Consider the following 72,089-nt stretch of genomic DNA (forward strand, 5'->3'; position numbering starts at 1 on the left):
ATTTTGTGGTATATTGAAAGGAATATTCCGTAAATTGCTCAACATACCCATTGTGCCGGACTTTGCCGACCGTTGTAGCAGACAATTACCTATGAGCAAACTACGCTATAAAATCGACCATAATAAGAGTGTTTTTCGTTTTTAAATAATCACTTTGTTGTGTATTGTCTTAAATGCATCGATTACCTAACGTCGTGTGAACGTCTGTTCAACGTTAAGACGACCTTGAAATAATTTGAAATTGTTAGTAGGGTAGCTTGCCATAAACATGACATAAACCATAATTTTCTAGCATAATATCAATGACGCAGCCTCATTACATTTTATGGAAAACTAACCTAGTTGTGCTATTCAGCACTATTGGCGCTGGCGATTATGTACAGTCTGCTCTCGAGATACGCGTTTTATGCTTTCCCGAAACATCCACGTATCTGGAGTATCCTCGTACGTCGAATGTCACGTTTTCAGCTATAATACATTTGATTTCTTAGTATCTTCATGACATAATTTTAAACACTTTTTCATTTAAAGAATACGTCTCGTGTAGAAAGTTCTGATATTTCTGAATTTTTATTTTTGTAATTACATGACATTAATATAATTCTTCATTCGTATACAAAATCTATGCCTTTCATTTATTTTATCAGTCCTTCTCGTTCCATGCTGAAGCATATTTTCCGAGCAGCCTGTCGAGCTGCACTCGTCGCCGATGCGGGCTGTAGAAGCTTTCGATGTGTTGGTGTGCGCGCCTACCATCCGCTGTACACCCAACCCACGTGATACTTGTTCTAAATTTTGATCTGTGATCTTCTAGTTTGTTGTTCGAAACACCACAAATTGTCGATCTTCACTTTACATTCATTTCATGCAGATATTTGACAAAGAAAGATGCATTTTATACCACGTTATACATTCATATATTGATGATTTTCTGCATACTAAGAACACAATCACACAGTCACAATCTACGCAGTCGATTGAAAGGATCCACAACATTATTTCCTGGCGGATCACGAAGAATGCAATAAAATAGCCTATCATAGTCGATTTTATCGCGTTTGTTCTGACACGATAAAACAGATGGTAAAACAGATAATGAGGAGATCTGTGGTGTATTATAGTGTTGTACAAGGAAAGACCAACATAGCTCAAAACAAGATGCACCATTCAAATCTCTTATACTCTTGAGCACCATTTTCGAAAATAAAGCTACTAACTAATTCCATAGTCAATTATTATACATTATATAACTACTAATTAATTCACTTAGCTATATTACAGGGATACGCATATGAACTTCAAAGATCTTCTTCACTGTAAAGATTACGCCGAAAACAATGGTCTCGAAACCTAATTAAAATGAGTTTTTATAATCACCTCTTAAAAGAACAAAAAACGAAAACCAAACCCATACTGGTCCTGACTCCAATACATCACGATTTCTGGTTCGAGAACTGCACATGACCTAATGTCTTCAGGACCGGCGGTGACCCTATGGTAGGCCAGGAACCGATACTGATCCCAACCCGATCCAGGAAGTAATACTAATTATATCAGTCCTAGAACTGATCATGTGCCCATACCTCCCCTGGAACCTATCATAAACCCGTAACGGTGCTGGAACTGTTAATAAACACACTCCTGGAACCGATCATGAACCCATACCAGCATTGGAACCAATCATAGACACATAATGGTCCTGGAACATATCATGAACCCATTACGGTACTGGAACTTATACTGAACCCATACCGGTCCTGGAACCTATCATACAGGTGTATTCTATTCTTATAGTCGAGTCATCCGATATGAAACTACGAGCGAGAGGTGGAACGCTCTAAAAACAAAAATAATAAACTGTGCAAAAAATATAATCCCAACACGGCATAGAACGCAGGCATGCGCAGATGAATACATACGGCTCAGACGCGACAAGAAACGAGTTCACCGCTCCAAGAAGCATGCTTTGGAAGAGCAAAACATGCGGGAACTCGAGCAAACCAGAGAGGCGTACAGACCGACACCAAAGTTTTACCAAACGATAACAGGTCACCGAAACAACGTTGTACCTAAGGTAACCTGCTGTCGCAACAAGGATGGAGATCTGGTTAGTAACCAGCCAGAGGTCCTCTGTGCGGTGGGCTCAGTACTTTGATGAATTACTCAACGACCAGTTTAACGAACAGCTAGAAGCGACACTAGCAGATAGTGTCATGCTACTGCCACATAGCATAGAAGAAACACGAAAGGCTATCCGACGGCTGAAAAATAACAAGGCATCCGGAACCGACGGAATTGCAGCTGAACTGGTCCAGAATGGAGGTATACGACTAGAAAACGAGATTCATCAAACTGTTGCTGAGGTGTGGGATAGCGAATCGATGCCTTGTGATTGGAATCTCGGCATCATCTACCCCATATACGAGAAGGGAGATAGGTTGGACTACAACAACTACAGGTTTATTACGGTGTTGAATACCGCTCATAAAATATTCTCCCTGATCCTTCAGGATCGCCTTGTCCCGCACGTCGAAGAGATAGTCGGAAACTATCAAAGAGGATTCCGAAACGGAAAATCAACCACTGATCAGATCTTCACCATGCGGCAGATCTTGGAGAAGATGGCTGAATACAGAAACGACACATACCATCTCTTCATTGACTTCAAAGCCGCATATGATAGCATAGCCAGTGTAAAACTGTACGATGCTATGAGCTCATTTGGAATCCCGGCCAAACTGATAAGGCTTTTCAGAATGACTATGACCAACGTCACATGCCAGGTGAAGGTAGATGAAAAACTCTCAGGACCCTTTGCTACCACCAAAGGTCTGCGTCATGGGGGCGGGCTTGCCTGTCTCCTATTTAACCTGGCACTAGAGAGGGCCATCCGTGACTTCAAGATTGAGACTACGGGAACCATCTTCTATAAGTCATCCCAGATACTGGCATACCATGATGATATATACATCATTGGTCTGCGGCTCTCCTATGTAGCAGAAACCTATCAAAAGATCGAGCAGGTGGCAGAGAACCTCGGATTGCAGATAAACGAGGCACAGACCAAACTGTTGGTGGCAACATCAGCGGGCCTACCAATAAATAATCAGAATCTACGTAGGTGTTACGTGCAGATAGATCAACGCCCTTTTGAGTCGTCCCACAATTCACCTATCACTGGTCAAGCAACGACAATAGCATGGTAGCTGAGTTACTGGTTGCCAACCGGTCATTATACAGGCTGAGGAATCAGTTCACCTCAAAGCACCTGCCACGACGAACGAAGCTGACACTATTTAGTACCTATATAGTACCAGTACTCACATACGCCTCTGAGACACGGACACTGTCCAAATCTGACGTAACCATCTTTAATCATAAGCCGCGTTCGAGAGCAAGATGCTCAGAAGGATGACGCTATAATGACGCTATAAGCCGCTGTACGGCGACCTCACTGTCGTGCAGCGTATCCGGTGGGCTTGCCATGTTATACGCATGAAAACGGACGATCTCGCCCATAAAGTCTTTTTAGACCGTCCACAAGAACAGAGGAGGCGTGGTAGGCCCAAATTGAGGTGGCAAGATAGCGTGGAGGCGTCCCCCAATAAGGCCGGGATAACGGATTGCCAGACGAAGGCGCGAGACCGTGAGCGGTTTAGGACACTCCTGAGACAGGCCAAGACCGCAAAGGGTTGTAGCGCCAGATAAGTAAGTAAGTAAGTCGAGTCATCTCGACGTCGAGTTGATGAATTTTGTGTGTTCATTTGTAAGGAAAAGTTCACTTCGTAGTTCATTTTCTCGACTCGAGTAAAATCGAGTTCAGAATAGAAAAAACCTGATCTCATACCAATCATGGTACCAATCATGAACCCATACCGACCCTGGAGCATATCTTATCTTAATGGTCCTGGAACCTATCATGAACTCATACCAGTTCATACCATTCATCATGAACTCTTACCGGTCCTAGAATCTATCATGAACCCGTACTGGTCCTGGAACCTATCATGAACCAATACCGGCCCTGGAAACAATCATTAACCTATATTGACCCTGGAACTTATACTGAACCCATACCGGTCCACGAACCTATCATGAACTTATGCCGGTTTAGAAACTGATACTAAATCCATACCGGATTTGGAACTGACACTGAACCCATACCGGTCCTGGAACTACTCATGAATCCATATCAGTCCTGGAACTAAAAGTAATCCCATAAATGTCCTGGAATTGATGCTGCACTCATACCGGTCCTGGAACCGATCATGAGCTCATACTGATCCAGAAATAGCTAGCGATTTCAATTACTTTCAACAACTGTACCTTGAACTGTTCTGGATTCGGATTCGGAACGAGACTTAAACGTGGTTCGGGTATGTATCCGATACTATTCCAGTCCCGTTCGACAAATTATACCCGGTAGTAAATGTGCAGCGTATGAATAAGCATAAGAAAATAGCCTAGGAAATAGCGTAGGTAGCGTAGCGGTAATTTATTATTATTTATTAGTTAATCTTCAACGGGCCAAAAGGCCTAAGATAGGTTACAAACAAAAATTACATAGCAAAATCAAGATTATTATCTCAGTTCACTGTTGCCACGGCAGTGTAGCCGGAGACGTTCTGGGTATTCTTTGAAATTGAGTAGTATATGTATGGTGATAATAATGATAATAATCTTTTTGATTCGTGCTCTAAGCTTCACAAACTATGGATATGCTGTGAAACGCGAAAAATCTTTGTGAATAATATCCACCAAATAAATGTGACTATGGCTGACAAAATCCTATCTCTACCCCCTCGTGGTGTCAGCCGGAATGTGCAGTATCAGTACTGCATATACCAACAGAGAGGGTCAGTGACGTTAGTGGTTACCTAACGTCACTGAGGGTGTTTGAATGTTCACCAGACTGTATTCGTGCCCGTTGACCGTATCAATCCATCGACAGGTTGAGTGTAAGTTTCTGGCCCAGTGCCCTACGGAAATACGGCAATACATCACTTTGAGATCATTCACAAAAACAACATACTGCTTTCTTTTCAGCATGCATCTTGTCGACACAAATTGCATGAATCAAATGGCGTCTATGACATTCATCAACCAAATCAAGGTAGGTTATTTGCACAATCCTCCCTCAACCATAAATCCCATTCAACCATAATTCCATTCATAATTACCGCAGTATCCCAAGCTAACCAATTGGAATCTAATCTTAACCTTCAGCAAAAGTTCGAGCAGGCTGAACTGTGAACTGGAGCTCGAGGCACACCTATCAGGCTTAAAGGTAAATTTGTTTTCTGCACTTCAAAGTCATAGCATACTAAACGATGTTTATGTTTGCTTCCCGCTCTCGCTCTTTTTTTTTTTTTTCTTTATCACTGTACCTCTCTCACTCACTGTTTACCGCTCTTCCTCTTTCTCGATCTCTATCGATCGCTTTCTTACTTTTTATCTTACATTCCCGTCATTGACATGACCCGCTCAACAATAATTCTCCAGACTCGCCCTTGATGCACGGTGACCCCCATACTACGCAGGACTGACTATCCTGCTATGGGTTATATAAAATTAATTATGTTTGGGGAGAATCATCAAAATTAACTATTTTAGAAGCTAATAAGAAGTCATTATAAAAACGATAAAAAAATGGAAAAACGCATAAAATTCATTGAAAAAAAAAAACAACTCAACTTAGTATAACACCAATGGATCGGAAGGATGTACACCGCAGCAGTTTGCTCGAAATTGTAAAATAACAGGTATGGCAGCAACTAACATTACATTAGAAGCTTCGTTGAAAGTGTGAAGTAACGGTGTAACTTAGCGAGATTTTATGTTATTACTTCACTACAGTGCTTACAAATTCGAGGCCGCTGGTGGAAAACCTCATCAGCTAACATCGATCGATCGTAAGTACATTCCACTAGCAAAGTGCACTGTGTGGTGCCTTATCACTAATGGACATGTATTGTATGTATGCTTCTTTTCAGCAATATTTCGTTCTGCGCACAAAATGGCTACACAGTTTTCTGCCCCTCTTGAGTATGTGTCTCAAGCCCTGGTTTGAAAGCTGGCAACTGCCAAGAACGTATATTTACATTTTAGTTTGTAGTATTTGCGCATATTGATTAGCACGCAAGCAGTTTTACATATTATAGAGTGTTTTAACATTTTATCGTTTTATTTCTTTACTTCATTATCTGAATTAGCGGTCTTAGTTAAGAACAAGAAAATTACTAATTAGATTTCTATATTAGTGTCATAAGGCGTACAATTGCTGATTCTTCATGTTATTCTCATTTTGTTGCATTATTTTCTTATCAAGTGTGTTTCTAGTTTTAAAAAGCTGTTATATGTAAGGCTTCAAAGTATGTTTGTAGTTAACTTTAAAGTATGTAAAGTATGGATGTAGTTTTTAAAAGCTGTCAATGTGCAACTGCATGTTATCGACAATAACACCAGTCCTTCATGCACATGGCAATACCACCCAGCCATTAGTTGCATCAAAACAATAAACTCTCGAAGCGCCTACCTGGTTACCTGCATACAAAGGGGCATTTTCCTTTCAATCACAAACAACGATGTTTGCACATCAATGGTAGTGCCGATGTGTTCCAGCACCTGCTGCGTGTATTACCGGGTACCTCTGCTGTCTGAGCACCGGCCGGTGGCACACTAGCAGCTTGCCAGTCTTCCCCTACTTCTCTCTAGGTTTCTCCAGTAAATATTCGAATGTACTACTACGATAATTGAAATGGCTACAAGCAGGCGTGCCAAGTGGGAAGAACCATCGTTTGAGCCAAGATGAATCGTGTGAGTTTCTTTCCGCAGTGCCATCCTGAGCTATAAGTAAACATTTGACGTCTAGCTGAAATAGTCATTCCTTTCTGAACATTGTTCAATCATAACTACATATTTGCTTTCCCAAAATTAACGTACATTTATATTACCCGGGTTCGTCTCCTCGATGAACATTTTGTTGAAATTCAATTGTTTGGAATCTAATTTAAATTGATGTTGTAGTAAATGTAGTAAATAATTTAATAGTAAATTATTTATGTAAAGCATTGAAAGTATTGGGATGAATTATTAGAAAATTCATTCAAATTATTTTTGTAAAAGAAGGCACAAACAAAATTCTAAACTCCATAAACAAAACGGATAAAGTTAAGGGTATCATTTGGTTTCAATTAAACGAAGTTCAAAAAGATATCAATATTTCAGTTAGACGTCAATTGTTTACTTATAGTTGAACAATGTTCAAAAGCAGCTTAAGATTATTTTATTTGAACTCGAAAACAGTACATCACTGGCAGCGTGTTCTGTCGAATATTTCGCTAGTCAATTGTTTCGTTTCGCTGTCGATCTTGCCTGCATGCGCTGTTGATCAAACTGGTTTGATGATCCATTTGTCCTAGGTTAGTCCAAAATGGTACGTTCTTTTTCACTTCTCATTTGCAAACAGATTAAAGATCACTGCTATCTTAACATTATATGAAGCATAACTGCAAACATTATCAAAGGTGTTGAAAATACTTTTTCTCATTTACTCTCATTTTTTAACGTTTCTTGAATGAATGTAGTACTGCAGAACGAATTCTGGAACGACAGTTAAGGTACAACATTACCCGGCGCTCTAGCAGCAATCGAACACGGCATCGAACATGAAAAATATATGGGATTTGACATGTTCGATTTGTTGGTTATCAAATCGAACATGTCAAATCCCATATATTTTTCATGTTCGATGTCGTGTTCGATTGCTGCTAGAACGCTGCCTTAAGGTGTGGACAACAGAAAAACAGCATAACATATGTCTTGGTTAAACGAATAAAGGTATGTAAAGTCATGTAATGATTTTCATTACATGCCCCGTAGTCTTCAAGAGCCCCAAAAAATGGAACCCCCGCTCGCAAGTAAAATTACTTGTCAATCCTTCTCTGAATGAGAACATTTCCCTGCTAGACCAAGCCTACATTTGTGTGATCGCTTAGAGCCTCCACTCATCTTAATCCGTCACTGTGTGTGATAGAAAATGTCGATAAAAGTGCATGAATACATAATTTCCAGTAAAATAGCTACAGAGTTTGGGTATTTTATGTATGACACATCTTTCAAAGGTAAATGTGTACAAGCATACACACTCAGATTTTGAACTATGCACGTTACGAGCGATTACACTAAGATTTGTATTTCTAATCAGTCGCAAACAAAGGCGGGTTCTCTGATAATTGAACAGATCAGTAGCCGGAAGTATTGGTCTATAAGAAGTTTGACCTGAATCACTTTTAATGCAATAAGCAAAAATTTTTCTTGCATCTATCAACCTTAATCTTATTATTTATTTACGAAATTTTTACTTTCGTTATTGCATCTATCAACCTTAATCTTATAATTTATCAGAGCTTAAACATATATGTGTTATCTGTATGATATGGATATCAATGATAAAATCAACAATTGATATACACTTGCAAAAAAGTCGTTGAAAACAGCGACTAAATCGGCAGCTTTTCAAAACCCTTTGACTAACAACTTAACCTTACATGACGAAAATCTCGGGACTTTTCTTGGTGAAGACGTTTATTTAAAATTTATATAAAGTGTTTCAATCCCTCCAAGAATAAATAAAACCAATAATTGTTGATGATCTCGACACCACCGTCAACGAAGCAAAAAATTAAAGAGAGGAACATTGAGCTGTTTTGAATCTTTAACTTCATTTTTTACGATGTGAACAGTGATGTACACAATCATCAGTAATTAAAATATGGGAGCTGTCCCGTAAAGCAATCGTCAACTCGTACGACTTGCAGGGTTTCGAATCATATAAGGGAATAGTTAAATCAGTTAGGAGAATGTTGCAAATCGGTAGGAGAATGTTGCAAGCACACTGTGTAAATTTTCAATCATATAGGGGAGTGTTGCAACTGACTAAGGGAATTTTGCAAGCATACTGTGGTGCTGTCATTAGGCTGTAGGTGGCGCTTTGGACACCCCAAAACATTTTCGTTAATTTTACTTATTTATCATGCTTAATTATAACTCCGCGGTAGGATTTATTTAGTTTATCATGTTTGTTGGTCTTTTCAGAATAATACGCCCTATCTGTTACAAAACATTAAGATTGAAAGCCAATTATTCAAGGCTATCATATATGATAGCCGTGACACTCAAAGTGTTAAAGAGCTATATGCATTTATCATTATGAGTCAAGGGTATTTTGTGCCACGTTCCGTTGTCCGGAATTCAGTGCTAAATAGAGCTCGTGGCCTTAAACTACTATAGCACAATATAAGGATTTTAAGGTATATGGATCACTAAAGCCTTTTCCAACACGTAAGACAAATCCTAACAAAAGAAAAACTTTTGAAACACATAAGTCACAGTGATCTTGAAGTGTCAATCTACTATCTAGCTGTACACCTAAATCACAAACTACATATGTGCGCGGACTTATGTCACATTCAACATTAAATTCTTATATCCAAACTTAAAATTAAAATTATTCTTAGTTTGCCAGGTTATTTTAGATTACATGATTGCAAATTTCCACAGTGTGCTTGCAACATTCCCCTTACGTTGTGCAAAAATTTCCCTACTGATTGAACTATTCCCTTGTGTGATTCGAAACGCTGTAATAATATGTCCGTCATGGGATAAAGCCTTATATCCCCTCTCCACTGGCCCGAGCATATAATTGACTGCGTTCGAGCATATAATTGACTTTTCCGGCGAGATATTGAATAATTTCGGGAGCAGGTATATCATAGACAATTATGTATGAAACTACCCAAGAAAACAGACCATACCTAGAGTATTTTTGGTTTTCTTTTAATCGCTTTGATTTATATTGTCTTAAATGCGTCGATTACCTGACGTCATTTGAACGTACGTACGACGTTAACACGATCTTGAAATAATTTGAAATTGTTAGTAGGGTAGCTTGCCATAAACATGACATACACCATAATTTTCTAGCATAATATCAATGACGCAGCCTCATTACATTTTATGGAAAACTAACCTAGTTGTGCTATTCAGCACTATTGGCGCTGGCGATTATGTGCAGTCTGCTCTCGAGATACGCGTTTTATGCTTTCCCGAAACATCCACGTATCTGGAGTATCCTCGTACGTCGAATGTCACGTTTTCAACTATAATACATTTGATTTCTTAGTATCTTCATGACATTCAGTAATTTTATACACTTTATCATTTAAAGAATACGTCTCGTGTAGAAAATTCTGATATTTCAGAATTTTTATTGTTGTAATTACATGACATTAATATAATTTTTCATTCGTATAAAAAATCTATGCCTTTCATTTATTTTATCAGTCCTTCTCGTTCCATGCTGAAGCATGTTTTTCGAGCAGCCTGTCGAGCTGCACTCGTCGCCGATGCGGGCTGTAGAAGCTTTCGATGTGTTGGTGTGCGCGCCTACCATCCGCTGTACACCCAACCCACGTGATACTTGTTCTAAATTTTGATCTGTGATCTTCTAGTTTGTTGTTCGAAACACCACAAATTATCGATCTTCACTTTACATTCATTTCATGCAGATATTTGACAAAGAAAGATGCATTTTATACCACGTTATACATTCATATATTGATGATTTTCTGCATACTAAGAACACAATCACACAGTCACAATCTACGCAGTCGATTGAAAGGATCCACAACATTATTTCCTGGCGGATCACGAAGAATGCAATAAAACAGCCTATCATAGTCGATTTTATCGCGTTTGTTCTGACACGATAAAACAGATGGTAAAACAGATAATGAGGAGATCTGTGGTGTATTATAGCGTTGTACAAGGAAAGACCAACATAGCTCAAAACAAGATGCACCATTCAGATCCCTTATACTCTTGAGCACCATTTTCGAAAATAAAGCTACTAACTAATTCCATAGTCAATTATTATACATTATATAACTACTAATCAATTCACTTAGCTATATTACAGGGATACGCATATGAACTTCAAAGATCTCCTTCACTGTAAAGATTACGCCGAAAACAATGGTCTCGAAACCTAATTAAAATGAGTTTTTATAATCACCTCTTAAAAGAACAAAAAACGAAAACCAAACCCATACTGGTCCTGACTCCAATACATCACGATTTCTGGTTCGAGAACTGCACATGACCTAATGTCTTCAGGACCGGCGGTGACCCTATGGTAGGCCAGGAACCGATACTGATCCCAACCCGATCCAGGAAGTAATACTAATTATATCGGTCCTAGAACTGATCATGTGCCCATACCTCCCCTGGAACCTATCATAAACCCGTAACGGTGCTGGAACTGTTAATAAACACACTCCTGGAACCGATCATGAACCCCTACCAGCATTGGAACCAATCATAGACACAAAATGGTCCTGGAACATATCATGAACCCATTACGGTACTGGAACTTATACTGAACCCATACCGGTCCTGGAACCTATCATACAGGTGTATTCTATTCTTATAGTCGAGTCATCCGATATGAAACTACGAGCGAGAGGTGGAACGCTCTAAAAACAAAAATAATAAACTGTGCAAAAAATATACTCCCAACACGGCATAGAACGCAGGCATGCGCAGATGAATACATACGGCTCAGACGCGACAAGAAACAAGTTCACCACTCCAAGAAGCATGCTTTGGAAGAGCAAAACATGCGGGAACTCGAGCAAACTAGAGAGGCGTACGGACCGACACCAAAGTTTTACCAAACGATAACAGGTCACCGAAACAACGTTGTACCTAAGGTAACCTACTGTCGCAACAAGGATGGAGATCTGGTTAGTAACCAGCCAGAGGTCCTCTCGCGGTGGGCTCAGTACTTTGATGAATTACTCAACGACCAGTTTAACGAACAGCTAGAAGCGCCACTAGCAGATAGTGTCATGCTACTGCCACCTAGCATAGAAGAAACACGAAAGGCTATCCGTCGGCTGAAAAATAATAAAGCGCCCGGAACCGACGGAATTGCAGCTGAACTGGTCCAGAATGGAGGTGCACGACTAGAAAACGAGATTCATCAAACTGTTACTGAGGTGTGGGATAGCGAATCCATGCCTTGTGATTGGAATGTTGGCATCATCTATCCCATATACGAAAAGAAAGATAGGTTGGACTACAACAACTACAGGTTTATTACGGTGTTGAATACCGCCCATAAAATATTCTTTCTGATCCTTCAGGATCGCCTTGTCCCGCACGTCGAAGAGATAGTCGGAAACTATCAAAGAGGATTCCGAAACGGAAAATCAACCACTGATCAGATCTTCACCATGCGGCAGATCTTGGAGAAGATGGCTGAATACAGAAACGACACATACCATCTCTTCATTGACTTCAAAGCCGCATATGATAGCATAGCCAGGGTAAAACTGTACGATGCTATGAGCTCATTTGGAATCCCGGCCAAACTGATAAGGCTTTTCAGAATGACTATAACCAACGTCACATGTCAGGTGAAGGTGGATGGAAAACTCTCAGGACCTTTTGCTACCACCAAAGGTCTGCACCATGGGGGCGGGCTTGCCTGTCTCCTATTTAACCTGGCACTAGAGAGGGCCATCCGTGACTTCAAATCGAGCCTACGGGAACCATCTTCTATAAGTCATCCCAGATACTGGCATACCATGATGATATATACATCATTGGTCTGCGGCTCTCCTATGTAGCAGAAACCTATCAAAAGATCGAGCAGGTGGCAGAGAACCTCGGATTGCAGATAAACGAGGCACAGACCAAACTGTTGGTGGCAACATCAGCGGGCCTACCAATAAATAATCAGAATCTACGTAGGTGTTACGTGCAGATAGATCAACGCCCTTTTGAGTCGTCCCACAATTCACCTATCACTGGTCAAGCAACGACAATAGCATGGTAGCTGAGTTACTGGTTGCCAACCGGTCATTATACAGGCTGAGGAATCAGTTCACCTCAAAGCACCTGTCACGACGACCGAAGCTTACACTATTTAGTACCTATATAGTACCGGCACTCACATACGCCTCTGCGACATGGACACTGTCCAAATCTGACGTAACCATCTTAGCCGCGTTCGAGAGCAAGATGCTCAGAAGGATGACGCTATAATGACGCTATAAGCCGCTGTACGGCGACCTCACTGTCGTGCAGCGTATCAAGCTCGCCAGGATCCGGTGGGCTTGCCATGTTATACGCATGAAAACGGACGATCTCGCCCATAAAGTCTTTTTAGACCGTCCACAAGAACAGAGGAGGCGTGGTAGGCCCAAATTGAGGTGGCAAGATAGCGTGGAGGCGTCCGCCAATAAGGCCGGGATAACGGACTGCCAGACGAAGGCGCGAGACCGTGAGCGGTTTAGGACACTCCTGAGACAGGCCAAGACCGCAAAGCGGTTGTAGCGCCAGATAAGTAAGTAAGTAAGTCGAGTCATCTCGACGTCGAGTTGATGAATTTTGTGTGTTCATTTGTAAGGAAAAGTTCACTTCGTAGTTCATTTTCTCGACTCGAGTAAATCCGAGTTCAGAATAGAAAAAACCTGATCTCATACCAATCATGGTACCAATCATGAACCCATACCGACCCTGGAGCATATCTTATCTTAATGGTCCTGGAACCTATCATGAACTCATACCAGTTCATACCATTCATCATGAACTCTTACCGGTCCTAGAATCTATCATGAACCCGTACTGGTCCTGGAACCTATCATGAACCAATACCGGCCCTGGAAACAATCATTAACCTATATTGACCCTGGAACTTATACTGAACCCATACCGGTCCACGAACCTATCATGAACTTATGCCGGTTTAGAAACTGATACTAAATCCATACCGGATTTGGAACTGACACTGAACCCATACCGGTCCTGGAACTACTCATGAATCCATATCAGTCCTGGAACTAAAAGTAATCCCATAAATGTCCTGGAATTGATGCTGCACTCATACCGGTCCTGGAACCGATCATGAGCTCATACTGATCCAGAAATAGCTAGCGATTTCATTTACTTTCAACAACTGTACCTTGAACTGTTCTGGATTCGGATTCGGAACGAGACTTAAACGTGGTTCGGGTATGTATCCGATACTATTCCAGTCCCGTTCGACAATCTATACCCGGTAGTAAATGTGCAGCGTATGAATAAGCGTAAGAAAATAGCAAAGGAATTAGCGTAGGTAGCGTAGCGGTAATCTATTATTATTTATTAGTTAATCTTCAACGGGCCAAAAGGCCTAAGATAGGTTACAAACAAAAATTACATAGCAAAATCAAGATTATTATCTCAGTTCACTGTTGCCACGGCAGTGTAGCCGGAGACGTTCTGGGTATTCTTTGAAATTGAGTAGTATATGTATGGTGATAATAATGATAATCATAATAATGATAATAATCTTTTTGCTTCGTGCTCTAAGCTTCACAAACTATGGATATGCTGAGAAACGCGAAAAATCTTTGTGAACAATATCCACCAAATAAATGTGACTATGGCTGACAAAATCCTATCTCTACCTCCTCGTGGTGTCAGCCGGAATGTGCAGTATCAGTACTGCATATACCAACAGAGAGGGTCAGTGACGTTAGTGGTTACCTAACGTCACTGAGGGTGTTTGAATGTTCACCAGACTGTATTCGTGCCCGTTGACCGTATCAATCCATCGACAGGTTGAGTGTAAGTTTCTGGCCCAGTCTGAACTATTCTCCTGTGTCCTACGGAAATACGGCAATACATCACTTTGAGATCATTCACAAAAACAACATACTGCTTTCTTTTCAGCATGCATCTTGTCGACACAAATTGCATGAATCAAATGGCGTCTATGACATTCATCAACCAAATCAAGGTAGGTAATTTGCACAATTCTCCCTCAACCATAAATCCCATTCAACCATAATTCCATTCATAATTACCGCAGTATCCCAAGCTAACCAATTGGAATCTAATCTTAACCTTCAGCAAAAGTTCGAGCAGGCTGAACTGTGAACTGGAGCTCGAGGCACACCTATCAGGCTTGAAGGTAAATTTGTTTTCTGCACTTCAAAGTCATAACATACTAAACGATGTTTATGTTTGCTTCCCGCTCTTGCTCTTTTTTTTTCTTTATCACTGTACCTCTCTCACTCACTGTTTACCGTTCTTCCTCTTTCTCGATCTCTATCGATCGCTTTCTTACTTTTTATCTCACATTCCCTTCGTTGACATGACCCGCTCAACAATAATTCTCCAGACTCGCCCTTGATGCACGGTGACCCCCATACTACGCAGGACTGACTATCCTGCTATGGGTTATATAAAATTAATTATGTTTGGGGAGAATCATCAAAATTAACTATTTTAGAAGCTAATAAGAAGTCATTATAAAAACGATAAAAAAATGGAAAAACGCATAAAATTCATTGAAAAAAAAAAACAACTCAACTTAGTATAACACCAATGGATCGGAAGGATGTACACCGCAGCAGTTTGCTCGAAATTGTAAAATAACAGGTATGGCAGCAACTAACATTACATTAGAAGCTTCGTTGAAAGTGTGAAGTAACGGTGTAACTTAGCGAGATTTTATGTTATTACTTCACTACAGTGCTTACAAATTCGAGGCCGCTGGTGGAAAACCTCATCAGCTAACATCGATCGATCGTAAGTACATTCCACTAGCAAAGTGCACTGTGTGGTGCCTTATCACTAATGGACATGTATTGTATGTATGCTTCTTTTCAGCAATATTTCGTTCTGCGCACAAAATGGCTACACAGTTTTCTGCCCCTCTTGAGTATGTGTCTCAAGCCCTGGTTTGAAAGCTGGCAACTGCCAAGAACGTATATTTACATTTTAGTTTGTAGTAATTGCGCATATTGATTAGCACGCAAGCAGTTTTACATGTTATAGAGTGTTTTAACATTTTATCGTTTTATTTCTTTACTTCATTATCTGAATTAGCGGTCTTAGTTAAGAACAAGAAAATTACTAATTAGATTTCTATATTAGTGTCACAAGGCGTACAATTGCTGATTCTTCATGTTATTCTCAATTTGTAGCATTATTTTCTTATCAAGTGTGTTTCTAGTTTTAAAAAGCTGTTATATGTAAGGCTTCAAAGTATGTTTGTAGTTAACTTTAAAGTATGTAAAGTATGGATGTAGTTTTTAAAAGCTGTCAATGTGCAACTGCATGTTATCGACAATAACACCAGTCCTTCATGCACATGGCAATACCACCCAGCCATTAGTTGCATCAAAACAATAAACTCTCGAAGCGCCTACCTGGTTACCTGCATACAAAAGGGCTTTTTCCTTTCAATCACAAAGAACGATGTTTGCACATCAATGGTAGTGCCGATGTGTTCCAGCACCTGCTGCGTGTACTAACAGAGACCAGTCTTCCCCTACTTCTCTCTAGGTTTCTCCAGTAAATATTCGAATGTACTACTACGATAATTGAAATGGCTACAAGCAGGCGTGCCAAGTGGGAAAAACCATCGTTTGAGCCAAGATGAATCGTTTGAGTTTCTTTCCGCAGTGCCATCCTGAGCTATAAGTAAACATTTGACGTCTAGCTGAAATAGTCATTCCTTTCTGAACATTGTTCAATTATAACTACATATTTGCTTTCCCAAAATTAACGTACATTCATATTACCCGGGTTCGTCTCCTCGATGAACATTTTGTTGAAATTCAATTGTTTGGAGTCTAATTTAAATTGATGTTGTAGTAAATGTAGTAAATAATTTAATAGTAAATTATTTATGTAAAGCATTGAAAGTATTGGGATGAATTATTAGAAAATTCATTCAAATTATTTTTGTAAAAGAAGGCACAAACAAAATTCTAAACTCCATAAACAAAACGGATAAAGTTAAGGGTATCATTTAGTTTCAATTAAACGAAGTTCGAAAAGATATCAGTATTTCAGTTAGACGTCAATTGTTTACTTATAGTTGAACAATGTTCAAAAGCAGCTTAAGATTATTTTATTTGAACTCGAAAACAGTACATCACTGGCAGCGTGTTCTGTCGAATATTTCGCTCGTCAATTGTTTCGTTTCGCTGTCGATCTTGCCTGCATGCGCTGTTGATCAAACTGGTTTGATGATCCATTTGTCCTAGGTTAGTCCAAAATGGTACGTTCTTTTTCACTTCTCATTTGCAAACAGATTAAAGATCACTGCTATCTTAACATTATATGAAGCATAACTGCAAACATTATCAAAGGTGTTGAAAATACTTTTTCTCATTTACTCTCATTTTTTAACGTTTCTTGAATGAATGTAGTACTGCAGAACGAATTCTGGAACGACAGTTAAGGTACAACATTACCCGGCGCTCTAGCAGCAATCGAACACGACATCGAACATGAAAAATTTATGGGATTTGACATGTTCGATTTGATAACCAACAAATCGAACATGTCAAATCCCATATATTTTTCATGTTCGATGTCGTGTTCGATTGCTGCTAGAGCGCTGCCTTAAGGTGTGGACAACAGAAAAACAGCATAACATATGTCTTGGTTAAACGAATAAAGGTATGTAAAGTCATGTAATGATTTTCATTACATGCCCCGTAGTCTTCAGGAGCCCCAAAAAATGGAACCCCCGCTCGCAAGTAAAATTACTTGTCAATCCTTCTCTGAATGAGAACATTTCCCTGCTAGACCAAGCCTACATTTGTGTGACCGCTTAGAGCCTCCACTCATCTTAATCCGTCACTGTGTGTGATAGAAAATGTCGATAAAAGTGCATGAATACATAATTTCCAGTAAAATAGCTACAGAGTTTGGGTATTTTATGTATGACACATCTTTCAAAGGTAAATGTGTACAAGCATACACACTCAGATTTTGAACTATGCACGTTACGAGCGATTACACTAAGATTTGTATTTCTAATCAGTCGCAAACAAAGGCGGGTTCTCTGATAATTGAACAGATCAGTAGCCGGAAGTATTGGTCTATAAGAAGTTTGACCTGAATCACTTTTAATGCAATAAGCAAAAATTTTTCTTGCATCTATCAACCTTAATCTTATTATTTATTTACGAAATTTTTACTTTCGTTATTGCATCTATCAACCTTAATCTTATAATTTATCAGAGCTTAAACATATATGTGTTATCTGTATGATATGGATATCAATGATAAAATCAACAATTGATATACACTTGCAAAAAAGTCGTTGAAAACAGCGACTAAATCGGCAGCTTTTCAAAACCCTTTGACTAACAACTTAACCTTACATGACGAAAATCTCGGGACTTTTCTTGGTGAAGACGTTTATTTAAAATTTATATAAAGTGTTTCAATCCCTCCAAGAATAAATAAAACCAATAATTGTTGATGATCTCGACACCACCGTCAACGAAGCAAAAAATTAAAGAGAGGAACATTGAGCTGTTTTGAATCTTTAACTTCATTTTTTACGATGTGAACAGTGATGTACACAATCATCAGTAATTAAAATATGGGAGCTGTCCCGTAAAGCAATCGTCAACTCGTACTACTTGCAGGGTTTCGAATCATATAAGGGAATAGTTAAATCAGTTAGGAGAATGTTGCAAATCGGTAGGAGAATGTTGCAAGCACACTGTGTAAATTTTCAATCATATAGGGGAGTGTTGCAACTGACTAAGGGAATTTTGCAAGCATACTGTGGTGCTGTCATTAGGCTGTAGGTGGCGCTTTGGACACCCCAAAACATTTTCGTTAATTTTACTTATTTATCATGCTTAATTATAACTCCGCGGTAGGATTTATTTAGTTTATCATGTTTGTTGGTCTTTTCAGAATAATACGCCCTATCTGTTACAAAACATTAAGATTGAAAGCCAATTATTCAAGGCTATCATATATGATAGCCGTGACACTCAAAGTGTTAAAGAGCTATATGCATTTATCATTGTCAAGGGTATTTTGTGCCACATTCCGTTGTCCGGAAATCAGTGCGAAATAGAGCTCGTGGCCTTAAACTACCATAGCACAATATAAGGATTTTAAGGTATATGGATCACTAAAGCGTTTTCCAACACGTAAGACAAATCCTAACAAAAGAAAAACTTTTGAAACACATAAGTCACAGTGATCTTGAAGTGTCAATCTACTATCTAGCTGTACACCTAAATCACAAACTACATATGTGCGCGGACTTATGTCACATTCAACATTAAATTCTTATATCCAAACTTAAAATTAAAATTATTCTTAGTTTGCCAGGTTATTTTAGATTACATGATTGCAAATTTCCACAGTGTGCTTTACGTTGTGCAAAAATTTCCCAACTGATTGAACTATTCCCTTGTGTGATTCGAAACGCTGTAATAATATGTCCGTCATGGGATAAAGCCTTATATCCCCTCTCCACTGGCCCGAGCATATAATTGACTGCGTTCGAGCATATAATTGACTTTTCCGGCGAGATATTGAATAATTTCGGGAGCAGGTATATCATAGACAATTATGTATGAAACTACCCAAGAAAACAGACCATACCTAGAGTATTTTTGGTTTTCTTTTAATCGCTTTGATTTATATTGTCTTAAATGCGTCGATTACCTGACGTCATTTGAACGTACGTACGACGTTAACACGATCTTGAAATAATTTGAAATTGTTAGTAGGGTAGCTTGCCATAAACATGACATACACCATAATTTTCTAGCATAATATCAATGACGCAGCCTCATTACATTTTATGGAAAACTAACCTAGTTGTGCTATTCAGCACTATTGGCGCTGGCGATTATGTGCAGTCTGCTCTCGAGATACGCGTTTTATGCTTTCCCGAAACATCCACGTATCTGGAGTATCCTCGTACGTCGAATGTCACGTTTTCAGCTATAATACATTTGATTTCTTAGTATCTTCATGACATACGGTAATTTTATACACTTTATCATTTAAAGAATACGTCTCGTGTAGAAAGTTCTGATATTTCTGAATTTTTATTTTTGTAATTGCATGACATTAATATAATTCTTCATTCGTATACAAAATCTATGCCTTTCATTTATTTTATCAGTCCTTCTCGTTCCATGCTGAAGCATGTTTTTCGAGCAGCCTGTCGAGCTGCACTCCCCAGTCAGACAGCCTTCTGTTAATTTACCCATTCGAGCAGTTTTGTGTCTGTCATAACAGTAATTTAAGAGCAATTTAGCGGTACGAAGTGTTGTCGTTTGTTGTCAGTGAAAAGATGTAAATTAGAACAAAAAGAGTATTGTTTTAATGATCTTTTAGTGGAAGAAGACATCGGCGGTGTGTTTAAAACTGTAAAATGTAAAAAACAGCCAAGAAATTGCATTTATTAGTGCTATTTGTGCACCACCTTCTCCGGGTGAAGCGGCTGTTCAAGTCGAGTTTGCTTAAATAAATACATTGTAATCGTTTGTATAAGTTAAGGACAATGATTGAATAAAAGCATTCAACTGTAATATAATACATTTTGTGTTATTTATTAACAATTTGGTCGACAAAAATAAAAATGAAATAGAAGAAGGAATAGGATCTGTCAAAACTGCTAGAATGGGTAAATTAAGGACTGCTAATTTACCATTAAATTACTCTTAAATTACCGGTAATTTAGCGGTAAGATAAGGGTAAATTAAGTCCGATTTTTCTGACTGGGTCGTCGCCGATGCGGGCTGTAGAAGCTTTCGATGTGTTGGTGTGCGCGCCTACCATCCGCTGTACACCCAACCCACGTGATACTTGTTCTAAATTTTGATCTGTGATCTTCTAGTTTGTTGTTCGAAACACCACAAATTATCGATCTTCACTTTACATTCATTTCATGCAGATATTTGACAAAGAAAAATGCATTTTATACCACGTTATACATTCATATATTGATGATTTTCTGCATACTAAGAACACAATCACACAGTCACAATCTACGCAGTCGATTGAAAGGATCCACAACATTATTTCCTGGCGGATCACGAAGAATGCAATAAAATAGCTTATCATAGTCGATTTTATCGCGTTTGTTCTGACACGATAAAACAGATGGTAAAACAGATAATGAGGAGATCTGTGGTGTATTATAGTGTTGTACAAGGAAAGACCAACATAGCTCAAAACAAGATGCACCATTCAAATCTCTTATACTCTTGAGCACCATTTTCGAAAATAAAGCTACTAACTAATTCCATAGTCAATTATTATACATTATATAACTACTAATCAATTCACTTAGCTATATTACAGGGATACGCATATGAACTTCAAAGATCTCCTTCACTGTAAAGATTACGCCGAAAACAATGGTCTCGAAACCTAATTAAAATGAGTTTTTATAATCACCTCTTAAAAGAACAAAAAACGAAAACCAAACCCATACTGGTCCTGACTCCAATACATCACGATTTCTGGTTCGAGAACTGCACATGACCTAATGTCTTCAGGACCGGCGGTGACCCTATGGTAGGCCAGGAACCGATACTGATCCCAACCCGATCCAGGAAGTAATACTAATTATATCGGTCCTAGAACTGATCATGTGCCCATACCTCCCCTGGAACCTATCATAAACCCGTAACGGTGCTGGAACTGTTAATAAACACACTCCTGGAACCGATCATGAACCCATACCAGCATTGGAACCAATCATAGACACATAATGGTCCTGGAACATATCATGAACCCATTACGGTACTGGAACTTATACTGAACCCATACCGGTCCTGGAACCTATCATACAAGTGTATTCTATTCTTATAGTCGAGTCATCCGATATGAAACTACGAGCGAGAGGTGGAACGCTCTAAAAACAAAAATAATAAACTGTGCAAAAAATATACTCCCAACACGGCATAGAACGCAGGCATGCGCAGATGAATACATACGACTCAGACGCGACAAGAAACGAGTTCACCGCTCCAAGAATGCTTTGGAACAGCAAAACATGCGGGAACTCGAGCAAACCAGAGAGGCGTACGGACCGACACCAAAGTTTTACCAAACGATAACAGGTCACCGAAACAACGTTGTACCTAAGGTAACCTGCTGTCGCAACAAGGATGGAGATCTGGTTAGTAGCCAGCAAGAGGTCCTCTGTGCGGTGGGCTCAGTACTTTGATGAATTACTCAACGACCAGTTTAACGAACAGCTAGAAGCTACTGCCACCTAGCATAGAAGAAACACGAAAGGCTATCCGTCGGCTGAAAAATAACAAGGCATCCGGAACCGACGGAATTGCAGCTGAACTGGTCCAGAATGGAGGTGCACGACTAGAAAACGAGATTCATCAAACTGTTGCTGAGGTGTGGGATAGCGAATCGATGCCTTGTGATTGGAATCTCGGCATCATCTACCCCATATACGAGAAGGGAGATAGGTTGGACTACAACAACTACAGGTTTATTACGGTGTTGAATACCGCCCATAAAATATTCTCCCTGATCCTTCAGGATCGCCTTGTCCCGCACGTCGAAGAGATAGTCGGAAACTATCAAAGAGGATTCCGAAACGGAAAATCAACCACTGATCAGATCTTCACCATGCGGCAGATCTTGGAGAAGATGGCTGAATACAGAAACGACACATACCATCTCTTCATTGACTTCAAAGCCGCATATGATAGCATAGCCAGGGTAAAACTATACGATGCTATGAGCTCATTTGGAATCCCGGCCAAACTGATAATGCTTTTCAGAATGACTATGACCAACGTCACATGTCAGGTGAAGGTGGATGGAAAACTCTCAGGACCTTTTGCTACCACCAAAGGTCTGCGTCATGGGGGCGGGCTTGCCTGTCTCCTATTTAACCTGGCACTAGAGAGGGCCATCCGTGACTCCAAGATTGAGACTACGGGAACCATCTTCTATAAGTCATCCCAGATACTGGCATACCATGATGATATATACATCATTGGTCTGCGGCTCTCCTATGTAGCAGAAGCCTATCAAAAGATCGAGCAGGTGGCAGAGAACCTCGGATTGCAGATAAACGAGGCACAGACCAAACTGTTGGTGGCAACATCAGCGGGCCTACCAATAAATAATCAGAATCTACGTAGGTGTTACGTGCAGATAGATCAACGCCCTTTTGAGTCGTCCCACAATTCACCTATCACTGGTCAAGCAACGACAATAGCATGGTAGCTGAGTTACTGGTTGCCAACCGGTCATTATACAGGCTGAGGAATCAGTTCACCTCAAAGCACCTGCCACGACGAACGAAGCTGACACTATTTAGTACCTATATAGTACCAGTACTCACATACGCCTCTGAGACACGGACACTGTCCAAATCTGACGTAACCATCTTTAATCATAAGCCGCGTTCGAGAGCAAGATGCTCAGAAGGATGACGCTATAATGACGCTATAAGCCGCTGTACGGCGACCTCACTGTCGTGCAGCGTATCCGGTGGGCTTGCCATGTTATACGCATGAAAACGGACGATCTCGCCCATAAAGTCTTTTTAGACCGTCCACAAGAACAGAGGAGGCGTGGTAGGCCCAAATTGAGGTGGCAAGATAGCGTGGAGGCGTCCGCCAATAAGGCCGGGATAACGGACTGCCAGACGAAGGCGCGAGACCGTGAGCGGTTTAGGACACTCCTGAGACAGGCCAAGACCGCAAAGCGGTTGTAGCGCCAGATAAGTAAGTAAGTAAGTCGAGTCATCTCGACGTCGAGTTGATGAATTTTGTGTGTTCATTTGTAAGGAAAAGTTCACTTCGTAGTTCATTTTCTCGACTCGAGTAAATCCGAGTTAGGAATAGAAAAAACCTGATCTCATACCAATCATGGTACCAATCATGAACCCATACCGACCCTGGAGCATATCTTATCTTAATGGTCCTGGAACCTATCATGAACTCATACCAGTTCATACCATTCATCATGAACTCTTACCGGTCCTAGAATCTATCATGAACCCGTACTGGTCCTGGAACCTATCATGAACCAATACCGGCCCTGGAAACAATCATTAACCTATATTGACCCTGGAACTTATACTGAACCCATACCGGTCCACAAACCTATCATGAACTTATGCCGGTTTAGAAACTGATACTAAATCCATACCGGATTTGGAACTGACACTGAACCCATACCGGTCCTGGAACTACTCATGAATCCATATCAGTCCTGGAACTAAAAGTAATCCCATAAATGTCCTGGAATTGATGCTGCACTCATACCGGTCCTGGAACCGATCATGAGCTCATACTGATCCAGAAATAGCTAGCGATTTCATTTACTTTCAACAACTGTACCTTGAACTGTTCTGGATTCGGATTCGGAACGAGACTTAAACGTGGTTCGGGTATGTATCCGATACTATTCCAGTCCCGTTCGACAAACTATACCCGGTAGTAAATGTGCAGCGTATGAATAAGCGTAAGAAAATAGCCTAGGAAGCGGTAATTTATTATTATTTATTAGTTAATCTTCAACGGGCCAAAAGGCCTAAGATAGGTTACAAACAAAAATCACATAGCAAAATCAAGATTATTATCTCAGTTCACTGTTGCCACGGCAGTGTAGCCGGAGACGTTCTGGGTATTCTTTGAAATTGAGTAGTATATGTAAGGTGATAATAATGATAATAATCTTTTTGATTCGTGCTCTAAGCTTCACAAACTATGGATATGCTGTGAAACGCGAAAAATATTTGTGAACAATATCCACCAAATAAATGTGACTATGGCTGACAAAATCCTATCTCTACCTCCTCGTGGTGTCAGCCGGAATGTGCAGTATCAGTACTGCATATACCAACAGAGAGGGTCAGTGACGTTAGTGGTTACCTAACGTCACTGAGGGTGTTTGAATGTTCACCAGACTGTATTCGTGCCCGTTGACCGTATCAATCCATCGACAGGTTGAGCGTAAGTTTCTGGCCCAGTCTGAACTATTCTCCTGTGCCCTACGGAAATACGGCAATACATCACTTTGAGATCATTCACAAAAACAACATACTGCTTTCTTTTCAGCATGCATCTTGTCGACACAAATTGCATGAATCAAATGGCGTCTATGACATTCATCAACCAAATCAAGGTAGGTTATTTGCACAATTCTCCTTCAACCATAAATCCCATTCAACCATAATTCCATTCATAATTACCGCAGTATCCCAAGCTAACAAATTGGAATCTAATCTTAACCTTCAGCAAAAGTTCGAGCAGGCTGAACTGTGAACTGGAGCTCGAGGCACACCTATCAGGCTTAAAGGTAAATTTGTTTTCTGCACTTCAAAGTCATAACATACTAAACGATGTTTATGTTTGCTTCCCGCTCTCGCTCTTTTTTTTTTCTTTATCACTGTACCTCTCTCACTCACTGTTTACCGCTCTTCCTCTTTCTCGATCTCTATCGATCGCTTTCTTACTTTTTATCTCACATTCCCGTCATTGACATGACCCGCTCAACAATAATTCTCCAGACTCGCCCTTGATGCACGGTGACCCCCATACTACGCAGGACTGACTATCCTGCTATGGGTTATATAAAATTAATTATGTTTGGCGGGAATCATCAAAATAAACCATTTTAGAAGCTAATAAGAAGTCATTATAAAAACGATAAAAAAAATAGAAAAACGCATAAAATTCATTGAAAAAAAAAACAACTCAACTTAGTATAACACCAATGGATCGGAAGGATGTACACCGCAGCAGTTTGCTCGAAATTGTAAAATAACAGGTATGGCAGCAACTAACATTACATTAGAAGCTTCGTTGAAAGTGTGAAGTAACGGTGTAACTTAGCGAGATTTTATGTTGTTACTCCCCTACAGTGCTTACAAATTCGAGGCCGCTGGTGGAAAACCTCATCAACTAACATCGATCGATCGTAAGTACATTCCACTAGCAAAGTGCACTGTGTGGTGCCTTATCACTAATGGACATGTATTGTATGTATGCTTCTTTTCAGCAATATTTCGTTCTGCGCACAAAATGGCTACACAGTTTTCTGCCCCTCTTGAGTATGCGTCTCAAGCCCTGGTTTGAAAGCTGGCAACTGCCAAGACCGTATATTTACATTTTAGTTTGTAGTATTTGCGCATATTGATTAGCACGCAAGCAGTGTTACATATTATAGAGTGTTTTAACATTTTATCGTTTTATTTCTTTACTTCATTATCTGAATTAGCGGTCTTAGTTAAGAACAAGAAAATTACTAATTAGATTTCTATATTAGTGTCATAAGGCGTACAATTGCTGATTCTTCATGTTTTTCTCATTTTGTTGCATTATTTTCTTATCAAGTGTGTTTCTAGTTTTAAAAAGCTGTTATATGTAAGGCTTCAAAGTATGTTTGTAGTTAACTTTAAAGTATGTAAAGTATGGATGTAGTTTTTAAAAGCTGTCAATGTGCAACTGCATGTTATCGACAATAACACCAGTCCTTCATGCACATGGCAATACCACCCAGCCATTAGTTGCATCAAAACAATAAACTCTCGAAGCGCCTACCTGGTTACCTGCATACAAAGGGGCATTTTCCTTTCAATCACAAACAACGATGTTTGCACATCAATGGTAGTGCCGATGTGTTCCAGCACCTGCTGCGTGTATTACCGGGTACCTCTGCTGTCTGAGCACCGGCCGGTGGCACACTAGCAGCTTGCCAGTCTTCCCCTACTTCTCTCTAGGTTTCTCCAGTAAATATTCGAATGTACTACTACGATAATTGAAATGGCTACAAGCAGGCGTGCCAAGTGGGAAGAACCATCGTTTGAGCCAAGATGAATCGTGTGAGTTTCTTTCCGCAGTGCCATCCTGAGCTATAAGTAAACATTTGACGTCTAGCTGAAATAGTCATTCCTTTCTGAACATTGTTCAATCATAACTACATATTTGCTTTCCCAAAATTAACGTACATTTATATTACCCGGGTTCGTCTCCTCGATGAACATTTTGTTGAAATTCAATTGTTTGGAATCTAATTTAAATTGATGTTGTAGTAAATGTAGTAAATAATTTAATAGTAAATTATTTATGTAAAGCATTGAAAGTATTGGGATGAATTATTAGAAAATTCATTCAAATTATTTTTGTAAAAGAAGGCACAAACAAAATTCTAAACTCCATAAACAAAACGGATAAAGTTAAGGGTATCATTTGGTTTCAATTAAACGAAGTTCAAAAAGATATCAGTATTTCAGTTAGACGTCAATTGTTTACTTATAGTTGAACAATGTTCAAAAGCAGCTTAAGATTATTTTATTTGAACTCGAAAACAGTACATCACTGGCAGCGTGTTCTGTCGAATATTTCGCTAGTCAATTGTTTCGTTTCGCTGTCGATCTTGCCTGCATGCGCTGTTGATCAAACTGGTTTGATGATCCATTTGTCCTAGGTTAGTCCAAAATGGTACGTTCTTTTTCACTTCTCATTTGCAAACAGATTAAAGATCACTGCTATCTTAACATTATATGAAGCATAACTGCAAACATTATCAAAGGTGTTGAAAATACTTTTTCTCATTTTCTCTCATTTTTTAACGTTTCTTAAATGAATGTAGTACTGCAGAACGAATTCTGGAACGACAGTTAAGGTACAACATTACCCGGCGCTCTAGCAGCAATCGAACACGACATCGAACATGAAAAATATATGGGATTTGACATGTTCGATTTGTTGGTTATCAAATCGAACATGTCAAATCCCATATATTTTTCATGTTCGATGTCGTGTTCGATTGCTGCTAGAACGCTGCCTTAAGGTGTGGACAACAGAAAAACAGCATAACATATGTCTTGGTTAAACGAATAAAGGTATGTAAAGTCATGTAATGATTTTCATTACATGCCCCGTAGTCTTCAAGAGCCCCAAAAAATGGAACCCCCGCTCGCAAGTAAAATTACTTGTCAATCCTTCTCTGAATGAGAACATTTCCCTGCTAGACCAAGCCTACATTTGTGTGACCGCTTAGAGCCTCCACTCATCTTAATCCGTCACTGTGTGTGATAAAAAATGTCGATAAAAGTGCATGAATACATAATTTCCAGTAAAATAGCTACAGAGTTTGGGTATTTTATGTATGACACATCTTTCAAAGGTAAATGTGTACAAGCATACACACTCAGATTTTGAACTATGCACGTTACGAGCGATTACACTAAGATTTGTATTTCTAATCAGTCGCAAACAAAGGCGGGTTCTCTGATAATTGAACAGATCAGTATCCGGAAGTATTGGTCTATAAGAAGTTTGACCTGAATCACTTTTAATGCAATAAGCAAAATTTTTTCTTGCATCTATCAACCTTAATCTTATTATTTATTTACGAAATTTTTACTTTCGTTATTGCATCTATCAACCTTAATCTTATAATTTATCAAAGCTTAAACATATATGTGTTATCTGTATGATATCATACAGATCAATGATAAAATCAACAATTGATATACACTTGCAAAAAAGTCGTTGAAAACAGCGACTAAATCGGCAGCTTTTCAAAACCCTTTGACTAACAACTTAACCTTACATGACGAAAATCTCGGGACTTTTCTTGGTGAAGACGTTTATTTAAAATTTATATAAAGTGTTTCAATCCCTCCAAGAATAAATAAAACCAATAATTGTTGATGATCTCGACACCACCGTCAACGAAGCAAAAAATTAAAGAGAGGAACATTGAGCTGTTTTGAATCTTTAACTTCCTTTTTTTACGATGTGAACAGTGAAGTACACAATCATCGGTAATTAAAATATGGGAGCTGTCCCGTAAAGCAATCGTCAACTCGTACGACTTGCAGGGTTTCGAATCATATAAGGGAATAGTTCAATCAGTTAGGAGAATGTTGCAAATCGGTAGGAGAATGTTGCAAGCACACTGTGTAAATTTGCAATCATATAGGGGAGTGTTGCAACCGACTAAGGGAATTTTGCAAGCATACTGTGGTGCTGTCATTAGGCTGTAGGTGGCGCTTTGGACACCCCAACACATTTTTGTTCATTTTACTTATTTATCATGCTTAATTATAACTCCGCGGTAGGATTTATTTAGTTTATCATGTTTGTTGGTCTTTTCAGAATAATACGCCCTATCTGTTACAAAACATTAAGATTGAAAGCCAATTATTCCTGGCTATCATATATGATAGTCATGACACTCAAAGTGTTAAAGAGCTATATGCATTTATCATTGTCAAGGGTATTTTGTGCCACATTCCGTTGTCCGGAAATCAGTGCGAAATAGAGCTCGTGGCCTTAAACTACCATAGCACAATATAAGGATTTTAAGGTATATGGATCACTAAAGCGTTTTCCAACACGTAAGACAAATCCTAACAAAAGAAAAACTTTTGAAACACATAAGTCACAGTGATCTTGAAGTGTCAATCTACTATCTAGCTGTACACCTAAATCACAAACTACATATGTGCGCGGACTTATGTCACATTCAACATTAAATTCTTATATCCAAACTTAAAATTAAAATTATTCTTAGTTTGCCAGGTTATTTTAGATTACATGATTGCAAATTTCCACAGTGTGCTTTACGTTGTGCAAAAATTTCCCAACTGATTGAACTATTCCCTTGTGTGATTCGAAACGCTGTAATAATATGTCCGTCATGGGATAAAGCCTTATATCCCCTCTCCACTGGCCCGAGCATATAATTGACTGCGTTCGAGCATATAATTGACTTTTCCGGCGAGATATTGAATAATTTCGGGAGCAGGTATATCATAGACAATTATGTATGAAACTACCCAAGAAAACAGACCATACCTAGAGTATTTTTGGTTTTCTTTTAATCGCTTTGATTTATATTGTCTTAAATGCGTCGATTACCTGACGTCATTTGAACGTACGTACGACGTTAACACGATCTTGAAATAATTTGAAATTGTTAGTAGGGTAGCTTGCCATAAACATGACATACACCATAATTTTCTAGCATAATATCAATGACGCAGCCTCATTACATTTTATGGAAAACTAACCTAGTTGTGCTATTCAGCACTATTGGCGCTGGCGATTATGTGCAGTCTGCTCTCGAGATACGCGTTTTATGCTTTCCCGAAACATCCACGTATCTGGAGTATCCTCGTACGTCGAATGTCACGTTTTGAACTATAATACATTTGATTTCTTAGTATCTTCATGACATTCAGTAATTTTATACACTTTATCATTTCAAGAATACGTCTCGTGTAGAAAATTCTGATATTTCAGAATTTTTATTGTTGTAATTACATGACATTAATATAATTCTTCATTCGTATAAAAAATCTATGCCTTTCATTTATTTCATCAGTCCTTCTCGTTCCATGCTGAAGCATGTTTTTCGAGCAGCCTGTCGAGCTGCACTCGTCGCCGATGCGGGCTGTAGAAGCTTTCGATGTGTTGGTGTGCGCGCCTACCATCCGCTGTACACCCAACCCACGTGATACTTGTTCTAAATTTTGATCTGTGATCTTCTAGTTTGTTGTTCGAAACACCACAAATTGTCGATCTTCACTTTACATTCATTTCATGCAGATATTTGACAAAGAAAGATGCATTTTATACCACGTTATACATTCACATATTGATGATTTTCTGCATACTAAGAACACATTCACACAGTCACAATCTACGCAGTCGATTGAAAGGATCCACAACATTATTTCCTGGCGGATCACGAAGAATGCAATAAAATAGCCTATCATAGTCGATTTTATCGCGTTTGTTCTGACACGATAAAACAGATGGTAAAACAGATAATGAGGAGATCTGTGGTGTATTATAGTGTTGTACAAGGAAAGACCAACATAGCTCAAAACAAGATGCACCATTCAAATCTCTTATACTCTTGAGCACCATTTTCGAAAATAAAGCTACTAACTAATTTCATAGTCAATTATTATACATTATATAACTACTAATCAATTCACTTAGCTATATTACAGGGATACGCATATGAACTTCAAAGATCTCCTTCACTGTAAAGATTACGCCGAAAACAATGGTCTCGAAACCTAATTAAAATGAGTTTTTATAATCACCTCTTAAAAGAACAAAAACAAAAACCAAACCCATACTGGTCCTGACTCCAATACATCACGATTTCTGGTTCGAGAACTGCACATGACCTAATGTCTTCAGGACCGGCGGTGACCCTATGGTAGGCCAGGAACCGATACTGATCCCAACCCGATCCAGGAAGTAATACTAATTATATCGGTCCTAGAACTGATCATGTGCCCATACCTCCCCTGGAACCTATCATAAACCCGTAACGGTGCTGGAACTGTTAATAAACACACTCCTGGAACCGATCATGAACCCCTACCAGCATTGGAACCAATCATAGACACAAAATGGTCCTGGAACATATCATGAACCCATTACGGTACTGGAACTTATACTGAACCCATACCGGTCCTGGAACCTATCATACAGGTGTATTCTAATCTTATAGTCGAGTCATCCGATATGAAACTACGAGCGAGAGGTGGAACGCTCTAAAAACAAAAATAATAAACTGTGCAAAAAATATAATCCCAACACGGCATAGAACGCAGGCATGCGCAGATGAATACATACGACTCAGACGCGACAAGAAACGAGTTCACCGCTCCAAGAAGCATGCTTTGGAACAGCAAAACATGCGGGAACTCGAGCAAACCAGAGAGGCGTACAGACCGACACCAAAGTTTTACCAAACGATAACAGGTCACCGAAACAACGTTGTACCTAAGGTAACCTGCTGTCGCAACAAGGATGGAGATCTGGTTAGTAACCAGCCAGAGGTCCTCTGTGCGGTGGGCTCAGTACTTTGATGAATTACTCAACGACCAGTTTAACGAACAGCTAGAAGCGACACTAGCAGATAGTGTCATGCTACTGCCACCTAGCATAGAAGAAACACGAAAGGCTATCCGACGGCTGAAAAATAACAAGGCATCCGGAACCGACGGAATTGCAGCTGAACTGGTCCAGAATGGAGGTGCACGACTAGAAAACGAGATTCATCAAACTGTTGCTGAGGTGTGGGATAGCGAATCGATGCCTTGTGATTGGAATCTCGGCATCATCTACCCCATATACGAGAAGGGAGATAGGTTGGACTACAACAACTACAGGGGTATTACGGTGTTGAATACCGCCCATAAAATATTCTCCCTGATCCTTCAGGATCGCCTTGTCCCGCACGTCGAAGAGATAGTCGGAAACTATCAAAGAGGATTCCGAAACGGAAAATCAACCACTGATCAGATCTTCACCATGCGGCAGATCTTGGAGAAGATGGCTGAATACAGAAACGACACATACCATCTCTTCATTGACTTCAAAGCCGCATATGATAGCATAGCCAGGGTAAAACTGTACGATGCTATGAGCTCATTTGGATTCCCGGCCAAACTGATAAGGCTTTTCAGAATGACTATGACCAACGTCACATGCCAGGTGAAGGTAGATGAAAAACTCTCAGGACCCTTTGCTACCACCAAAGGTCTGCGTCATGGGGGCGGGCTTGCCTGTCTCCTATTTAACCTGGCACTAGAGAGGGCCATCCGTGACTTCAAGATTGAGACTACGGGAACCATCTTCTATAAGTCATCCCAGATACTGGCATACCATGATGATATATACATCATTGGTCTGCGGCTCTCCTATGTAGCAGAAGCCTATCAAAAGATCGAGCAGGTGGCAGAGAACCTCGGATTGCAGATAAACGAGGCACAGACCAAACTGTTAGTGGCAACATCAGCGGGCCTACCAATAAATAGTCAGAATCTACGTAGGTGTTACGTGCAGATAGATCAACGCCCTTTTGAGTCGTCCCACAATTCACCTATCACTGGTCAAGCAACGACAATAGCATGGTAGCTGAGTTACTGGTTGCCAACCGGTCATTATACAGGCTGAGGAATCAGTTCACCTCAAAGCACCTGCCACGACGTACGAAGCTGACACTATTTAGTACCTATATAGTACCGGTACTCACATACGCCTCTGAGACACGGACACTGTCCAAATCTGACGTAACCATCTTTAATCATAAGCCGCGTTCGAGAGCAAGATGCTCAGAAGGATGACGCTATAATGACGCTATAAGCCGCTGTACGGCGACCTCACTGTCGTGCAGCGTATCCGATGGGCTTGCCATGTTATACGCATTAAAACGGACGATCTCGTCCATAAAGTCTTTTTAAACCGTCCACAAGAACAGAGGAGGCGTGGTAGGCCCAAATTGAGGTGGCAAGATAGCGTGGAGGCGTCCGCCAATAAGGCCGGGATAACGGACTGCCAGACGAAGGCGCGAGACCGTGAGCGGTTTAGGACACTCCTGAGACAGGCCAAGACCGCAAAGCGGTTGTAGCGCCAGATAAGTAAGTAAGTAAGTCGAGTCATCTCGACGTCGAGTTGATGAATTTTGTGTGTTCATTTGTAAGGAAAAGTTCACTTCGTAGTTCATTTTCCCGACTCGAGTAAAATCGAGTTCAGAATAGAAAAAACCTGATCTCATACCAATCATGGTACCAATCATGAACCCATACCGACCCTGGAGCATATCTTATCTTAATGGTCCTGGAACCTATCATGAACTCATACCAGTTCATACCATTCATCATGAACTCTTACCGGTCCTAGAATCTATCATGAACCCGTACTGGTCCTGGAACCTATCATGAACCAATACCGGCCCTGGAAACAATCATTAACCTATATTGACCCTGGAACTTATACTGAACCCATACCGGTCCACAAACCTATCATGAACTTATGCCGGTTTAGAAACTGATACTAAATCCATACCGGATTTGGAACTGACACTGAACCCATACCGGTCCTGGAACTACTCATGAATCCATATCAGTCCTGGAACTAAAAGTAATCCCATAAATGTCCTGGAATTGATGCTGCACTCATACCGGTCCTGGAACCGATCATGAGCTCATACTGATCCAGAAATAGCTAGCGATTTCATTTACTTTCAACAACTGTACCTTGAACTGTTCTGGATTCGGATTCGGAACGAGACTTAAACGTGGTTCGGGTATGTATCCGATACTATTCCAGTCCCGTTCGACAAACTATACCCGGTAGTAAATGTGCAGCGTATGAATAAGCGTAAGAAAATAGCCTAGGAAGCGGTAATTTATTATTATTTATTAGTTAATCTTCAACGGGCCAAAAGGCCTAAGATAGGTTACAAACAAAAATCACATAGCAAAATCAAGATTATTATCTCAGTTCACTGTTGCCACGGCAGTGTAGCCGGAGACGTTCTGGGTATTCTTTGAAATTGAGTAGTATATGTAAGGTGATAATAATGATAATAATCTTTTTGATTCGTGCTCTAAGCTTCACAAACTATGGATATGCTGTGAAACGCGAAAAATATTTGTGAACAATATCCACCAAATAAATGTGACTATGGCTGACAAAATCCTATCTCTACCTCCTCGTGGTGTCAGCCGGAATGTGCAGTATCAGTACTGCATATACCAACAGAGAGGGTCAGTGACGTTAGTGGTTTCCTGTACTGTATTCGTGCCCGTTGACCGTATCAATCCATCGACAGGTTGAGCGTAAGTTTCTGGCCCAGTCTGAACTATTCTCCTGTGCCCTACGGAAATACGGCAATACATCACTTTGAGATCATTCACAAAAACAACATACTGCTTTCTTTTCAGCATGCATCTTGTCGACACAAATTGCATGAATCAAATGGCGTCTATGACATTCATCAACCAAATCAAGGTAGGTTATTTGCACAATTCTCCCTCAACCATAAATCCCATTCAACCATATTTCCATTCATAATTACCGCAGTATCCCAAGCTAACAAATTGGAATATAATCTTAACCTTCAGCAAAAGTTCGAGCAGGCTGAACTGTGAACTGGAGCTCGAGGCACACCTATCAGGCTTAAAGGTAAATTTGTTTTCTGCACTTCAAAGTCATAACATACTAAACGATGTTTATGTTTGCTTCCCGCTCTCGCTCTTTTTTTTTCTTTATCACTGTACCTCTCTCACTCACTGTTTACCGCTCTTCCTCTTTCTCGATCTCTATCGATCGCTTTCTTACTTTTTATCTCACATTCCCGTCATTGACATGACCCGCTCAACAATAATTCTCCAGACTCGCCCTTGATGCACGGTGACCCCCATACTACGCAGGACTGACTATCCTGCTATGGGTTATATAAAATTAATTATGTTTGGCGGGAATCATCAAAATAAACCATTTTAGAAGCTAATAAGAAGTCATTATAAAAACGATAAAAAAAATAGAAAAACGCATAAAATTCATTGAAAAAAAAAACAACTCAACTTAGTATAACACCAATGGATCGGAAGGATGTACACCGCAGCAGTTTGCTCGAAATTGTAAAATAACAGGTATGGCAGCAACTAACATTACATTAGAAGCTTCGTTGAAAGTGTGAAGTAACGGTGTAACTTAGCGAGATTTTATGTTGTTACTCCCCTACAGTGCTTACAAATTCGAGGCCGCTGGTGGAAAACCTCATCAACTAACATCGATCGATCGTAAGTACATTCCACTAGCAAAGTGCACTGTGTGGTGCCTTATCACTAATGGACATGTATTGTATGTATGCTTCTTTTCAGCAATATTTCGTTCTGCGCACAAAATGGCTACACAGTTTTCTGCCCCTCTTGAGTATGCGTCTCAAGCCCTGGTTTGAAAGCTGGCAACTGCCAAGAACGTATATTTACATTTTAGTTTGTAGTATTTGCGCATATTGATTAGCACGCAAGCAGTTTTACATATTATAGAGTGTTTTAACATTTTATCGTTTTATTTCTTTACTTCATTATCTGAATTAGCGGTCTTAGTTAAGAACAAGAAAATTACTAATTAGATTTCTATATTAGTGTCATAAGGCGTACAATTGCTGATTCTTCATGTTATTCTCATTTTGTTGCATTATTTTCTTATCAAGTGTGTTTCTAGTTTTAAAAAGCTGTTATATGTAAGGCTTCAAAGTATGTTTGTAGTTAACTTTAAAGTATGTAAAGTATGGATGTAGTTTTTAAAAGCTGTCAATGTGCAACTGCATGTTATCGACAATAACACCAGTCCTTCATGCACATGGCAATACCACCCAGCCATTAGTTGCATCAAAACAATAAACTCTCGAAGCGCCTACCTGGTTACCTGCATACAAAGGGGCATTTTCCTTTCAATCACAAACAACGATGTTTGCACATCAATGGTAGTGCCGATGTGTTCCAGCACCTGCTGCGTGTATTACCGGGTACCTCTGCTGTCTGAGCACCGGCCGGTGGCACACTAGCAGCTTGCCAGTCTTCCCCTACTTCTCTCTAGGTTTCTCCAGTAAATATTCGAATGTACTACTACGATAATTGAAATGGCTACAAGCAGGCGTGCCAAGTGGGAAGAACCATCGTTTGAGCCAAGATGAATCGTGTGAGTTTCTTTCCGCAGTGCCATCCTGAGCTATAAGTAAACATTTGACGTCTAGCTGAAATAGTCATTCCTTTCTGAACATTGTTCAATCATAACTACATATTTGCTTTCCCAAAATTAACGTACATTTATATTACCCGGGTTCGTCTCCTCGATGAACATTTTGTTGAAATTCAATTGTTTGGAGTCTAATTTAAATTGATGTTGTAGTAATTTAATAGTAAATTATTAATGTAAAGCATTGAAAGTATTGGGAAGAATTATTGGAAAATTCATTCAAATTATTTTTGTAAAAGAAGGCACAAACAAAATTCTAAACTCCATACACAAAACGAATAAAGTTAAGGGTATCATTTGGTTTCAATTAAACGAAGTTCAAAAAGATATCAATATTTCAGTTAGACGTCAATTGTTTACTTATAGTTGAACAATGTTGAAAAGCAGCTTAAGATTATTTTATTTGAACTCGAAAACATTACATCACTGGCAGCGTGTTCTGTCGAATATTTCGCTAGTCAATTGTTTCGTTTCGCTGTCGATCTTGCCTGCATGCGCTGTTGATCAAACTGGTTTGATGATCCATTTGTCCTAGGTTAGTCCAAAATGGTAAGTTCTTTTTTACTTCTCATTTGCAAACAGATTAAAGATCACTGCTATCTTAACATTATACGAAGCATAACTGCAAACATTATCAAAGGTATTGAAATACTTTTTCTCATTTACTTACTTACTTATCCTGCGCTACAACCGCTTTGCGGTCTTGGCCTGTCTCAGAAGTGTCCTAAACCGCTCATGGTCTTGCGCCTTCGTCTGCCTGTCCGTTATCCCGGCCTTAATGACGGACGCCTCCACGCTATCTTGCCACCTCAATTTGGGCCTACCGACCAATTTGTGAACGGTCTAAAAAGACTTTACAGGCGAGAACGTCCGTTTCCATGCGTATAACATGGCAAGCCCACCGGATCCTGGCGAGCTTGATACGCTGCACGACAGTGAGGTCGCCGTACAGCGGCTTATAGCGTCATTATAGCGTCATCCTTCTGAGCATCTTGCTCTCGAACGCGGCTAAGATGGTTACGTCAGATTTGGACAGTGTCCATGTCTCAGAGGCGTATGTGAGTACCGGTACTATATAGGTACTAAATAGTGTCAGCTTCGTACGTCGTGGCAGGTGCTTTGAGGTGAACTGATTCCTCAGCCTGTATAATGACCGGTTGGCAACCAGTAACTCAGCTACCATGCTATTGTCGTTGCTTGACCAGTGATAGGGGAATTCTGGGACGACTTCAAAAGGGCGTTGATCTATCTGCACGTAACACCTACGTAGATTCTGACTATTTATTGGTAGGCCCGCTGATGTTGCCACCAACAGTTTGGTCTGTGCCTCGTTTATCTGCAATCCGAGGTTCTCTGCTACCTGCTCGATCTTTTGATAGGCTTCTGCTACATAGGAGAGCCGCAGACCAATGATGTATATATCATCATGGTATGCCAGTATCTGGGATGACTTATAGAAGATGGTTCCCGTAGTCTCGATCTTGGAGTCACGGATGGCCCTCTCTAGTGCCAGGTTAAATAGGAGACAGGCAAACCCGTCCCCCTGGCGTAGACCTTTGGTGGTAGCAAAGGGTCCTGAGAGTTTTTCATCTACCTTCACCTGGCATGTGACGTTGGTCATAGTCATTCTGAAAAGCCTTATCAGTTTGGCTAGGATTCCAAAAGAGCTCATAGCATCGAACAGTTTTATCCTTGCTATGCTATCATATGTGGCTTTGAAGTCAATGGAGAGATAGTATGTGTCGTGCCTGTATTCTGCCATTTTCTCCAAGATCTACCATGTAGCTTACAAGACTTATTTGGTGGTCACTTTTCCGTTTCGGAATCCTCTTTGATAGTTTCCCACTATCTCTTAGACGTGATGGACAACACGATCTTAAAGGATCAGGGAGAATATTTTATAGGCGGTATTCATCACCGTAATACCCCTGTAGTTGTTGTAGTCCAACCTATCTTTCTTTTCGTATATGGGATAGATGATGTCAACATTCCAATCACAAGGCATGGATTCGCTATCCCACACCTCAGCAACAATTTGATTAATTACGTTTTCTAGTCATGCACCTCCATTCTGGACCAGTTCAACTGCAATTCCGTCCGTTCCGGGTGCCTTGTTTTAGCCGACGGATAGCTTTTTTTGTTTCTTCTATGCTAGGTAGCAATACAATGACACTATCTGCTAGTGGAGCCTCTAGCTGTTAGTTAAAATTCATCAAAGTACTGAGCCCACCACTAGAGAACCTCTGGCTGGCGACAGCAGGTTACCTTAGGTACAACATTGTTACGGTGACTTGCTATTGCTTGGTAAAACTGTTGTGTCGGTCCGTACGCCTCTCTAGTTCGCTCGAGTTCCCGCATGTTTTGCTCTTCCAAAGAATGCTTCTAGGAGCGGTGGACTTGTTTCTCGTCGCGTCTGAGCCGTATGTATTCATCTGCGCATGCCTGCGTTCTATGCCGTTGTTGCATTGTTCGTTATGCATTATTCTTACGTTCAATCACTTGTCTGCATTCATCGTCGAACCAGCCAGATTTGGTGTTGCCACGACGTGGTGGGAGTGTATTTTTGCACAGTTTATTATTTTTGTGTTCAGAGCGTTTCTGTTGTTTTCTGTTGGATAGTAATTTCTCTTAAGGAGCCCGTGTTGAGCCGAAGCAGCTTGTTTTCTCCGCTCCATTGGCGCGGGGGCGGGCGATTCTACAACCGATAACAAAGACTAACAAGTAATCATCAGACATTTTACAGACTTGACTGTCGTCGGCGGCTTACTAACACGTAGTCTATCTGATTAAGGGTGTCTCCATCCAGGGACACTAACGTGATATTTTGGATGTCCCTGCGCGCAAATGTGGTACTTCCGACGACGAAACGAATTTTCCAAGGCATGCGATATAACATTTTCCTATGGAATATAACTCATACTTTGTTCCTATTCCTACCAGGTAATCTCTACAGGTTCACTCTTATTTCTTGTCAAAGACTTAGTCCATGTTTTCAACTATAGACCATACAGTGCAAAGCCCGGTTATGTAGTATTTTGATAGCAATTGTTTTTTCTGTTCTTATTCACATGAGATTCAGTGAGCGTAGTACGTAGAGATGGACCAGGTTGTGAAGTAATTTACGTTTGCAAAGTTTTAATAAACACCTTCACTATGTATCCTTTAAATTTCCTTTTAAATTCTGTCACATATCTCTTTCTCTATTACGTTTCAATCGCCTGTCCCTCTAGATGCACATCTTTGTTTCACTGCTGGTTACTAACTAAGTGATGTGTCCTCATAATGAGGACATTGAGTGTTTGTTTCTTTTTTTTATTTTTGAACAATAGAGAAGTGCAGAAAGTGTGCAACCGAAACCTAAATCACGCGCAAGAAAATGTCAAATGAAAAAATAGAGAGTAATGTGTAAAGTAGAGTTAATAGATGAGTAATCTGATCAGAGTAGTAAGTGCCGATTATGTGACTCAACTGCTTGAGAAAAAGTATCAAAAATGCTAATTTTCTATTATGATCCGTGTTAGAGAACTCGATTTGTTTCTGGTTTGATATATAGAACTGAACGAAGGTCATTTGCATTACCTGACTCAAACGGAGACCGTTTTTTGTCCAACAGCTTTCCGTTAGGTTAAAACTACGGAAAGCGTTTTGTTTTACGGTTTAACTACTAAATACATGCAATACGTTTGGTTAAAAAATATGTAATTACATTCAGAATGGATTTTTTGTAATTATTTACTTGAAAAGGGTGGAAATAACAAAATGCACAGAAATTTGAGAAACGCATCAAAAACGCTACTTTGCATGGCATTGCCAAAAATATTTTAAGAACAATGATACGCCACACGTATAAATAATTATAAATTGGTACGATACTTCCTGCGTTCCGCGATGCAGTTTGTTTCAACTAACAAAGCCATTTGAGATCAATTTGGCAGCAATGTCTCGAGTCAACGAAAGAAGTCTCTAACAAGCTTGTATAATACCGATTTTGTTTCAGTTCGTGTAGCGCGGTTTTGTTTGATACTTTTCCGTTTGAATCAGATAATCGACACTGTAGTCTGCTTAGAGGACTTGCTCTTCTGTTTCATAGTTTGCACATGCTGCAACAGTCGTTGCTTTTCAAGCGAAATGATCCAAGCAGCCATGCAGTAACGCACCGTTAGTCGTTACTAGAATTTGTATTATAGGTGCTACCGAGTTTTAACCGTTACTTTTGCTTTTGCTGTTGCTTATGTCAACCATAATCTTATTATTTATCAGGGCTTCAACATGTATAAGTGGTACTCCTTCATCCCTGAGTGGTGCAACATAAGTGGTACTCCTTCATCCCTGAGCTACAATGGAGTAACTAGTACTGATACGTCCGATATTTCCAATACTTTTGCCAACCGCTTCGCTGATGCATTCACTGTTCCAGTCGATGACCGAAACTTACTTGCAGAGGCCACCAGCAATACGCTTTCCGATGTGATTGATTTTATTATACTGCCGATTGATGAAGTTACTGTAGTTCATACACTCAATAATCTAAAACCGACTACTTCATCTGGACCTGATAACGTTCCAGCGTACATCTTAAAACACTGCCGACACTCGGTTGCACCCATCTTATCGAAAATAATTAATGCTTTATTAGCGCGAGGAATCTCCCCGGTGTCATGCAAACACGCTCGAATGGTTCCGATTTCATAAGAGGAACCGCCGTCTTGAAATTATCGAGGTATAGTCTCTCTCTCTCTCTCTGCGCATGTGCTAAGGTGTTTGAACTACTTCTGTACAAACCGCTACTCACTGCGGTATTGTTGTTAGTATGGTTTAGAGAGGCTTTGGCTCCTGCGGAGTTCTTTCGCCTCTTTAACTCACTGCGGTACACAACTATTTGAGCCCGAGTCAGCGCGGTTTTTTTTTACCAAAGAGGTCTTCCACAACTAATCTTGTCGAATTTGTTGGTTACTGTTTCGACAACATGGACTGTGGAATCCAAGGTGATGCTGCATATATCGACTTTAAGGCCGCGTTCGATAGCATTTCGCATGTTATTCTGCTTTCAATGCTTTAAAAAACTGGGTTTCGCTGATAACCATATTACCTGGCATCGTTCCTACTTAACCGGTCGCTTATATCACATAAGTATCGAACCTCATCGCTCTCACACCTTTACCAGTTCGTCCGGAGTCCCTCAAGGAAGTAATCTGGGCCCATTACTTTTTCTCATCTTTATCAACGATCTATCGTTTGTGCTACCGACGGGCCTACACCTCATGTACGCCGACAATGTGAAAATATTTCTGCCAGTGAAAAATTATATTGACTGTCAACGCCTCCAGATAATCCTTGATGATCCTTGGTGATAGTTGGTGCATCAGAAACGGACTAGAAGTATTTGTGGATAAATTCCAGTGCATTTCATTCAGTGCAAAGCCCTCTCATATTTAATTACTCGATGAGAGACTCGCATCTGGTTCGGACGTTATGTATTCGCGACCTGGGAGTTTTACTACACGATAAACTATCATTTCGTGCTCATATCGACAGTGTTATCGCGAAAGGAAACCAACTGCTTAACCTTATAACGCGCACCTGCAGTGAATTTATTAATCCCATGTGCATCGTTTCGATTTACTGTTCCGTTGTACTATCTTGTCTTGAGTACTGTTCTCCGGTTTGGTAGCCGTTTACTGTTGGTGATATCAATTGACTTGAAGCCTTGCAAAGGAAAATCACTAGGTACGCAATCCGTCTCCTTCCTTGGCAATCTCACCATACTAGACCTTCCTACCATCAGCGATGTCTGCTTCTCGGACTCGAATCATTTAGCAAACGGCGTCGAAATGCGCAGTGCGTGTTTATCTTTCGGCTACTCAACGGTGAGATCGACTCCCCCGCACCCTTAGATCGAATCATTTTATTTGCTCCCTCTCGAACAGTGCGGTCCGATTTCCATCCCCGCACCCCCCGGACATGAAATAACCATGGTTAATGTCATCCCATGCTTCGTATGTCATCGGAATTTAACGATGTATTAGAGTTACTCAATTTCTGTTTGTCCACGTCAATGTTTAAAGAAAAATTGAGGTTGCGTGATGTGTAACGTGTATGCCTGATGTATGTGTGTTATTATTTATAATATAAACGATTAGACCAATAGGTCCGTCTGTTAAATAAGAAATAAATAAATAAGTAAAAATAATTGTATGTCATTATATGTATCTTGACAACGTAAACAAAATTTAAAAAATACTGTTCAAATAGATAACAGTTGTCGAAAACCACAACTAAATCGACTGCCTTTCTCAACCTTTTTACTAACATCTTATATGACAGTTTTCCTTAATCTTCATCTTAATGTTTAATAATGTTTAATAATAATGTTTTTAACACCACTGACGTCTAGGTATAAATTAAAGAGAGAAACATCGAGCTCAAGCTTCTTAGAATCTTTTTTACGATGTGAACAGTGAAGTACAATTTTTTTTTTTCGGGAGGTACGGTATTCGCGTATTGCTGAAGTACATATTTTTAGGAGGAACGGTCCGAAAAGGCCGTATTGCTTAAGAAAAGTAGTACACATATATCGATAACTAAAATATGGGATCAGTCCCGTAATACAATCGTCAACTCCTACAACTTGATAACATGTCCGTCAAGGGTTCAAGCGTGATGTGGACCGTCCCCCCGTAAGATATGCCCTCCGGCTCCATTGTACTTTATAAGTCTCGAAAACCTGTATAGGAATGACCATGACATGACCATCTACGTCGTTGCGCCAAATAAAAAAAAGAAGACTTAACAACATTACAAATATTGCAATATTGTGGAGTCAAAATGAGACTCCTGCACTTATTACAAATTTCAGAAACGTACAGCCGTCAGTTCCTGAGTTACGCGGTGTGTGCGTTCCCGAGGAATTCGCGTAACTCGAATATCAGCGTTTGTGGAATTTCGCAGTTTTCGCCCAAAATACAATCGATTACTCGGTATTTATTTGATACGATTCGTGCAAAAAGTTCTGATATGTTTGGATTTTATGTGGATTAAATTTATTAGCAAAAATGCAATTTAGACTGCATTGGACAATTCTTGAAGCAAATTATATTTATTTGACATGTGATGTGTTTAATTTAGAAGACCCGCGAATCCGCGTGAGTCGAGAGCCGCGTAGCTCGGGAAGGGACTTTATGGTAATTTTTTATCAGTTTAGACCAACCCAGTAATAGTCATGCTGAACTTTTGGTAAATTTGAAGTATAGCATGACGTATCATAGAACAATTTTCCAAAAGTAAGGTGAGATGGATCTTTAAACGACATCATTAGCAAAATACGCAGAATGAGTGTAAGGCAATTTTAAAAACTTTGAATTAGATTGATTACTGTTGCAAAAATACTTCTTCTTCTTCTTCTTTGGCTCAACAATCATTATCGGTCAAGACCTGCCGGTGCAACTTTTTTTTTTTTTTCTTTGGCTCAACAACCGTTGTCGGTCAAGGACTAATTGATTTCCCCCCATAGCAGGATAGTCAATCCTACGTATGGCGGCACGGTCTATTTGGGGATCGAACCCATGACGGGCATGTTGTTAAGTCGTACGAGTTGACGACTGTACTACGAGACCGGCTCAATGCAACTACTGGGCCAAAAATCTTAGTACTGATACATTTAGAGCATGATTCGAAGAACGATTAAGGGAACTAAATCACCGGTTAGGGGGTGGTTAGAGGCTTCTTTTGTTTTACTAATTAAGGCAAACCTCTGTTCACAAAATTCTCTGACAGATACAGCAAAGACAATCAGTTTAATAATTAGATTTGGCATTTATTACACGACACTTGCAAGTCTCGATTTATTACATTTCGTCTAACAAACGTTGTAACAGTCGTGCTGTGAACATACAGACACAGAAAGCCAAGCACAAATATGAACAGTTCGTTATGTCTTACGAAAACAATTTGTCATCCTATTAGTGGAGCATCAAGGTCAAGGTTACCATTTTGCGGTTTGGTTGCTTCAAAAACACACTTATCTAGCGGCATGAGATATGTGTCTGGACACTAAACGCTCAACCTTGCACTAGAAGCCCTGACAATTGATCGTGTAGACCTGCCCAATTTCGAGGGCGCTGATGGACAAGCCGACTGTCCGTTCGATTAATTGATTGAAGGCGGTAGTTGATTGGGTGCGTTTGGACAGGGGTGCCACTACTTGCGCAACCGGAACCGTATCCACGACCCCTTCTCGGCGCACGGTCCCAGGCTGGACTTCTTCAGCCGGATCGGGTGCTGAGTGCGGGGGCCCGCCTCCAGCAGGAAGTGCGTCAGCAGGAAGAAAAACACCGCCTTCGTCTCCATCAGCGCGAACCGCGAACCGATGCAGTTACGGGGGCCGAGCCCGAATGCCAGCATAGCGGACGAGTCGACCGGTGCACCGGCCGATTCCGGCTCGAACCGCTCCGGCCAGAACCGATCCGGCTCAGGGAAGAGCTGCGGGTCGCGCATGATGGCCGCGGCCGGTATCCACAGACCGTCACCCGGCTGCAGCTGCACCCGCCGGCCGTCATAGTCCTCCAGCATGTACGGTTTGGTGCAAGTGCGGTCGAGGAACGGTGCCGGTGTCCACTTGCGGAGCGTCTCGTTCGCGACCATGTCCAGATAGCGCATTGACTGGAGCGTTTCGTAGTTAAGCTTGTCGGCGCTGCCGATCGTTGAGCGCACGCGGTCGATCTCGTCCCGCAGCCGCTCTTGGACGTCCGGGTTGACGGCGAGTTCGTGCGCCATAAATGCAGACAACGTGGACACGGTATCGTACCCGCCGAAGAAGAACACGGTGCACTGGGCGGTTAGGTCGTCGTCGGTCCAGTCTGTTTGATAGGAGATAGGAGATAGGAAGATAGGAGACGGTGAGCGTATTGCACCGCATATTCAACACAATGATACAGGATTTTGCATTAGGCTTCAAAGGTGCCTGAGAAGATTCCTTAGGCTTTGAGCTATTGGAGTCATTACTTAGTCATTTAATCGGGGCAAATTATTTTCCAATTACGTACTTTAACTGCATTAATGAGTGTTGTTCTAGAAATTCATTTTCGAAACGATACTTATCCCCAATACGCGGAGGTCAAAAGTGTAATTCGTTTTTTGTCGCGCAATTGGTTCTCGTGACTTTTTCCTTCTCGTTCAATGTCTCCCTCTCTGGCATTCTACTAAAAAAAAAAACAGTCAAAACAACCCACTTACCAACCGACCGCTTCTGCGACCCGCCACCGTTCGTTTCGATGTTTTCGTTCTCGTCGAACCGCAGCTCCTGCTTGCGGGCCTGCATCAGAAGATTGATCATGTCGTGGCGCACGATGCCGCGCTGTTCACGCTGCGTGATTGTATCCATCACCACGTGTCGGAAGAAGCTGGTCATCTTCGCGCTAAACAGACGCAATCGAAGCGCACGCATCACGCGCGGAAAGGACGAAAAGGCCAGGAACTTCAGCCCCTGGACGCCATCCAGGTTGGTCAGCTCCTTGCCGAGTGTGAAGAACGCGTTCGCCCGGTCGCGGAACGAGTTGATCTCAATGCCAAACGCGCAGGTCGCCACTATGTCGTTGCCGAACCGGCGGAACAGCTCCTTCATCTCGAGCTCGGCGGTTCCGTCCGCGCCCAGCTCCGACCGGATCGTCCGCACCGCCCCGTCACAGTAGCTCGTGATCAGCCCGAACATTAGCCGCATCTTGCTGCCGGTAAAGGCCGGGCTAAGGATAGTGCGCATGTTGCGCCAGCGCGTGTCGCGCATCGCAAACAGCGCCCGCCCGAACAGCGGGTCATGGTTTTCGTCCAGCTGAATGCGGTGGTTGACGAAGTGGTCGAAATCCTTGATGCAGATCTGCTTCACCAGCTCCAGATCGCGCACCACGTAGATCGGCGAAAGGAAGTCGAAGTAGCCGAAGAACCGATGGCTGGCGAAACGGTGATACATATCGCTCAGCACATCGGTTAGCAGCCGCTTGCGCGTTATGAAGTCGGCCCCATTGCCGAGCAGCGGTACTGGCGGGAGGTACGGTACGCCCCGGTCGGCAAAGAATCGCGTGCTCCGCACCACCACATAGTAGTAGAGCAGGGCTAGCAGGGCCACCAGCAGGACACCCTCGAGCGAAAAGAGCAGCGAGGCAAGCGTACCCAACATGTTGTCTCTTAAACACACCTTAGAATTGTACTAACTGTACTATTGGAATTGTAGAATTGTAGTCCGGTGCGAACAGATACCAGAACCTTCAAATTTCTGGAATATCGGGAAGGTTTGCTTCAAACGACTCACTCCCGGAAGGACCGTGAAGATACTGAAACCCTTGCCACCTTTTCAAACACTTGACAGCGGCGTGTGCCTCGCGCGCGCTATCTGTGCCTGGTGAAGGCGCATTAGCCCGTTCAGCGTGCAAATATTTGAATTGATAGCAATTTTACGCGATTGCCATCGCCTGGCATATATGCAAGTCACGGTCAGGGCTAAAAACGCAGTAGTTGTTATGCCACACACTAGTAGAGTCATGCCGTCTCAAATGTCCATAAGTCTAGGAGGAGTTTTTATGCAATTGAACTCACTTTGCTGGAGCAACACCGACTACAAACTTCACTATAAATGCTACCAAGTGCGCTTTAATCCTTCAACCAGACATGATCCAGCGGAAAACTTTTGAACATGAACTTTTACCCACAAATGGTCCAAAGTCTGGACCAGTGTGTGTGGTGGCAGCATCCAAATGTAGCAGCGCAGCTCCTACCGCCTATTATCTTTGCGTGATGCTGTGCAACACAGGAGGTTTGGGGGTGAGGACTTTTTACGTTTGATAACGGGTCGTCCTCATCGTCAAGATAAGATATCACAGTGCCCGGTCATGATCTGCTTAATTTTTCCCGCTTTGTTTACACTCTGTTACGGCCCGGTTCAATTGGTTGTTTTAGCACGGTGACTTGGCAGATTTGTTCTACGCTTGTGTCAAGTGTCACCATATTTGTTTATTTTTGTTTGCTCCCACTCCACTTGCACTCCACTCGGGGAAAGGGTGCACCAGTGCATCAGCTGTTTGGATTGTTCGCGATTGACGCAGTGGTTATCAGCGGCAATCGTGGTTTTTGTCTTTTTGTTAAAATCTACGCAACAATTGAAGTGTCGCTACGGCTCCCTTATAGACGGTGTGTAGATTTACCTTTATTATATCGGTGTATTGCAGATGAACTGCTTTCTGTGTGGGGTATACTGTAGTGTGGTCCTACTGGAAAAGCTGAAGAAAATAATAATGAACATTAAAGGAAACTAATATATGTATTTACAGTCGGCATAAGGAAATAGAAGTTACTCTAAATTCTAAACAAATTTTTGGAATTGAAATTGGCTTTCGGAAAGTTTCGCCTAGCCTTCATTTAAATTGCACATTCGTTATGTCAGCTTATCAATTTTCGGAAATTAGTTGCTTTTTTGCTGAAAATTACTTTCATAGAAATAAAATCAAAGACGTCTATGTCTAACTAAATATGAATATTATATCTCGATGTAAAATTGTTTAAATTGAACATCTGGTGCTTGAAAATTCTATGTAATTGCTCGCTTTCCCCCTTTTTATCGATGTTGGACCATCATTGCACTATAGTGCCATGGAACTCTACGAATGTTCCAACACTTAATAAATAACGGAAAATCTCTTTCTGAGGAGGATAAAAATAATAAATACAAATCAAAACAAAAAAGGCTGAGATTAAAACAAGAGAAAACTATTTCCTATTAGTGGGTTTATTTGCCAAAAAATTCGAAAAACAAAATATGAAATTGATAAAACATATAAATAAAGTGAGAAAAGCAAAGAACATGAAAGAAGGTGTCAATGTGTTTATTATTTTAGTGATGCACCGTCACCATTTTTTTTTTTTTTGTTGAAAGCTTGAAATTATTTCAAACACGTTATTAAGAATGTGAAATTTGACAACTTGAGGGTTAAGAACATGGACATAATTTTCAACATAAATTTCACCGCTTTCTAATGACGGAGCAATCTTCATTAAGCTTATTTGTTTAGAACGACACAAAAGTAGATTCTGTCTCCCATTCAACCCACCACACCCGTCCAAAGACAGGGTAATAACCCCCTGGTACCCCGCTGGGAACTGCTTGTGACAAGGTGTGTGACAACTCTGCGGTCACAAGTTAAACGCCCGTACCGGCTGGGCAGCACACCACCTCGAGCTCACGCTGTGTCCCGTCCAAAGCCGCTCATCGCTTTGCCGTTTGACTTAATCCCTAGCTCCGCAGCAACATCTACATCCTGACCGAACCGATTCATTCCGGATCACTCCCTTTCGATTGCCCCTGGCGCACCACCAGCTAGAAGCGCCTCGGCGATCATGAGCTCAAGGGCTCGAGAATAAGTGCTCGGTCGAGTAAGCGCTTGCGACTTTTCCGTACAGCTGCACTTTACAGCTTAATTAGTAGCCGTTCAGGCCGAAAAGCTTAAGCTGGGGCGTGTTGGTGCGGACGCGTGCACCAGCACCCTTGCCTGAACTTAACCCCTTCACCATCGCACACAGGCTCGACACATCCGCCACGCTATATGGTTGAAAGCTAGTTTGTTTTGGCAAACGTTTGCCATAAAACCTGCGACGATCCTACCTGTTTTGATGCGTTGATCCTTTCCTTACTTTCAGTGCGCAAACAAAATCATTATCGGTTACAGCGTATAGGTACGGTAATATCATAAGCAGTAATAAGGTTGTGTTGAATTGTTAAAAATGATTACCGTCATATACACACCGCTGTGGAACATCGAAAAAGATAATCGTGAGTTGTGTGCATCTATTTTAGAAGCTTAGGTTGCGTTTAGAGTCCTTTCTGAACTGTGTGGGTTTTTGGATATTACTGTAAAATATTTAAACTGCAATAAAATATAATAACATTGTTTTACTAAAAACAAGTTTAATCAGAAGGTAAAGTAATAATATAATAATGTAACATGTAATAATTTAACCACATTATTCATATTTTCCTGTCTACTGATACAATCGTCAACTCGCACGACATAACAACATGCTCGTTATGTGTTCAAACTCCATATGGATTGTGCGCCTGATACTTTGAAGTATTTATTTATGTTTTTTTTTAATTCATTTTTTTATTTATCCAACTGTCAAAAGTTTCTTGGTTAATCTTTGTCAGGATAAATAAACGTTACAAAATGAAGAACAAACAAAACACTGATTTAGTTCGAATCTGCATGGATAACAGCCTGTCTTTGAAGGAATGTAGGAATGCCTTATAATGCCATGAGTAATCAAAAAGTCACTCCATTTTCGCTAGAGGCAGATCTTGACCGCTGACAGTCGTTGTGCCAAAGAAGAAAGATTGGTATATGCCTTTGGCAGCATACTTTGATCATAACGTTACAGTCTTTCTACGAGTTACGCATATAATGCGTTTCGGAGACATTCGCGTAAGTCAGATGTCATATTTTTCAGATTAAATATGTTTGTGAAATAGTTACTTAAATTAAAATGAATTACATACATTCATACACCTAACTACAGGTTGTCCCCAAGACACGCAATTAACGCGGCCCGTGAAGAAACCGCGCATATTTCGCATATTTCCGCGTAAGTCGAATTTCACCGTTTCCAGCAAAATTCCGCCTAATTTTACAGTAATTTTGCTTGAAGGGACAGTTTTTTTCCAATATTTTTTTTTTTTGTTTCACATAATTTTGACTGACGTTTACTTATTTATTTATGTTATACCTTCTGGAACGAATTACGAATATCGACCAGTAGGTAATTGATTCTGCATTTGACAATTTATGTGCCAAATCAGTACTTAAATAAACTGTTAAACTTAGACACTCACGTATCTCGGTGACTACCTGTGCTTGTTTTATGCAATTCGTGTAGAAAATTTGAAATTTGCAATTGAAAACAATTGTCAAATGCAAATAAAAAATCAATTTATTTGCATTTGACAATTGTTCAAGTTAAAATTGCCTATTTGTCACATGATGTGTGAAAGCTTGATAATTCGCATAGCTCGAGTGTCGCGTAACTCGGGGAAAGACTGTATATTGGCATGATTCATACTGGTTCATTGGTTTCAATTATTCAATTTAAGGGGAATTCTTGATTCGATTGGTTCACTTTTTTTTTACAATTTGGGGAATGTTACTACGCAGTGTTTAGGTCAACTTGTTTTTGATGACTGTGATTTATACCTGATGGACTTTGTCATTCATTATTAAATCATGAGTATAATATATTGTTATTTTATCACTTTTATCATTAAGGTGTCTGTGATGATTATAATTTTATAAATAACATTACTTTTAAAATTAATATTGTTGATATAACTCAATGATGATAATGAAAATCAATGTTTTTGTAGCTTTTGTTACTAACAATTTTATCATGTTTCATGTTTATTTTTGTGGTCTGTTTAAGTGTTTTTTTGTTTTATTATTATTATTATTATTATTATTATTGTTATTATTATTTTTCTTACTATGTTTGTATTATTCATATTATTATGATTATTTTAATAATTATTAGTATAATTTTTTCGATGAAACCGCAGATAAATAAAATAGTTATGTTTCTAGTTTTATTACATATGTTTACAAACATTTTTAATTAATGCAAATATTATCGTTTATCATTTGTTTTTAAAAAGAAAAAAACTGAAAGAAGATAAATAATATTTTTACTTTTAGAATCAACTTGTATGAGAGCGAATGTTTGTCGCACCTTTCTCACTTGTTATATTTGATTTGATTGTTCGACCTGTTATGTATACTAGTTACACTTTTGAATTTAATTTTTCAAATAACTTGTTTTGTTTAAACTGATTTTACTCAAAGCACTAGATACATTTTTCGCCCTTATTTATGTGACCGGTCGTACTTTACACGCTGCAACAGCTTTTTACACTCACTGCAACAGCTTCACACAGGTAGCAAGAGGGGCAGTCGGTCTATCCCGCCATCCGAGGGTGGTTTGTTTTCATCACCGACATAATTAAATTCCTGCCGTTCTTTAATGCTGCCCCAACGCGGTCCCAGGTAAAGCACCGAACAATTCATGAAACCGAACGACTAGTTTGGCAATGAAGCTGTTGCAATGCTACAACGTAAAGCGACAGCTAGTTGGGCTAGCCTGCGGACCAAGGGGCAAGGTTTTGACTACAGTTTTAGCTTTTGGAACCGTTCCTTGCCATAACACATCATGCTGTACCTCACTTTGATGACCCTTTCAAAAAAATCGCCCGGCAGAACGCTTACCCCCAAACGATGTGCTCAACAGTGAAACCAATAAAATGGAAGGGTGTAATTGTTAGTGTAGCAACGCGCGGATGGATACTTATTTTAGGCTGAACGGATTTTTTGTAGCTGAAGGTTTGGATGGCGTATAACTTAGCTTGATAGCAGCCCGATAAGAGATACTAATTGTTTCAAATGCTCCCTTTATTAATGATTCGGTGTTCATTCGCAGCGTTCAATTGATAACGAACCATCTGACGAAGATTTATTGAAATGGCCCATTCGCTCCGGACAGGCTGATGCTGCCAGAACGGAGGGAGTATGATTGTGGGGTGGACGTGAGAATCGTTACAAGCCCCATACTGGAACACGTACGGCTTTCTCACGCGCCTGTTCAAATGTATGCTCGAACGAGGGTGGCCGTGATGGTACGTCCATATGGTACGGTTGCGCCTTCCTCACGCGATTGACCCCTCGTTAGCTAACCAGCTTTTGAATATTGCTGGTATGTAGTCAGCATTTCCCTACCCTTTTCCGCTCAATCGCTCTTCATCTCTTATTTCCATTAGATTGAGAACAAGCTAAGCATTTATTTGACAATTGATGTATGCAACTTGTCTGCTGTATTAGCGATATTAGTACGTTTTGATCTTGCTTCTATGCGAAGAGGTTAGTGATTTTATAGATTAGTATATGACATCACAAAAGACCAACAAAGTGTGCCAAATGTAACAGAACCACCGAAAACACTCTGAGATTATGTTTCCAAACCATGCTAATGGTCCAAATCAATGAGGTTTGTGTTTATAGGCGCCTGATGCCGGATGCCACTAATTCAGATGTCTTTATCCGCAAAAAAGCTCAAGTTAATAGTATTTGAAGCAAGTTTGTAGAGGACTCTAGCACTCTAGAATCTTTATTCATGAACAGTTTATTTCTGTAATGCGTGCCAGATAGTTTAGTTTGAACATATTTTAGTGCAATGCGGCTTTTCTATCAAAGTTTGAGTGCAAAATAAATCTGCAAATTAATATTACAAATCTCCAATTAATACAAATAAATAAATAAATATATAAAAATCTTATAAATGCACGTCTACGTCAAGTCCACTTGGAAAACCAGTTGAGAAGATCACCCAATATCGCAGTAGGCGACGAATACCCCGAAGAATTCTCGAAAATGTCTTTAAAATTCGGTAACAAAATTATAAAAAAATAATTATAAAAGGTCTCCTACTAGATACATTTTTATGCAAATCCTCAAAATCACAATTAAAAGCGGGATAGTTTAGTAGCAAAGTGGATCCGATATTTTTAACAATATTTAACTTGATGTCAAGGTATGATGATGATGAAAAATAATAGAATAAGCTTGTTAAAAGAAAACCGAATCGCTTGCGACTTTGAACCGCTCGTGTATTTCTTGCAAAAACTGCACACGATCATTGGATCAGCCTATCACTGCTTATTGACACAAACAATTCGAAAAACAGTTTAAAAGGAACGTGTACGCTCACAACATAACAACTTTAGATTGTTTATTTAATAAATTAACATCATCGTATTACATCGAGCACTCGCATAGCAAATGTAAGCAATGGTATGCACGTTGGCAGAACCTACGCTGAAGATTTCTTCGCGATTGTCGCATTTTCTACAGCATTGGGCTTCTTTTGTATACAGTTTAGCGCGATATTTCTCCTTAAGTGTAGAGATGCTATAACACATTTATGAATTGTCGAAATTGAACCAAAACACGCAATACAGGTGGCCTCCTAGATACACGGTTAATAGAGACCTAAAACCAAGACCGGCCGCAAAATGCCGAGTAGCTCGAATTTCCGCGTAGGTCGAATCACGTAATTTCCAGCCAAAATATAATTAATTTTCGTATCATTTTGTAAGTAGTGGGTGGTTTAGCCACTTTATTATTTTATTAAATATTAACTGAGTTAATAGTTAATAATAGTTTAATAATAGTTTTAACCCTTTTTAAAATGGTTTTAAACGTTCTATCAAAAGAGAATTTATTAAGAATTTTACTTTGATGTGTCAAATCAGTAAAATTTGCTCAAAGAAATGTCAAATTTAGAAACCGCGTATCTCCGAAGCCGCGTACTGTATATCTCGGGGACTACCTGTACAGGTCTTTAGAATGTCGCTAAGCTTAAATTGAATTGAAGTGATTAAGATTCACGAATTTGAATCAATCTTTGAATTGATTAAATGAATCTGAATCTCGCTTGTGAAGATTCACGAATTTCAAATATTCATATAGCTTCTTCTTGTTTTTCTTCTTAGCGTAACAACTTATGTGGTCATGCCAGCCTATACAAGCATTCAAGACTTCAAGAACCAAGATACCTCGTAGCCGGATAGCCTGTTTTCCAACGGGGAGACGTATTTAAACCCACGACGGGCATTTCGTGGGAGTGAGCTCCTGTACAATGGGATCGCGCCAATTCAATATTTTAAAAATCATACATGCTTAATAACTCATGAATCCCTGAAGATTTATAAATCTTCACGGATTCATGAATCTTTTGAAATTCGATTTGAGATTCGAACCACTCTTCGCTGAAGATTCGTATGAACGAATCTCAACGAAAAATGCATGAACCCCAACACTACTGCAAATCAGTTGTTGCAACTTAATTTCATACTAGAGGAGGGAAATAATTGAAAGGATAAAGAGGTAAAGTAAAAGCTATCGTATTGAAGAACAACGTTGATGCCGATTAATAATTTGAGATGATCATCGACATATGCATAAGCTGAACGGTTTCCAGAGCCCACTATGTGCGCGATACAAGAATATACGGGGTATCATTGCTAATTCAAATTGGCCAGATTAAGGATTTCGACACGTGTAGCTTAAAGTTTATGTGTTAAGCGTTTTGCAAAAAAAAATACATGGGTTTAAATTGAAGCGTAGATGAGCTCTTGCCCGACGTTAAACAGTTAGAATTAGTTTCACTTCTGAGCAGCAGTAGCAGCAATAATGACAGCTATTTTAAAAACAACCACAATTTGCAACTTTAGACATGGTAAAATCCGAAATGGGTTTAGACGCAGCCTGTTTATTGTCGTATCAAAACATATATTCTTTTTCATATCGAGATAAATGTCAATTCTCCATCAAGCACGAAACGGTACCTTGCACTGGCTAGAACAGGAGTCTCCAAATTACGGCTTGCGGACTGCATGACTTTAACCGCGATGACTTTATAAAGTTAAAAATAAATAGTTCATTATTTTCACTATATAAATCAAAATTTTAGTGTTTGCTTTTATAAACGAAAATCAAAGTTCTATTATAGACAGCTGAAGAAATGTATTATATTTAGTTGATATTTTATTATCTAAACGAAACTGTAACGTTTAGCCTTAGCTAAAATCCTCCAACAAAGTTTTTTGGCGATGCAATGCATCCCACGGAACTGAAAACTGTTAAGGTGGGGTTAAGGGTGGTAAGTAGTTTACCAATGCGCTCACAACACGATCAACAATCTAGAACGACTTTTGACGTGTGCGGAGGAAAAGCGTACCAAAACACTCGCTTAATGGTTTGCGCCAACAAGGCCCCGTCCCGGAGTTGCCCTATTCCCGAATGGGTAATTTGGCACTGTATCGTGTCACCTTCGCTACCCGCGCGAGCTGAGAATAAAAAGAGGATGCTATTCTATTTGTGAAGTCTTGTGTTTTTTTTTTTGTCCATCTCTCTATTTTTTGCTGTTGCCCTTTCTGTTCTACCTCACTGTCTCGTTCATGTTTGTTGTGCCTTTGTGTTGTGTGCCGGAGGATCTCTAGCGCTTTTGTTTGTAATAATCTCACCTCGTCCTTAATTTCCTACCCCTTCACTCCCCGTCGACACCGACCCCGTCGCATCGTTAGGCAGCGCACCGGCGTGCTGTTCATTCAAACCGAACGCAGCCCTGTTACCTGACCCGCCGTGCCGAGAATGAATCCTAGACGCGCGCAGGTACCGCCCTATTATTTTCCCTCTCTGTTTTGGTTTTCGTTCATACGGGTAAAACAGGGGGTTCGCCGCTTGCTCAGTGAATTGCAGCGCACGTTATCCTTGCGCGCTTGGTGTACCCCTGTGCGCTCGTATCAGTGTGTGTGTTTATGCAGGGTAGTGCGCATGCGGGTTGATGTGTATATGCCGGTGTAAAGACCAACATACCGCAGGGTATAGAGCCGGGGCAGCCAATCGCAAGCGAGCATCCTTTTTTCTCGTTTCTTTTTTTACAAGGGGCCGACAAATGCGGCACTGGTATTGGTGTGCGGCAGGCGGCCTCGCCTTAGCAAAAGGACATTGCCGGTGTCCATTTAAAACAGGCGCACCCGAGCCGAAAGTAGATCAATCGAGTGCGAACCTTCAGCGAGCGCACTGTTGCAAAACCCGACCGAACCAGTAGGCGAGAAACCTTTCCGACTGTTAGTAACACCGTGACGTTGTGCTTTGGTGACATTCATACGCTGCCTCACAGGACCTCTGTGTGTTTGAGCGTTGTGCTAAGTTGTGTGTGTGTGTGTGCGTGTGTGTATGCATCTGTGCCCTCGCTAGGAGTGTAATTAGTGCTTCCGACAATCAAGAGCAAAACAACAAAACCAAACAACAAACTCGTGCAGTGCTGCAAAGTGCAAACTAGACTGGCGATAAAAACGAATCACGCCGAATTTAATCAAGCCATCAACTATCAACGCGATCAACATTTCGCGCTTCGCCGCTAGATGATGTTCAGCAGCCTCCCGACGGCGCAGGAGCGCACAGGCCAGGACATGCAGTCGCCAGTGAGCTCACCCGAGCTCATCGATCCCCGCTTCAATCACATGCGCATACCAGCCTCTTCGAGTAAGTGTACTTCCTTTCCCACGGCCACGCACCGCAGAATCAAAGCAGAAAAGCAACAAAAGGCCATCCCAAACTCCTGTTGCTCCGGTATTTTTTTTGCATATGTTGTTTGCTTGACTGCAATGCTCCCCTTTCAACTTTTACAACGGAAGAGGGCGTGTGCGAATGAGTTGCTCATATTTCCGCCAGTGCTCGAGTTTTCCGTTTCCCCCCCTCGAAAAGAACCGCCGAAGTGTCGTCTTGCAGCATCGAAAAGGCGCTCACAAGCCTTGATCCTTTTTCAGTGCTGTATAGCCTACTTCCGGCCCGTTTCTTTGAACGCAACAACACCTCCTTTTGTTGCCCCTCCCGAATGGCTCCGATGAGCCTTTTTGTGTTGCGGCTGCTGTGTTGCTGTCAGTTAGTCGGCCACTCAAGGCAAACAATTGAATTTCGCAGAATGACAGGATCGCGCCCGTTATGCGGAAATGAGGCCCAGTTAACCAAAAAACAAACAAAAAATAAACCAAACCGTTCCTAACTAATTTTCTCTCCCTTTATCTCTCTCTGCTTCTCCTCGCAGGTCGCATACTGTACGATGTGCCGTGCAAGGTATGCCGCGATCACAGCTCCGGCAAGCACTACGGCATCTACGCCTGCGATGGGTGTGCCGGGTTCTTCAAGCGCTCGATCCGCCGCAGCCGCCAGTACGTGTGCAAGTCCAAGTCGGAGGTGCCGTGCGTGGTGGACAAAACGCACCGCAACCAGTGCCGGGCCTGCCGGCTGAAGAAGTGCTTCGAGGTGGGCATGAACAAGGACGCTGTCCAGCACGAGCGCGGGCCGCGCAGCTCGACCCTGCGCAAGCAGATGGCGCTGTTCATCTCGAAGGATTCGCCGCTCCGCCACGACATGATGCTAACGCCCGGCATCCCGATCCCGCACCCCGGCCACCACCATGCCCATCATCACCATCATCATCACGGGCACCACCATCACCATCACCAGCAGCCGGCGATGGGGCTGGATCTGTCGCTCGGGCGCAACCCGTTCCTGACGCCGCCACCGTCGGCACCGTCCGCCGGTCCGTATCTGCCACCGCCGGCCCTGTTCGCCGGGGCAGGAGGCATGCCGCCGTCCCATCCGCTCGTCGCGGTCGACGCGATCCGGGAGTCGGCCGCCCAGCTGCTCTTCATGAACGTCAACTTCCTCAAGAGCCTGACCCCGTTCACGCAGCTCCCGATGGCGGACCAGCTCGTGCTGTTCGAGGAGTCGTGGCGCGAGTTCTTCATCCTGGCCGTGGCCCAATACCTCGCGCCAATCAACTTCAGCCAGCTGCTGATCGCGTACGAGTATCTGAACAACAACCGGGGCGAAACCGGCACCGTGAGCGACTTTCTCGTGAAGGAGGTCGAGATCTTCCAGGAGATTCTCGCCCAGCTAGCGGCGCTGCGCGTCGACCCGAACGAGTACGTCTATCTGCGCGCGATCGTCCTGTACAAGAGCGAGTTCGACGCGGAAACGAGCATCTCGAGCGTGAGCAGCGACGGTTCGGACGTAACGACCGCGTCGTCTGCCGGCTCGGCCAAATCGATCGGCGAGATTGCGACGGTCCGGGCGCTGGAGGAAAGCGCGAAGGAAGCGCTCGCGTCCTACATCAGTACCTGCCGGCCAGGGCCGTCCAACCGGTACCGGACGCTGCTCCAGCTGCTGCCCGCCCTGCGCAACGTGTCGAGCTATACGATCGAGGAGCTGTTCTTCCGGCGCAACATCGGACCGGCCCCGCTGCTGAAGCTGCTGCTCGACTTCTACCGACAGAAGTAGAGGGGGAGGGGGGTACACCACCAATGTATCGTCGTCATCCGGACCGAAATGGGTCGTCTAATATCTGTGATTGCACTAACGGGATTTCGTGCCCGAAAGCCCCAAACCGTTGCCCGCCACCGTGGACAATAAACCGAACGTGCTGGAGTGTTAGAGTTACTAGTAATATAGCCTCGCTGTGTAAGGAAACTGCCGTTGGACGCGAGCAAAGTTTCAAATGTACGGCAGAGTATTTACTTCGATGTGTATCAAAGAAAAATATCTTTATGTAATTTTAATAACGCTAGATCAATAATGCGCCATACAGTCCAATACAATCTAATAAACAAAACATATACTCACAAACACACGCAAGAGCAAAACGAATCGGCCTTTTAATCTGCTACGGATTTACATTTTCCTATTTTTTCCTTCTCGCAGTGAAGGATCAGAGACAGAGCGGAGCAGAGAGTAAAACCAGAACCATACAAATCCCTTATTCCGCACTAAGTCCTGCAAATGAACCGATAATTGTAGCTCTTGACAAACAGCTCATCGCACACACACACACACATAGAGACTAGAAAAGGACAGAAGGAAGAGCTAACGGAAGGGGAGAAAAAGCCGTTGGTGTGCTTGTATTTTGCCCTAGTCTGCCATCGTTTAGCCTAGGTCCCATTCAATCCATTCATGTGTATGGCTGTCCCGGCTACCGCCATCTTGCACACTTTGGTTGGATTTTCGCTGTTCTGTACAGTAGAAGCTACTGCCGGAGAAGCTCAGCTGAGGGTTGCTGAGCAGTGACTGCATGATGCCATCATTGCTAATTTAACATGACAAACTTGCCTGTCAAATCAACGCCAGCAATATGTTGAAAATTTGTATGGATAAAACAAATAGTTGCATTACAAGTCAAAGAGACACACGTTTACAATCTGTTTAAAGCTTGTTGAAAAATTAATTGTTTTTAGATTTTTAGGTACTTTTTAAACAATTTTTTAACGGTAAATACATGCCTAAATTGACAATGGTTGTTTCTCGTCATAATAAGGCTTTTTTTAAGGAGTTAGTTATACTTAGGGCCCAGTTTAGAGGTCTCCAAACCTTTCCCTTCGCGGGCCGCTTTGCTTCCGAAATACTAACTGAATGTGTAAATTGTTTACACACTGATATTATGTAATATTATTTTTATCTTTAAAAGCCATTGATTAAAACCATTACAATGCCATTAGGGGCCGCATAACAGACTCTCGAGGACCCGCGGGCCGTAGTTTGGAGACTTCGGATCTGAGGCCTAGAGGTAATAAAAACGCAATTCTTTTCGGGCGCTTAATAATAAAGTTTACTACCATGTTACTGGAATAGCTAAAGTGCTTGACACGAAGATAACGGTGGAGGATGTGAACGTACGAAGATCTATCTCGAAGTATCTATATTTGTTCTGTGAGCGAGTTGTCAAATAAAAACAGTGCTTCAGATGGCAAACAAACAACAAGCAAACAATGTTTCAATGCTAAATGGATTGTTTTTTATTGCCACAGTAATTTACAATAAAACATACAGTAAACAAAACCACCAACCAACTTCTTGTTCTTTTTGGCGTAACGACATATGCGGTTTGAAACTTATTTAGTACTTCGGAGCCGGATAGTCAGTGCTTGCTACGATAAGATGGTACGAATATGAGGATTGAGCCCATGGCAGGCATGTTGTTAGGATCGTGTAAATTGACGACTGTATCACGGGATTGCCCCCAAAAACTACCATTACCGCTCAATAAATTTGGTATTTGGATTTTTTTCGATATCTAGTGTAGTGACTGAGAATGAATAACTAGTACCGTTTTTGCGTGTATAATTAACCACGTGAATAACGACCTTCCAGATTTATTATTAAATAATTGTGAAAAATTATGATTTTTTTTAAATATTTTTTTTATTTTCTTCTACTTCTTCTTTGGAACAACAACCGTTGTCGATCAAGGCTTGTCTGTACCACTTGTGGGCTGGACTTTTAATGACTTATTTATTAACATAGCAGGATAGTCAGTCCTACGTATGGGAGCACGTTCCATTCGGGGCGTGAACCCATGACGGGCATATTTTTAAGTCGTACGAGTTGACGACTGTACCACCAAACCTGTGCAACTTTAAATTTTACAATATTCAAAAACAATTTTGTACATGTTACCCAGATTCCCCCTGCGAAGGAAAGGGGAAGGCCTTCGTATTTTTTTCGTATTTTCTGAGCTGTAGTTGTTGACCTCATGCTTAGGTAGTTTCTTTTAATGAATTTAAATCATCAATTTAAATAACCAGTGAGATCAATTGTTCCTAACCTATTTCTTGTTCCTTATGCATTTCCTTGCCAAAACGTATTATTTTTTTTTTTTAATTTAATCTTTGTGGGTACCCATGCACCTGACTATTTTTGTATGTAAACAATTGTAATGTCTCGGGAGTGATTGAAACCCGTGTAGAACGACCCTCTTAATTTGATTTTTGATCATTTTCGACCTAAAAGGGGATACACGTTAAAATACAGTAATTATTGGACTCCTCCAATATGGTTTGCACAGTACAAAACTTGTTGGTGCATAGAAAAAGTCATTTTAGAGGTTGAGGGTTGATTTTGGAATAACGTTTGCAATAAAAATGGACAAAAATTTATTGATTTTTCATGAGTTTACCTCAACTTATTTTTACAAACTTTCTTTCCGGATTATCAATCTTAGTAGCCTATGAGTTCCTGGACAAAATTTAACTACTTTATCAGTCGAAGTCTAACTTTGATAACCCAAAACGAAAAGAACTTTGTTTAGAAGCATGCGCGATCAAAAAACTGCATCCCGCTGCGTCTAAAATGGACCCCGTGGGTCAGTTTGTGGACGTCGTATAAGCTTGATTCGCCATCTACAAAATCTCGGCACTAATAGACAACAATCAGAGCACCTAAAGAGGGCCCGGTACCGAATGGCTGACAACCCAGAGCGACTTGAGGTTCCAAAGGAAGCTGAAATGAAGACCGAGAGACAAGTGGCTACATCGCTGCGTGAACTTGGCCGGGAGATCTAAACTCCGAAACAAAATGCCAAAACTAAATTCGACCATTTTAAGCGAATTTCGGCTAAATCTCAACATGACACCCTAGAACGCGAACCGGTCCAACATCCCCCATCGAGGTAGATCTTCAAAACATGCCGGCACGTATGTCTTCGTTCACCACGCCGAAAATTCCGGATAACTGAAGAAAAGCAACTTGCATGGTCGTAGATTTATTTTTGCAAGTTATTTTGCAATCTAATTATTTAGATTTTAAAAGGATGTTCATGGAATGAAATTATATCTCTTTGTTTTTTTATAGCCAACTGAAAAAGTTTTTAATGCATACGTTATTCTTATCGCTTTGCGCCTTAAACTCTCCACGCTGGAAAAATCAACGTACAACTTGTGTTATTTCAGACAAACTATCATGCTAAAAAATGTTTGAAAAAAATCACTTCAGCTAGACCCTTTTTGAGTTAGTTGAAGTTATTATCATTCAACTGCAACTTTTTAAGCTGCAAACATTCTCATCTTAAAAATTATCTTCCAGTATATTAGCTATTTCTATATACGCTGTCACTATTATTATCCTTCTATCCACTTCAATGGTTCTCTAGAACTAATACCTTTACATGTCGAACATCCTGAATTGTGTTCCTCTTCGTACGATGCAGAGAAAAGCTTTGATTTATCTGCTGCCGTTTAAATAAGCTTTGAAATTCCAAACATAAAGCGACATCAAAGAAAAAATATAACGATCCCTTACAACCACTACATCATCAATTTAAGCGATCATCAACACAAAAGCGCTCCCAAAGCAAGGTATACCCCACTACAACTGTTCTTTTCAATTCATCTCGATCGACCGAAATATGCGAAAGAAAACACACCGCATAATAAAAACGTAATGAAATTTATGAAACACGATCGACCGTAATACAGCCCCCGTCGCAACCCTACCGAGCCGGAAAGGGGTGGGATTTCAAGTGCGATCGAGTTGAAGCAGCCTTTTGAACAATCAAACGTTGTTTTATTTTATTTTATTTTTTACATTCGGATCATTCCAATCTTTCACACACCCTCTCGAGTAACCCAACTGGGGGTCTCTGGTGATCGCGTTCCTTTCTCAAGCGCTCATCTTCGCACCCTCCTTCCTCCCCCAACACACACACAGACACTGATAAAGATCGTGTAGTCGCAACCTTTCCTTGGCTGCTGTAAATGTACACCAGCCAGCCAGGACAATGGTACAAGTCAAGCGACGTAACAGCTTACAGCAGCAAACACACTCACGCGCGCGCGCACACACACACAAGGGACGTCAAACGAGAGGATGTCAGCCCAACTCCTCGTCCTCCGCTCGTGCAAGGATAGGCGATCTTCATGCACAGCGCAAGGTTTGTCCCTTTCTTTCCGTGCGTTGTTGTAGTCTGCTGCGTTGCGTTGTTTATGTTGATGCTGTATGTGCTCATTTTGTCATCCGCAGCCTCCGGTACATACCAGTGCAAAAGTGCCTCCTAGGCGGCGCGGTAAGCAGTGTGCGCGCACCGACACACCGAGGCGCGTTTATCTCCAATCTCAATCACCTTCATGATATGCACGCCTGAGCGCTACCGAATAGGGCCGTCTCGAAGGTACCGGTGGGAAAGTGTACCGAGTCGTTCCCAGAAGCAGCAGTAGACCCAACAAAGGCAGCAAAGAAAAAAAAGAAGGAGGGCATGCCAAAGGGACGGCAACCGGGCAAACCGATCCCAGTAAATCCCGCGGAGAAGGTAGAACAGCCAAAACAAAGCTAAGAAAAAAAAATAACGCATTCAAAACGAGCGCACACACATCTAACGTTCAAATCAAACGCTGGAAAGCTGAATAGCTCCAGCCTCTCCCAGCAGCGGGAAAAGCTTCAATGGGATGCGGATTTACCGCGAAGACACTCCGGTAGCGTACGTGAGCCATTGTCCTTTTTCAAAGCGAAGGGCCCCCGGTCGCATCTCATCATATTTCACCATTCCGGCCAAGATTTTCCTTTTATTTGCGGGATGTTCTAACCTTCTTCTTCTTTTTCTTGTCTTTCTGATTTCCCCGTGTTGTTTTGTTCGCCATTCATTGGCGACGACTCGACTATTCAACATCTCGACATCTTCATTGCTCGACTTTTTTGGTTGCTGTTGCTGCTGCTTGTCCTTCTTTGTTGCTTCCCGTTTCACAACCTCAGGACACGGCTCAGGTTCCCGGTTCCGCACCGAATGCACCTCACGGGAACTGTTCAGGAAAGGTGGCAAAGGCATGCATAAAAAATAATAATAACCCCTCCGCTCGTGAGCATGGATTGTCAAATGGGAAGGAAATGCCGAACGGCCCCGAGAAAGCCGGGATTGCCATTGTGTTGTGCCGTGCAAGCAGAAAGCTTCTAAGTCACCGAACGCTAAGGCAGGAAGCGCACAGGAACACAACGAATCGGCATCGGTTGAGCAGCTTCCGCACTTCCGTGAAAATTGGGTGGTTTGCTGCTGTTCCTTTTGCCAAACCGACTCAGCAGCAAATGGGGAAGGAAAGAAATCAGCTAGTCAACCTGCCGGCGAAGGGTGTACTGGACGAAGACGCACATGCGGAGGGCAGCTTTTTCGAGCCATGGTTTTGGCTATCCCATGTGCTGTCAGCGGCGGGTTCTTCATCACTGTGTCCTTGGTAAAGTAGTGTTGCCGCAGAGGAGGGGTGGCAAAAGTGAACAAGCGATTCACATTTTGCTGTTGGCGAAAACCACCCCTACAACGGGTAGTGAAGCCAACGGGAGGTTCGATTATTAAACCAAATCATAAAGCTGAGCAATTCTCCCGGTAAAGCCTCCGCATATTTACGTTAAACAATTCGCCCATAATAATGTTCATTAGTTGAGGGCTCTTACCCCCAAGAAGAAAAAAAACACGTTCCAATGCTGCAACGCGTTCATTCCGTCATTAACATCCAGTTTGGATGGGCGTGCACGAGCCCATCAGTTCAGCAACTGTTTGTGTTTTATTTCATAAAGTGGTAACAGCTCTACACCACTGTTATGGACTTCAAGCGTATCTGGTACCTGTTTATCCTGCGCGTTGATTATGTCCTAAGGGGTGGCTGGCCTGCTAACGGATCATTCTAACTTATGCTTCATTGCGCTCCAATATTCAATGGATACGTCAGCAACCAACGTACCCGTTGCGGAGCAGGAAAATTGGACTGTTCGCACCCTCGGTTAGGTACCCGCATGCCGGCATGGGACACGCGGGTAGTCTTGCCGGGCTTGATGTCTTCATTGCTCACTCTCTCGCATCTTCCCGCATCTTTAACAGGTACTGGGCCGGTCTATATCTGCGATCTATATCTCGAACACCGTCAATAGCGTGGCCGTCCCTACCCAGCCTGTAACAACTGGGCGGTCTGTTTTGGCAAACATTTAAACTGCTCCATTGCTCTGCCATTAGCAAAAGCACCCGCCGTGATAGCTATGTGTTGCTGTGTTTTCTCCAGCAATTTCTACCCCGCCATAGAGCCTCCAGTGAGAGCAGCACGGAATATGTGTGCTTATTTTTTTAATGAACCAGCATAAACGAGATCCTTGTAGGAACGCTGCAAACAATAATCACTGCAAATGCGACGTTTACGTCATCCGTGTAGTGACAAAGGTGGGATAAAGGCTGCTTACCACGGAGCATACCAGTATGTCCCGCAAAGAATGACCGCAGGATGTGCAGGCAACAAACACACAACACCAAAAAATGAGCAATCACTCTGTCAGCTTAACCAAGAACCGAAAGCCGAAGGATCAGCCGAACGGCCCGTGCACAAACATTCCTGGACTGCCTCTACATGGCAATTTTTCTCTCCCAAATTTGTCTCCAAATGACAAAAAACTGTTGATCATTTGACAGTTGCCATCGTCGACCCTGTCCGCACGCGGGCTACCCGTGCGACTTTACTCTGATTGGTCCTGCCGGTTGCGTTTTTTTATTTATATTTTGTTACCATTCACTGTTCTCTTTTTCTTCCGGAATCGAAGACAAGAAAAGGAAAAATAATTTAGTTGTCCAGGCCCATTTCTCGAGAAAGCTCACACACACACACATGCACACAATATTTTCATTTCTAATTAATGTAATCCGTCCATTGTCGGGTCCAGCTTGGGACCAAGGCAAAGTTTGTGCGCGCGTTCGCTCGCGCCTTGAGCCGGCATGTAATGAGTTTTTGCCCGCTTTTGTATTTGAATGCTGCACCGTTTCTTCGTCCTCCTGGTTTTGCGAATATCGGCACCCATCGGAGTTTTTACACGCAGGTAAAGAAAGTGTTGTCTGCCTTTTCTGCCGTTGCTGTTGATGTTTGGATCCTGGCCGTGTTTCGTCGCATTCGACAAGCCGAAAACATGCTCGCAAATCAATTAAATCCGAATGTGCCTACAAGGGACCTTCAAGGTCTAGCTTTTTGGCATCGTCCTTACCCATGCATTCGATGTATCGCTTGTGGGCTTTGTTCGGGATGACTAATTGGTTTTACTGTTGCAATCGAAAATCCATTACGGGCAGAGGTGCAATTGTAATGATTTTTATATTCTTTTTTGCGAGAAGAGGTAAGAGAGAAATTGAGAGACGGGGGCAATAGAAAGGTATGCGGCATATGTTACCGATTCGGAGATATTTTTTTCTAGAATAAAGTGTATGTAGTTTAATTCCATTGGTACATGACATTCGTTCAGAGCTGGTAGGAGGTGGAGTTGTTTATTATTTACTTTTCTAATATCTTTGGGCTTTACTCAACGCCTAAAAATATTTAAAATGTAGTCTTTGCAATCTAGAACATGTTTTTTTAAGGAGTTCCTTGTTGGAACTACCTTGCTAGTGATCTGCCAGCAAAGAACGGTTTTAGGGAAAACCAGAGAAAAATAACCTCGTAATGAGACAACATAATAACCTGGAATACCAGCAAAACTGTACTTCACAACTATTTTGTATGCTCAACATACATGTATACATACAACAAAGTTTATGAACAGCAGGTACGTTTTATAACCTAAACTGTCATTTGAAATAAAGAATTATAAATTAATCCTTAGATTGATTTTTTTATTACCGTCCACTGGCTTTAACTCGAAATAAAGCGATTAAACGTCATCTTATTTAACTAAGCAGTAAATATTCACAAACCAAGTATGCATTAAAACGAAGTATGGCGTATGACCATGTTGAACCGTATCTTTAATTGCCTCACACAATTACACGAGGCTTGTAGATGATTTTTATTTATGTTTTGTTTTAACATTAAATTATTATTATTACTGAAAGTCAATAGATTCATCTCATAAATTAGCATACATTCGGTAGAGTGTAGGCTTCGAATATTAAAAAAAAAAACAATAGGTGTAAATGTATAATTTAATGAATTTCAGAGCAAAATTCTTAAATACCTATTTTCTCCCACGTTCATTGAGATTTCAATCGCTAATGTATAACTTTGATGTTTAATTTGGAGTAAGTCCTGCCATAGACACCGATCTATGATAGATTTCGTACTGGTGTTTAGATTTTAGCGGGTTAGTTGCCTTGCATGGTACATACTTTCTACGGCCATTGGGCAGTTAAAATTCGCCTTCTTAATCATTGCCCTAACACGCCCAACTTCAATCCACGCCAAACGCTATTACAAACGCGTCTTTCTATAAACATCAGACAAGCTGAGTATAATGCGATTTCCCGACTTCGGTTGTCACTTGAAGAGTGTTTTTATTTATTTTACTGTCTCCCAACTCCCTGGATCATACAGTTGCACCCGGCCAAATCAGAAGTGGTTTGCTTTTTTTCCCGGGGTGTCACACTCGACACCCAGACGGGTGCGTCCTGAAGTACGCAATCCAACCGGACCGAACCCAGCATCGCGAGGGACCAAGTGTTCGAGTGTCATTAAGAGCCGTTTTGCCGTTTTCTCTCTCATTCACTCTCTTTATCTATCTATAGGCTGCTGTTTATCGGCAAACATAGCATGTTCGTCGTGTCAACGAGCACGATAATTGTATCATCCTGCCTGCGAAACAGTCCAAAGAGGGAAGTAGCTGTGCGGGGGCACCGGTATCCGGTGGCCGGGGATTTGTTCCGGGACCTACTTTTGCTTTTAATCACTTCTTCAAACATCTCCGTCACGCGTGCCCGTGAATCAGTGCGACCAGAGCGGTTGCTTTGTTGTTTGCCGTGCGGGAAAAGTTTTGATTTTTCGACACCAGCGCGCGCGCTCACACTGGGAAAGGCGAATCCACCAGGATAGTGAGATTTTCCCTAGAGTGGACACGTGTGTATGTGTACGCACGCAGGACCGTGTGCAGTTGCGGGTGCGCTAGCACCGAATTAGGATATCGGCGCGCCATCTTCTTAAAAAGTGCGTTACAGGAGGGTTTCCGGTTGACGCGGAACCCGCGAAAAAGAAGGGTGCTTAGTCGGTTATCTTTCACCGGTACCACGCACAGCACCCTTCGCGGCCATTAACTGGTGTTATTAATTGGACCTAATTGGTGTCTGGGACAGCGTGATGTCACCAAGGACGGGACAACGCAGCGCGACTAGGATTAGTTTGCTGTCGGCCATGATGAAGGGGATAATGAGAGAGATGTGATTTTTTGTTTTGCATTTTAAGTGTAGACATGAAATATTAATTCGTGCGTTGTTGATGATCAGAAAACAACTATAGAGTAAAGTACATTCCAAGTTATAGCAGATCCGGAATACATGATAACGAAGATCAGTATGACAAATGTTATCTGCGCTTACATCCGTGAAGCATATATTATAATGATCAATGAAGTAATACTATAGGATATTAAACATATGACAATGAAAAACAGTCTCCATTTATTTCAAAACACACGTTAATGAATAAATGCACCCATACGAAGCCTAGAGTTTTTAGCCTTTCAATGTACTTCCATTGACAGTCAAAGCTTAAGCTTTTGTCAAGAGGTCCTGAAATGTATAACGCTTCAAAACAATTATTGAATTAAATTTTTAAATGCTCTCAAACTTTCCCAGAATATGATTAAAGCAGAGTCTTCCAAAATAAACATGTTGATTGTTTTACGTATTGTTTCTCTAGATAAGCCGGAAAACGATTGGATTTAGCACCTGAGTCAAACATCTGACAGTTGACAGCGAGCAATAGGAGCAATGCACGGACGAAGATAAAAAATGCGATGGTGGACACTGACTTGTAATACGGGGATGAATACAGTTGTTGAATAATAAACCCAACCGGCTTTTTAATATTTAACGTAAACAAGTACAGCGGAAGCCCTCATAATTAGTCCCCTTGTTACGAGTTCTTCATATAACGAGCAAATCAAAATACTCAAAAAATATCCCTCATAACGAATAACATCTACAAGATTCCAATATGTTGAAGAATTAAAGTGCTAAAATGTTCAAAGATTGCTGTTATTATTTAGGTATGAAGATGAAAACCGAGTAAAGTGCATATATTATTAGTTTGACATGATCAAATCCAGCAGAATCTCCTTCCGAGCAAGTTCTATGCTAGCACGGTACACTACAGTTCAATGAAAGTATGTTTATGCTCCTTCGTATCTAGAAAAAAGAAAAACATCATCCCACCTCATCTACATTCATGAACCAGTTTCTTCAGTCGACTTCAATGTCAATCGAACAACCTTCGAGGCAAACTCAAAGCACAAAAAAGATGTGAGTATCTAGAAACGACAAAAAATACCCTCCTGCTGACAGGTATTACACTGGTAACCTGATTATGAGTGCAATAAAAAAACGCATACACACCAAAACCAAACAAGCCTAACACACGTCCGCTTGGCCATAAACTGCCAACCCTCCGCCCCTCAGTCAGCAAGGCTTAATCGCAAGCGCTCGGACGCCGTAGCCACGTCGTAAAAGACCCCCGCACCGCCCGACTCCCAGAGACATGCGAAAAGAAAGGAAGCAAAACAAAAGCAAACCCAAAGAGCATTCCGTACCTCCGAGATGGATGTGGCTGCAGACCGGAGGTAATTTTTAAGCTGTTATTAAATCATAATTTTTTCCCCCATTTCGCTTCGATGGCTCTGAGGGTGGAGAAGCTGGTGAAGATGTTGTCAGTTAACCGGGAATGTTTATTGCCAATTCAGGAACATTTTATGGCGGCGATTATGTGTACCGGGCAATCATGCGTCTTGCGAGCCCTTCTGCTGCCGTATCTGTGGCAATTTGCTCCGGATTTGAATAGTGGAACAAACAAATGCACACGAAGAAAACTGTCATCATCGACACTTCAGCCAGAGTAATTTGGCTTTTGAGTTGTGGTACCGAGTAAAAAACCCGCCCGGAATGCAGGTTACACATCAAACTGGTGAAGAATCCGTGTACGAACATTATTGGTGCCAATTTGCTTGGAAGGACCGGGTAATCTGATCGTGTCTATTCATGATGCTGCATCCTGTGTTAGAGAGAAAAGCCGACCTACCATAACGTTTCCCCGTTTTTTTTCCACACCATAAGAACAATCTTTTATTGCGGATTACAGTCTACCGGTTTGTTGCTACCTTTTTGTTCCCCTCTCCCTTGTTGCTTCTTGCCGGTTTGTTCTCGGCTTCTCGATTGGCCGAGCGGACCAGGCACACGGGGGAAGGGATGGCCATCCTGCCATCACAAAAGTCTGTTTGCCGTTAGCCAGTGTCGCCGTTATACATGCGCTGCATGGTTGTACCGTTACCGGGGTCTTGCGGCCGGTGACTTCCCACATCAGGTAGGTAGCGGGGTAGGGGGTGGGCTTGTGGTGGACAAAACGGATATCGGTGTTTGTGTTGTTGGCCGGTTTGCGACGGTATCGCCCCTGCTGGTGCCAGTGATTTATGATTTGTTATGATCGATTTTATGAAGTGCTAAACGACTCGCACGCTTTGCCGAGGAGTTTTTGGGTATGTGTGTGTGTGTGTGTGCGTATCGAGCAAGGGTACTTTACGGCTAGAGCGCATCAGGATAATGATGATGATGATGATGTGGATGGGTGTGACCAGGTAAACGGAACACACAGCTGGTGGACGGTTGGATAGAGAGGAATTTAGTTTTTTAGCTTTCGCTTTTTGCCGTGATACTCTTAGCGGTTACGGAAGATTGATACATCAAGGTCGATTTCAATTCGAGCTCCTACATGTATGCAATTGCACTACACACTAAAGGTCTGTACTTTCTGTATCTCTATATTTCTCGTTGGTCGTCGTGCCATGACCCGTTCAACAATCATTCTGCAGGATGCTGGGTCATTTGCCATTCTTGAAGGTACCCGAATTCCAACTGGTTTTGCTTCATCTGATCTTAGTAAGGAGCTCGCTGTGCTCTTTTACAACTAGTGGTTGTTGAACAACTTCATAGTATGCCCCATCCATCGTATCTACCGTACTGTATATATGGTACCCACTACTGTTTGCTCGTGGTTCATCTTTCTCCTGGATTTATACAACCTTTACTTGACGTAACATACCGAATTGATACAATGACATTCATCAAATTGATAGGAAAAGAGTTGTGGTACTAGATAAGAACTGATCGCAGCCACTACGACTAATTTAATTGCCACTTTCAATTTACCACTTCCGATAAGGCATTCGCGTTCTAAAAGATATTTAATTTTCGACTAAGTTAAGAAATTGGATACATTTATGGTTCATATTCTAGCCGGTGGCGGATTAACACGAGTGAAAGCCCTAAGCGGTCACTCGAATATCGGCTTTTCTGAAGTGTCGAGCAAAATATTGTATCGGAAATTCTACACCTAAGATGGATTGAGATTAAATTGAATTGTAAGTAAGGCCTCGAAACCCCACCCAGCCGATTAGTTTGCGTTAGTGCTGCCTATTTTTAGCGCTGTTACCTTCTCATGTTTGAATAATTAATTATTTTGTTCTATTGCATTGAAGAGCTATGTTGTCGATTTTCGTCGCCAACAACTCAATCACTATAGACAGTAAACGGATAGTCATTTGCCGTTTTGGTGAGTTTGATGTAATACATCAAACAAAGTATCATTATCATAATTTATATCAAAGTATTATCGGCTTTTCGATCGAGCAGCTGTCTAGTGGGCTTTAGGTATGGATGGATTCTTCCTTAAATTTGCATTGAGGACATGACATGCATTGAAATACTAAGGCAGATAACTCCATTGTTGTAGATCTGTCATGATTCATTTAGACATCAAGTGTTCAAGTGAGTCCCAATGCTTGTAAAATATACCCGACCCAAGCTATCTTAGTAGTTAAGTTATTATTTTACTTCTTACTATATTTAACTCTTCAAAGTTCGTATGGTATACACATAACAAATCTTTTTGTAATATCCCAATAATCCATTAACATTTAGTAGAGTGTACAGGATGTTTCCGAGTTGAGCGGTTTATGTGTTCCTAAGACATTTGCTTAACTCGAATATCTGCTAATATATAATATGACTGTAACGGTCACTTTAGACCTTGCGTGAAAGTGAACGTGAAATTTGGTTTATTTTGATATATTTCATTGAATATGTATCAGGATATGGCTTATCGTACACCAAAAGAAAAGATTTTCAATTCCCCAACTATAGCATGTAAAATATATTGAAATAATAAATTTAATACATATTCTTGTCATTCCCCGCTGGCCATTAGGCTTTCACCGTGAACAAGTCGGGAAATCACAAGGAAATGCATTTAGCGTATCAATATGGTTCATAGTCTAAATA

At 41.2% G+C, this 72,089-nt stretch overlaps 3 protein-coding genes and 3 long non-coding RNA genes across 8 annotated transcripts; 5 read left to right on the forward strand and 1 right to left on the reverse strand.

Annotated features, from left to right (window-relative positions):
* Positions 1-4,775: 4,775 nt before the first annotated feature.
* On the forward strand, positions 4,776-6,554 carry LOC133392177 (uncharacterized). 2 transcript variants are annotated; one of them, XR_009765504.1, is made up of 6 exons: positions 4,776-4,958; positions 5,047-5,113; positions 5,227-5,287; positions 5,503-5,762; positions 5,857-5,912; positions 5,994-6,554. It is a non-coding gene; the product is annotated as an uncharacterized LOC133392177 (long non-coding RNA). The 2 variants fall into 2 exon arrangements; XR_009765503.1 differs by having other exon boundaries at positions 4,807-4,958; positions 5,186-5,287.
* Positions 6,555-7,781: 1,227 nt separating this feature from the next.
* LOC133393119 (uncharacterized) lies at positions 7,782-14,484 on the forward strand. The gene is made up of 2 exons (XM_061656582.1): positions 7,782-7,839; positions 10,968-14,484. Exon 2 carries the CDS (start codon positions 11,679-11,681, stop codon positions 12,690-12,692), a length of 1,014 nt encoding a protein of 337 aa, XP_061512566.1. The 5' UTR covers positions 7,782-7,839; positions 10,968-11,678; the 3' UTR covers positions 12,693-14,484.
* Positions 14,485-24,650: 10,166 nt separating this feature from the next.
* On the forward strand, positions 24,651-26,443 carry LOC133392244 (uncharacterized). Of its 2 annotated transcripts, none has more exons than XR_009765559.1 (6): positions 24,651-24,833; positions 24,939-25,005; positions 25,119-25,179; positions 25,391-25,650; positions 25,745-25,800; positions 25,882-26,443. It is a non-coding gene; the product is annotated as an uncharacterized LOC133392244 (long non-coding RNA). The 2 variants fall into 2 exon arrangements; XR_009765560.1 differs by having other exon boundaries at positions 24,657-24,833; positions 25,078-25,179.
* Positions 26,444-34,330: 7,887 nt separating this feature from the next.
* Positions 34,331-36,091, forward strand: LOC133392238 (uncharacterized). Its single transcript, XR_009765555.1, has 6 exons — positions 34,331-34,483; positions 34,589-34,655; positions 34,769-34,829; positions 35,040-35,299; positions 35,394-35,449; positions 35,531-36,091. It is a non-coding gene; the product is annotated as an uncharacterized LOC133392238 (long non-coding RNA).
* Positions 36,092-44,202: 8,111 nt separating this feature from the next.
* Positions 44,203-46,753, reverse strand: LOC1277432 (cytochrome P450 9e2). Its single transcript, XM_316781.5, has 2 exons — positions 45,642-46,753; positions 44,203-45,265 (listed from the first exon to the last, which is right to left on the reverse strand). Exons 1-2 carry the CDS (start codon positions 46,576-46,578, stop codon positions 44,607-44,609), a joined length of 1,596 nt encoding a protein of 531 aa, XP_316781.2. The 5' UTR covers positions 46,579-46,753; the 3' UTR covers positions 44,203-44,606.
* Positions 46,754-56,006: 9,253 nt separating this feature from the next.
* On the forward strand, positions 56,007-59,791 carry LOC1277430 (protein tailless). Its single transcript, XM_316782.4, has 2 exons — positions 56,007-56,533; positions 57,096-59,791. Exons 1-2 carry the CDS (start codon positions 56,413-56,415, stop codon positions 58,331-58,333), a joined length of 1,359 nt encoding a protein of 452 aa, XP_316782.4. The 5' UTR covers positions 56,007-56,412; the 3' UTR covers positions 58,334-59,791.
* The last annotated feature ends 12,298 nt before the right edge of the window (positions 59,792-72,089 follow it).

Source organism: Anopheles gambiae, chromosome X (assembly GCF_943734735.2).
Source record: "Anopheles gambiae chromosome X, idAnoGambNW_F1_1, whole genome shotgun sequence".
Taxonomy (NCBI): Eukaryota; Metazoa; Arthropoda; class Insecta; order Diptera; family Culicidae; genus Anopheles; species Anopheles gambiae.

What these genes read in the sequence shown, in the direction of transcription:
- LOC133393119 (XM_061656582.1), top strand. Translation starts at nt 11,679, where the DNA reads ATGCGGGAACTCGAGCAAACTAGAGAGGCGTACGGACCGACACCAAAG.
- LOC1277432 (XM_316781.5), bottom strand. Translation starts at nt 46,578, where the DNA reads ATGTTGGGTACGCTTGCCTCGCTGCTCTTTTCGCTCGAGGGTGTCCTG. An exon ending in GTCGCAGAAGCGGTCGGTTG is followed by an intron (nt 45,266 to 45,641) that starts GTAAGTGGGTTG and finishes CCTATCAAACAG; the next exon opens with ACTGGACCGACGACGACCTA.
- LOC1277430 (XM_316782.4), top strand. Translation starts at nt 56,413, where the DNA reads ATGATGTTCAGCAGCCTCCCGACGGCGCAGGAGCGCACAGGCCAGGAC. An exon ending in GCGCATACCAGCCTCTTCGA is followed by an intron (nt 56,534 to 57,095) that starts GTAAGTGTACTT and finishes TTCTCCTCGCAG; the next exon opens with GTCGCATACTGTACGATGTG.